Genomic DNA, 60,948 nt, shown 5'->3' with positions numbered 1-60,948 from the left:
CTCTCCAGAGCCTGCCCCACTAGGGAAAGACAGAATCAGGCTTAGAATGTGGATTGACATTCCAACACCCACATCCTGTGGAGAAGCAATTACAGAAGCCAGACTTCCCACTTTCTGCACCCCACAAAGATCTTTGGTATTCACTCCCAGAGGGATAAAGCACAGGGAAACTTCCAGTGGAGGGGATGGGATACAGAACTCTGGTGGTGGGAAGTGCATGGAATTGTACCCCTCTTGTCCAACAGACTTGTTGATCATAATTAAATAATAAAAACAGAACAAGGTTAGTCACTGTAAATTTATAAAAATATTCCCAAGCAAATGACAGCGCATACAGGATAGGTCCGGTGCTTCTGGATGTTTCTTTGGTCACTATGTCAAGCAACACAGATGTGTCTCTCTCTTCATATGATGAAAATCAGAGGTCTAAATTTGTACGAAAAGCTAAAGAGGCACCATTTGTCCCCATTGGAATGGCAGGTTTCGCAGCAATTGTCGCATATGGATTATACAAATTGAAGAACAGAGGAAATACTAAGATGTCCCTTCACCTGATCCACATGCGTGTAGCAGCCCAAGGCTTTGCCGTGGGAGCAATGACCATTGGTATGGGATATTCCATGTATAAGGAGTACTGGGCAAATTCTAAGCCTTAGAAGAGATGCTGTTTTGGCCTTGGTACTTGTTTAAGTTAGATATCTCATATTGAGGCTATATGTCTATACTGACAATAAATTATTTGAGTGAGTCTAAAAAAAATATTCCCAAGCAAACACTAGAGAAATTATCTCAATATAACCCTTTTTCTTCTTCTTCTAGCATTTGCCCTTCTTCCGTAGCCAGTCAACAGCGTCAGGTTGAGCCTGATGTAAAGTTTCGAGACCTCCTTTGAATCTGGAGAGGTGGCAGTCGTTGACTATGTGGGTCATTGTCTGTAGCCGCAGGGGCAGTTCGGGTCATCTCTGGCTCCCCAGCGATGGAACATAGCAGCGCACCGGCCATGGCCTGTTCGATAGCGATTGAGGAGGGCCCAATCATAACATGCTAGGTCAAAGCCGGGTTGACGCTTGCAGGGGTCTGTGATGAGGTGCTTGTTCTTTACCTCAGCTGACTGCCAACTCTGTTTCCAAGAGACTGGAACAGAGAAGTTCAGTGTAGGCATAGGGGACCAGATTGGGTGACAAGACGTCAAGCGTTGGACAGGGTGGGCGAAGATATCTGCGTATATTGGCAGGTCCGGTCGAGCGTAGACATGGGAAATGAACTTAGATGATGCCGCATCCCGACAAATATCTGGCGGGGCGATGTTGCTAAGAACTGGCAGCCATGGAACCGGGGTGGAACGGATGGTTCCAAAAATTATCCTCATGGAGGAATATAATTTGGAATCGACCAAGTGGACATGGGGGCTACGGAACCATACTGGGGCACAGTATTCTGCAGTGGAATATATAACCCTATAACAACAAATCTAAGTATCAAGTGTTTTGTGGTGATTAACTTGAATTTATTTGTGAAGGACAAATTAAAGATGTTGTTCATGAGAACCCTATGGCTTCTCTTCTTCCAGAAATTAAATCTTGGAACTAGATTCAAAGAAGTGTTAGAGAGAAGAAAACATAGTTCTTCAAGAGACATACTCTGGAGTGAAATTGGCAGAATCTGATTTGAATGGCTACCAGCTTCGGGAGTCATTTTGAAAAAGTCATTGATCCTCTTTGGATCTCACTTCTCAAAGCTATGAAATGACCATGGTGACAGTAGTTGGGACCCACGTTGTTGAAACATTTAGGTAATATAGGTGAGTCCAACAGCTTGTGCTCTGAGAGCACATACCACATACCTGCGTGGTATGACTGTTCTAATTGGATCATGAGGGACTCATGAAGGTACTGAGCATGGGACTAGTGGAGGAAACCTCCCAGTAGTTTCATCATCCAACACTCTAGAGATTAGTCAATGGAAAATATTAGCTTATGCAAATTACTGCTTCTCCCTCTTCAATGGACCATAAAGAAAGATCTTTTAAAATACCTAGTTGAGGCACCTCTCCGGAAAGAACTCCAGGTTTTCCAGAGGACCAAGTTCAAGGCTGCAGCTCAGGACCAGGGAAAGGCAACTGTGTGGAAAGCACTCTAGACACAGAATCCTTTTTTTTTTTTTTTTAATTTTTTATTTAAGAAAGGATTAATGAACAAAAACATAAGGTAGGAGGGGTACAACTCTACACAATTCCCACCACCCAATCTCCATAACCCACCCCCTCCCATGATAGCTTTCCCATTCTCTAGCCTTCTGGGAGCATGGACCCAAGGTCGTTGAGGGTTGCAGAAGGTAGAAGGTCTGGCTTCTGTAATTGCTTCCCCGCTGAACATGGGCGTTGACTGGTCAGTCCATACTCCCAGTCTGCCTCTCTCTTTCCCTAGTAGGGTGGGTCTATGGGGAAGCTGAGCTCCAGGACACATTGGTGGGGTCTTCAATCCAGGGAAGCCTGGCCAGCATCCTGGTGGCATCTGGAACCTGGTGACTGAAAAGAGAGTTAACATACGAAGCCAAACAATTTGTTGAGCAATCATGGATCCTAAGCTTGGAATAGTGGAGAGGAAGTGTTAGGGAGGTACTCACTGCAAACTCTAGTGTACTTCTGCTTTCAGGTATATATTTTGCAGTAGTTTATGGATCCGTGTGCAAATAAGCTCTCTCTCTCACAGAAACTGGTGTATATCTAGGTTATGGGACTTTGTTAGAAAGTGAACTACCTGAGATGAAATTAGAGTGTACTATAAAAGGAAAGGTCTCACACGAGTAATGAAGCTGAAGGGTTGTCATTCCACACGTGAAGTCTCTGAACATAGTCTGAGGTGAAGCATGTTGAGGTGGCAATCGTTGCGTTGGTTAGGTTGTGATCGGCGGATGCAATATTATTTGGTTTGGATTGGGAGATGCATATGGGAAAGTGGGCCCTATCCAAGGGTTCCAGGACTGGGGGAAGTAGGGGCTCTATAGTGGAGATGTGAGGTTCCTGCTGTCTTAGGGTTCCAAAAGACAATCGATAGTTAATGTTATCATCACATTATTTGTTAATTGGATTAACTTTGAAAAGTCCTTTTGTTAGGGTTTGCTGTACAGTATCCAGTATCTTGTATATAGCTGTGCTATTGGATGCTTCTAGACACAGAATCTTAAGAGAAATTCTGGGTAGTGGTATTGGCAAGAACATCGTAGAGCTCTTTGCTTCCAGTGAATTCACCATCATCACACGTCTTGTCCTCTTAGCAGTTTTCAATTTTCAAATCATGCGTCATTTCCAAATTTAGCAATACGCTCCACAGATTAGTGTTTTGTTTTCTTCTCCAACCATCATTTACCTTCAGAGAAACCTGTTATTTTTTCCTTCATTTTTGCACATTACACCCACTAATCCCCATGCAGACTATTTGTATGTTAGCACAAACCATAATCTTTGCCCAAAATGTAGAATGCTTCACAATGGGCTTTAGCATTGCCAATGTTTGGAGAGGGTAGGAAGAGTAAAGATTCTCAAGTGCTATGTCATCTGTGGTCATTGATTTCCAATTTCGTAGTACTCAAATTGCTTCACCACTGAACATTGGCGTTGACAGATCTATCCATATTCCATGCCTGTCTCTCTCTTTCCCTAATGGAGCAGGTGTCTGGGGAGGTAGGGCTTTAGGACACATTGGTGGGTTCGTCTGCCCTGGGGAGTACGGTTGGCATCATGGTAGCACCTGGAATCTGGTGGTTAAAAAGAGTTAAGAAAGGAAAGCAAATTGTTAACTAATCATGAACCTAAAGGCAAGAATATTGCAGATGAAGATTTGGGGTCTTCATTTTGGAGAAAACTAGTAGGTCTATTTTAGATATATTCCAAAGGGCCCATGATCCAACTAGTTTTTGCCTATGCCTAACATCCGATATGCAGGTGACCTAAGCTATTGTCTGGGGGTATGGTGTCACAGTTGGAAAAAGGACCAGAAAGCTGGATCAGGGAAGAAAGTAGCTCCCAAATGTGGGAAAAGTATATAAATATTGTTAACTGTAAACCCCATCGTTCAGATCTGGGGCCCATAGTCAGCACAGGAGCTAAGTTGCCTTTGACAAATGTCTACAACATAGAGCTGGCTTCACTGAGGTCTCCTTTTCACTTCATTATTTGCCTTTATCAGTAGCATTTACCACACAAGCTACATACGCTTGGGCAAATTTTCAAAGCACCTTATGCGACATTGTCAGTTTGGGTAATGAGTCCTTATGCGACATTGTCAGTTTGGGTAATGAGTCCTTCATGTGTGACGTCAACATTGTGTTGCTTTCCCTTTTTAGTTAGCGATTCTCGTGCAGGTGTCATTTGTTCTACTAGCTCCAATTCATTCCTTGTCAGAGAAATAGCTATTGTGGACACATGTTAAGAGTGTGTGTTGGCTGTTACTGCTACTGTTGTCAAGGCACTGGTATCTCATGCATATGTTATTTCACTGCTCACAGAGTTTATTCATTTTGTTTTTTCATTCCTAAGAGAAAGAGTTTTAAAAGAGACACTTAGCACCAGAGAATCTTTTGGCTTAGCCCTATTAAAATCTAGACTTCACACATGGTCTATAGTGTGTCTTTCCATGCTCTTCTTGTTCTCTGTGTCTTCACCTTAATTCCAGCCTTCTAAAAAATGTCTTACCTAAACTGCTATGATTCTCTGCTGAGATAGGGTTTTTTTTTTTTTATCTCATTCTAAAATTTATTGAGGATGTGATCTTGAACTACTATCTTTTGTTTTTTTCACTTATACGATAAGGGTAGTTAGATCATGTAAAAAAAAATCTAATGATAATATGCCTTTGAAGCCTCACAATGCAGAACTTAATAAAGAAGGAATGAATCGAAAAGTAATAGTGTTACATTTCAAGGGAGTTGCCAATGGCCAGACATGTTTATTTTCTAGATTTATAAATCTCAGGGAACTTCTCAATTTTTCCTGTGAGGATTCTATTTGACAGAATAATTATATATATATTTGTATTCTATTTAAATTTATATCTTTGGTTCAAAGCTCTGAGATACAAAAGATAGTGCAATCATTCAATTTCTTTTGGTACCTAAAAAAAAACAAAACCTACATCTGTCCAATTCCATTGGCCTTTTGTGGTTCTCTATTGTCATCACTGGTATTCCTTGGTGTCTGAAACGACTCTGAAACACTGGTGATAGATTAATCTACGTATTTTAACCTATTCTTGTTACATTGATTTAAAATTTAGGAATACCCCAGCTTTATTTTTTAAATTTTTTATTTATAAAAAGGAAATATTGAATAAACTATAGGATAAGAGGGGTACAACTCCACACACCACCAGATCTCCATACCCCATCCCCTCCCCTGATAGCTTTCCTATTCTTTATCCCTTTGGGAGTATGGACCCAAGGTCATTGTGGGATGCAGAAGGTAGAAGGTCTGGTTTCTATAATTGCTTCCCTGCTGAACATGGGCTTTGACTGGTTGATCCATATTCCCAGCCTCTCTCTTTCCCTAGTAGGGTGGGGCTCTGGGGAAGCAGAGCTCCAGGACACATTGGTGGGCTTGTCTGTCCAGGGAAGTATGGTTGTCATCCTGTCATCTGGAACCTGGAGGTTGAACAGAGAGTTAACATACAAAGCCAAACAAATTGTTGAATGATCATGGACCTAAAGGCTGGAGTAGTGCAGATGAAGAGTTGAGGGAGTCTCCATTTTGTAGATAGCTAGTAGGCATATTTTAGTGATAGTCTAAAGGGCCTGTGGCTATACTAGTGGTTTTTTTTTTTTTTTCCTGAGCCTGAAATCTGATATGCAGGTGGATCCTAATTATTGTCTGGGGAGATGATGTCATGGCTGGCAGAAAGACCAGAAAAATAGATCAAGGAAGAGAGTACTAGCTCCCAAGTATGGAAAAGGTGTATAAATAGTGTTGATTGTAAACCTCATCGATTTGATGTGATCCGGGGCTCATATTCGGCTTAGGAGCCTATGTGACCTCTGCATCCCTGTAGATCTGAGCTCACAGTCTGTGGTCATCAGTAGGAATGTTCCAAGCTGCCCCAATACCAGGACCCATCTTCCTCAGGTGTAGCACAAAGTATATTGTCCAGCCTCCCTTCGGAGGATGGAACATTCTCTACCATTGTTGATCTAAGTTGAAGGCAAGGTCCTATGGACACCCAAGCTTTCTATTGTTTTCTCTCCTCATCCTCCTCCTTCTCTTTCTCCTCCTCCTCCTTCCCACCTCCTCCTTTTTCTCCTGCTTGCCATTATCTTTGTCCTTCTCCTTCTTTACCATCCTCTCTTTCACCATCTGTCCCTCTCTCTCTTTCTCATCCTTTTCTCTTCCTCCACCAACTCTTTCTCCAACTTCTCCTCATTGTTCACTTCCTCCTCCTTCTCCTTCTGCTTCATGATAGACACAGAAATTGAGAGGGAACAGGAGGAGATAAAGAAAGGTAGATTAGGAGAACATCTGCTTTATGACTCATGAAGGTTTCCTTCTGCAAGTGCTGATCAGAAGCTTGAACCAGGTCCTTGTGCTTGGTGACTTGTGCTGTCTAACAGGTGTATAATTACCTGGTCCCATCATTCCAAAATTTCCTAAAGGTATTTTAAACTCTGCATAAACTGCAAATGATTATGTCCTTTTCTGGTTGTATCTGGAAAAGGTTTTGATTACCTATATACCCCAGAGTAAAATATCAAACAATAAATCTGTCAATCTCTTTTCCAAACTGTCTTGGGAAATACTAAGTACATACAAAGATAGATTCAAAATGAGAGAATATATTCAGAATTTTTCCTTTTCATAATGCTTACCACATTTTAATAATATACATTGAATAATATGTATATATTTAATAATATACATAGTTTTCTAGCATCAATAAGTAAAATAATGAATAACCCCCTTCTAGTTCCTAGCAATTATGGGCTACATCTTACAATTTTAGCATGACTGCCTAAGAAATATAATGAGTGAGAGACTGGTTTCTTATTTCATAACTGTGGATTCTCTTGTGTGGTTTCTTGAGATGAAGATACTGAGATAGACAGCAGGAGTGAGGGAAAGAGACTATAGCACCTATCAATTTCTCCCAGTGTATTATGAGTTGTGCTAAAAGCAGCATCACACTCAGGCAAAGCAAGAACCTCGTAGATGAGCTATCTTACTGTTCCATGACTACAAGGTTTTTTAGCAGGGCTGGGTGGTGGTGCACCTGGTTGAGTGCACATCTTACAATGTACAAGGGCCCAGGTTCAATGCTTCCGTCTCCACCTGCAGGAGGGAAGCTTCATGTGTGGTGAAGCAGGGATGCAGGTATCTTGCTGTTTCTCTCCCTCTCTATCTCCCTCTCCCCTCAATTTCTGGCTGTCTCTATATAATAAAGATAAAAAAAATTAAAAAGATTTTCAGTGCACACTATTGCTTTTATAGATCTAAATTGTTTAGATATATTTTAATTTTATGAAATTTGAAGAAAGCATTAAAGCTCAAAAGAGGTGCTTCATTAAAATTTAAAATGAAAAGTTGAAAGGTTTTATTCTAAATAAAAGTGAAATATTTATTTCTCCCTTTTAAATGTTCAAATGAGGATAAAATAATCTACATACAATAGTCATGCTATTATTTTTTATTTGATTACATTCTCTTTTCTGATCTTAGGAGTACTAAATCAATGGTTGGAGAAAGAAATATTACAGATATCACCTACTTCATCCTCTTAGGTTTCTCAGATTTCCCCCTACTCTCGGCACCACTCTTCATCTTGTTCCTATTAATGTATATTGCTACTCTGACTTGGAACCTGGTCCTCATTATCTTAATAGGAATGGATCCCCACCTACACACACCCATGTACTTCTTCCTCAAAAATCTATCATTCCTCGATATCTTCTTTGTGACATCCACGGCTCCCAAGATGCTCTCTACTTTCTTCCAAGAGGAAAAAACTATCACCTTTGAGGGTTGTGTTCTTCAATACTTCATCTTTTCAACCCTGGGACTGAGTGAGTGTTGTCTCATAACTGTCATGGCGTATGATCGATATGCTGCCATTTGTAATCCACTCCTCTACTCTTCCATCATGTCACCCACCCTCTGTATCAGGTTGGTTGTAATGTCCTATGTGGCTGGACTCACGGGTGCTATCCCCCAGCTGTGTGCCATACTTCAGCTCCATTTCTGTGGGCCTAATACCATCAACCACTTCTTTTGTGACATGCCTCAGCTCCTAGCCCTGTCCTGCGATGACATTTTCTATATAAGACTCATGATGGCAGTATTAACGATGATCTATGGGATATCAAATGCCCTAATCGTCATGATATCCTATGGCATTATTGTCATTTCCATCATGAAGATCACTTCAGCTCAAGGAAGGTCCAAAGTGTTCAACACCTGTGCATCTCACCTGACAACAGTCAGCCTCTTCTATAGCTCCACTGGCTTTGTCTACTTGAGTTCCAGCATTGGAAGTACCCCCTCCTTTGACAGATTTGCATCTGTCTTCTACACTGTGGTCATACCTATGCTGAATCCTTTGATTTATAGCCTAAGGAACAAGGAAATAAAAGATGCTTTGAAGAGGTTGCCAATGAAGAGAGCTTATTGCTGAGATCACAGATTCTTAGATTTCCAGTCCTATCAGAACCCCTGAGTCATGACAATATGTACATGAGAGATCTGTACAAAGATCTGTACAAAGATTCATATGTTTTTTTTAATCTGCTCTGTTCAACATAGCCAATACATGCCCAAGTGGACCAAGATCTGAAACAATGCCACATAAACACAACATATTTATGACTGGGATTCATTAACTTAAATCTATATAATGTATATCTTCATCATTTAATACTATCTCTATGAGTATTTGTGAAGTATTATGGTTAAGAAATATGTTGTTTCTTTTCTGTAGGATATTTAGCCCTGTTATACTTAGACCTGTGAGTTTAAAATAGTGATAGCTAACAGATGGTATAAGGACATAGAATCATTTCCTCTCAAATACTCTGGCACATGTAATTCTGATTTACTGATAACTAATATCTACTATATATTTCTAACCCAAACAAGAAGGAACTGTTAGGGATTATAAGACTTTGGCTGCAAATAAATTGTTTAATTTGGTAACATGTCCACTAACCTGGTCTGCCACCATCTGGTCTCAATTCACTTTGTATAGTTGTACATCCTTGGAAGATATTAACCAGATAGACTTATATTTGTCTACTATCTCTTTCAGTGCTGGTAATATAATGCTGTTTTTTTAAACACTAAATATCTATCGTAGATAGTAAGGAAAGAGAAAGTATTTGAACAATGCAAAGTAATTAAATAGTTCCTTTAGTGCATATTTTTTCTTTTCTTTCCTTTTTTCCCCTTCGTCACCATTGTTATCACTGGGGTAGTGCCTGAGTAATGACTCTACCGCTACTGGTGGTCATTTTTTTTTCATTCTATTATGATAAAGATAGTCAGAAGAGGGGGGCAAAGTGTATGTTTGAGAGAGAAGGACACCTACAGCCTAATTTACAACTCTGAAGCTTCCACCCTGTCAGTGGGGAGCAGGTCTACATGTTTGGTTATCACTATGCTACCCATCAGTCCAAGGGCCCAAGGGAACATGCAGTACAAGGGAACAACTGGAAACTTCAGACCTGCAAGTCCCACTCTCTACTGTTTTCACTATTATCCTCACTGTGAGACTACCTGTATCTGATATAACTAATTCAACTACTGTCAGTGCAAACACAGTTAAGTAATTTCACGGTCTTGAGTAACAGCAGCTACAAAGTAAAACTATTGCCAAAAATATCAGAAGAAATTTTTTTGGTAGAATAATTAATGTTATATGTAAAAACATTTTACATTTTATGAAGTTTAGTTCCACTCAATGTAAGGTTGTAAAGTTAACAAACAAAATTGAACTTAAGAATATGCTATTTAAAAGCATTACCAATAGATCTAAAAGATATATCAACATATGTCTTCTTTTTTAGATTTGACAAACTATTAAAAGCATCAGGACAGAACAGGGTCTCCATAAATTTTTGACCACTGAAATCATGTTGGTGAATTTATATCATCTCCAGGCCATTCAATTAAAAAAGTAGAGAAAGAAAATTATACCCATCTTATGTAATATTGAGCCATTACCCCTTGTTTTCAAGTCTCTCTTTACTCACTCCCCATCTACAATATTGCAGTTGTGTGCATTTACTTTGGGCTTACCATGTCACTTGTTTTGGTTCAAAGGCATGAAAGAATACCAATTTTCATCAAAGATATCTAAAGCCTTGTGTATCTTCACTGGTCCACTTACAGTTCTTCCATTGCCACAAAAAAAAAAAAAAAAAAAAAAAAGAGCATGGTATGGGTCACCACCATACAGGAAACACATGGATGAGAGCTATCTCAGTCAATCCAAGTCTAAAATGGCCATCCTAGAGCCATAACCAGAAAGTTTCAGAGAAGTCATCCATCAAGACAAATCTATATTGGCTAGGTCACACTTAATCTCAACCTAAGAGGTTAAATTCCAGTTGACCTCCAGCCAACCTAAAGATTCATGAATGAAAATGGTAATAGGCCCTGAGCTTTAGTGTGGCTTTGTGTGTAACAATAATTAAGAAATATGCTCTCAAATTAATTATTTTCTCTCAAACCAAAATTTATGTTTAAAACCACATCCCGAAAGTCAGGCGGTAGTGCAGAGGGTTAAGCACAGGTGGCACAAAGAGCAAGAACTGGACCCCAATTCGTGCCCTGGCTCCCTACCTGCAGAGGGGTTGCTTCGCAGGTGGTGAAGCAGGTCTGCAGGTGTCTATCTTTCTCTCTATCTTCTCCTCCTCTCTCCATTTCTCTCTGTCCTAACAATGACATCAATAATAATAATAATAATGATAATAATAATAACTACAACAATAAAGCAACAAGGGCAACAAAAGGGAAAATAAATAAATCATTTAATTAAAAAAACACACATCCCCTACCCTTCAGTGGTAGAATAATCCTTCAAAAGTTACAAAAATTTTTCTATCCCTTAATTTTTTTGTCTGTAAGATAATGATATTATATCTTTCTCATGAGATTGCTAAAGATGATGGGCACACAATAAATTTTATTTCTGTTTCTTCTGCTGTTATTTATTGAGCTCCCACTATGTTCGAGGAATTTAAGCTGATTGAATTGAACCAAATCCTGTAGTTATACTTGCTTCACAGATAAGGAAACTAAAGTCAGAAGAATATAGAAACACAATTATTGGGCAGTGTTTTTATGTTTCTCTCTGAATCTTTCTTTCTGTATCTCTAGCTACCGCTAACTCTCCTCAATAAAATAAAATAGTTATTTTAAAGAAAGAAACACAATTAGTGAGATGTAAAGAGCTACATGTTAGCTTATACCTGAATTACATGGATAAATTCTCTATTCTTAAATACACCCAAACACAAGGTATTAAATTATCTCACTGACATATAAGAAAGTAGGAAAAAAATAATACTTTAAAATATAAAGTAGAAATTAAATAGGACAGTTCATAGGATGCACAACCAATGTGAAGCCAAAGTAATTCTATACTTAAAAAAATAAAGGCACCCAATTCTTTGTGGGAGAAATTATTATAAGAAGAATTTAATAAAATTTTAGGAGACTAGGAGGAAAATGAGTAAAAATTGGGAAAGAGTATGCCAAAATATCTAATTAAATTAGAAATACATTAACTCATTATATAGACAGTTCTATGAGATCATCTGAAATAAATCAAACATCATAAAGTTTAGATATAGAACTCAAAATGAAATCAATTAATATTTTTCACAAAATGTGTCCACAGTAGATGTGAACTGAATTTTTCTCAAAATGCATACATTCAAACAATAAAGCCACCAAATATGAAACAGTTTGGAGATGCCTAAGCTTAGATGAGACCATGAAAAGGATCCTCATGCTACGATTAGAAGTTTAGGTGAAAATGAAATGAGCGAATGAGTGAGGGAGAGAGAGAGAGAGAGAGAGAGAGAGAGTTCTCCATGAGTGAAGAAGTTCATGTGTGATACAGTGAGATGTTAGTATGCAAGTCAGAAAGGGAGCTCTCACTCAAATCTAGGCTAAAAGACTATATGACCTATAACATGCTCAAGGGCTGGGGTAATTAAGATAGTGTGATTGTACATTTATAAAGGCATTCCCAAAACAAAAACTACAGAAAGGGGTCATCATAGCATCATTATCTCAATAATGATCACAGAGCAACAAGCTTATTGATTAAATTAAATGGAGATTAACTTCACTTAGTTAAGGACATATTAAAGATGTTCTTCATGAGAATCCTAAGGTTTCTCTTGTTCCTGAAATTAGAGCTTGGACCTAGGTTCAGAGAGATGCTAGAAGTTGGAGAACAGTGCTTCAGGATACAGACTCTGAGATGAAATTTCCAGACTTTGATCTGAATGGCTACCAGCTTCTATGGTCACTTTGAAAAAGTCCTTGATCCTCTTTGTATCTCACTTCTCAATATGACCATGATAACAGTAATTGGAACCCATATTGTTGAAGCAATTAGGGTAATACATGTGAGTCCATGTGAGTCCAACATCTTGTGCTCTGAGAGTTCAAATGGTATGTGTACATATCTGTGTGGTATGACTGTTCTAATTGGATCATGAGGGACTCATGAAGGTACTGAGCATGGGACTAGTGGAGGAAACCTCCCAGTAGTTTCATCATCCAACGCTCTTGAGATTAGTCAATGGAAAATATTGGCTTGTGCAAATTACTGTTTCTCCCTCTTCAATGGACCATAAAGAAAGATCTTTTAAAATACCTAGTTGAGGCACCTCTTCTGAAAGAACTCCAGGTTTTCCAGAGGACCAAGTTCAAGATTTCAGCTCAGGACCTGGGAAAGGCAACTGTGTGGAAAGCACTCTAGACACAGAATCTTAAGAGAATTTCTGGGTAAGTGACATTGGCACAAACATCCTAGAGCTATTTATTTTCAGTGATTATGCCATCACATATCTTGTCCTCTTAGCAGTTTTCAATCTTCAAATGATGTATCATATCCAAACTTAGCCATAGGATCCATGGCTTAATATTCGTTTTATTCCCCTCCCATCATTTACCTCTCTGCCTTTCACACATACCTATTGTTTTAAATTCATTTTTGTATATTATATCTGGTCATCCCCAAACAGAATGCATGAACCCAGAACCATCCACAAAATTTAGAATGTTATGGAAGGAGCATTAGTTTTAGTCAAAGGGTAGGAAAAGTAGAGATTCTCTAATGCTTTTACTTTTGGGGTCATTGATTCCTAATTTTACATTACTAAATGTCCTACTGATTTGCTAACTTTGTACATGACTTAGTAGATAATAAATAATAATAAATAATAACAATAAATAATAATAATAAATAATAATAAATCTTAATAAACTAAACTCTTTTAATCATAGTAGCCACTGGCAAAAGCCACTATTTGGCAAGCACTGGCTGTTGCATACTTTAATCTAACAGTCCCAACAACCCTACAAGATGTACATTATCACCAAGTTATACAGGATGAAAAGAGAAAGCCACATTATGTTGCCCCTACATATAAAGGACTAGTTAGTTAAACTGAAAACTAAAAACATTCCATGAGGATTTTTGGAAGTTTGCTCAAGTGTATAGATTAGTTGGTGAACCCTTCTCTTCAGACAAATATTAAAATGAAACAGAGACCTCAGGGGGGTAGCAGCAAAGTGTACATGGTTTTGTGCCAATGTCAGCTATTAAACTAAGGCAACTTGAGCCAGGAGTATTCTGCATTCATGTTATTTGAGAACATGGAATACGACTTCAAACTGGTCTTTTTAAAATAAATTTTATTAGTGCTTTAATAATGATTAACAAGACTGAGGAAGGGGTAGGTAGCATAATGGTCTTGCAAAGAGACTCTTATGCCTGAGGCTCCAAAGACCCAGGTTCAATCTCCTGCACCACCATAAATACCAGAGTTGAACAGGGGTACAATTCCAAGCAGTTCCTACCAACAGAGTTCTGTGTCCAATTCCCTCCATTGGAAACCTCCCTAGTCTTTATTCCTGAATGCTCAGCCTTATCTAAAAAATCCCTTATCTGAACTGTTATGACACTCTAGGTAGAGATGGGTTGTTTTCTCATTCTGTAATTTATTGAGGATGTTTATTGACCTGTTGCTTTCTGTTCTTTCACCTATGCAATAAAGAGAAAGAGGTTGGGTCCGTGCAGTAGTGAGAGGGTTAATTAAGCACAGCTGGCGCAAAGCACAAGGACCGGTGTAAGGATCCAAGTTTGAGCCCCGGGCTCCCCACCTGTGGGGGGGTTGCTTCACAGGGGGTGAAGTAGGTCTGCAGATGTCTATCTTTTTCTCCCCCTCTCGGTCTTCCCCTCCTCTCTCCATTTCTCTCAGTCCTATCCAACAACAATGACAACAATAATAACTACAACAACAATAAAACAATAAGGGCAAAAAAAGGGAATACATAAATAAAAAAAATTTTTAAATAGAGAGAAAGAAGTCATGCAAAATTGAACCGTACTATGTCTACAAAACCTGACAGTGCAGAAGTTAATTAATAAGGAATGAATTAAAATACATTTGAATCAAAATATTTCTTAATTTCAAGGGAGTTAACTATTATTATCATAAAAGATTTGCTTCTCAAGTTTATCCATCTTAATGACCCTTTTAATTAATTTCCTCCAGAATTTTATTCGACACAATGATTATGAATTTATATTCTATTTAAATGTGTATCTTTGGTTCAAAACTTCTGAGAAGCAAAATACAGGGCAATCATTTCATTTTTTGTGTCCTTAAAATAAGTAACTACATGTGTCTAATTCTTTGGCCTTTTGGAACCATTCAAGTACTTCTCCGTTATCATCATTGTGTGTGTGTGTGTGGGGGGGGGGGTGTGTGTCTGGAGTCAGAGAGGTGGGAGACAGGTATCAGAGATACTCCACTGGAGGCACAGATTATTTGGACTAGCCTATCCATTTTAACCTTTTCGTGTTCCATTCATTTTTCATTCAGCAACTTCCTCAGCTTTCTATTGTTTTTCTTCTTCTTTCTCATTCCTTTATCTTCCTCTTCTTCACCTCTCCTTTCTTCTTCTCCTCCTCCTCCATCTCCTCCTCTTATTTCTCTCCTCTTTCTTCTTGTTACTATTCACTTCCACCTCCATTGCATCCTCCTTTTCCCACTCCATTTCCTCCATGTTTATAGAAACAGAGAAAAATGGAGAGTAAATGGGAGGAGATAAAGAGGCAGAGAGAAAGACAATATCTGTGGAACTGCTTCCTGATTCATGAAGGTCCCCCTCTGATGTGGGGACCAAGCTTGAATCCAGGTCTTTGGGCAACATAGGTTGTGCGATCTACCATGTAAATAGATGCTTGGCTCTGACATTCCAAGCTTTCTTAAAGTTACTTTAGACTCTGCAAAAACTCACAAATGACTATGTCCTTTTTTTTTTTATCATCCCTGGAAAAGGTTTTGATTAGCTAGATGCCCCAGAATAACATCTCAAAACAATAATTTCATGAGTCTTCTTTCTTTGTAGAAATGTTTTCTGAGATGTTAAATACATGCCAAGATAGACACAAAAAGAATGGATTTTTTAAATATATTTTTCCTTTTCACCTTGCCTACCACATTTTACTAACATACATTCAAGATAGTTTTCTTTCATCAATAAGTAAAATAAGGCATAATTTCCCTCTATGTCCTAGGAATTAAGGACTACACATAATATGCTTATCATGATTGCCTTTGCTACTGAAATGTAATAAGTGAAAGAATGGTTTCTTATTTCATTACTAGGAATTTTCTGTTCTGGCTGACATTTTCAAGTGATGATACAGAAACAGAGGGTATGAGGTTAAGAGGCTATGGAACCTAGATTTCCCCCAGTGCCATGTGAGTTGGGCTAAAACCAGCATCCTACTAAAGACAAAGCAAGCACCTTTCTAGATGAGCTATTTTACTGCCTGGGATTAAAACATTTTTAGTGCCATTGAGAAAAGTTTGATTTATTTTCAATGATTTGATCAACTATGTGGGTGTTTCCAGGAATGCAAAAAGTTTTCTTGAATCTAATTCATCGTTACTAAAATGACCCCCAAATTGTGTTGGCAACTCTCCATTTTAAGAATAAACAAAATTTCAAAGTTCTTAAGGCCCATTTGAAATGGCATAAAGATATTTTTAGCTTCAAATCCAAAAGTGAATGGAAGTTTACCAATGTATTGAACACATTTACTGAGTCATTGATTTTAGTAAATTGGCTTCTCATCATCAAATAGAGACATGATTTTATAGTTCATCTGAGTAGGAGGCAATAAATCATACAAGTAGAAGCAGATACAGTTCTGCAACCAATGTCCTCTTTTTTTCTTCTTTCATCTCAATGATTCGCCTACGTGAGCTAACTTTTGCTTTTCCCAGATAGACATGGAGAGAAGTAAATTAAGCACTGAATCTTCCTCTAGTGCTATGGGATTGAGGATTAAACCTGGCTGCATGTATTATAAAACACTGCACTATCCAAGTGAGGTGTTTTGCCAGCCTTAACTATATTAATATTTAAAATTTAAACAGTTCTATATATCTGTTATTACATATTGTTGTGGACCATCGACCACCCTCAATCTGCAAACACTTTTATCTTTCTAAACTAAAATTCTGCACCCATATTACAAAACAACTTCCTTTCCCTCCACATTCTCCACATTCTCACCAGCATGTGTGTTATCCTGTATTTTTTGAAAGTCATCCATTAAAAAAAACTATTGAATTAGTTTTCCATTGAATTATAGATATTTAATAAACGATCACTTTGTAATTTAAAACTAAAAGACTATGTTGCTTTTAAAGATGTGTGTGAACTGTTTAAATATATTTTAATTTTAATAAATTTGATGAAAGAATTAAAGGACTAGGCAGGTCCTAAATTAATAGTTTGAAATAAAAATGAGAAGCTTTCTGTTCTTAAAGAAAAATGAAGCATTTCCCCTTTACTAATATTCAGTGGAGGGATAAATGATATGTGTAAGATATTCATGCTATCCTTCCATTTGAGTTTGTAATTACATTCTCTCTTTTGGTTCTAGGAGCATTAAGTTAATGACTGGAGTAAGAAATTTTACACATATCACCCCCTTCATCCTCATGGGCTTCTCAGATTTTCCCAGGCTCTTGGTACCACTCTTCATCTTGTTCCTATTAATGTATATTGCTACTCTGACTTGGAACCTGGTCCTCATTATCTTAATAGGAATGGATCCCCACCTACACACACCCATGTACTTCTTCCTCAAAAATCTATCATTCCTCGATATCTTCTTTGTGACATCCACGGCTCCCAAGATGCTCTCTACTTTCTTCCAAGAGGAGAAAACTATCACCTTTGAGGGTTGTGTTCTTCAATACTTCATCTTTTCAACCCTGGGACTGAGTGAGTGTTGTCTCATAACTGCCATGGCGTATGATCGATATGCTGCCATTTGTAATCCACTCCTCTACTCTTCCATCATGTCACCCACCCTCTGTATCAGGCTGGTTGTAATGTCCTATGTGGCTGGACTCACGGGTGCTATCCCCCAGCTGTGTGCCATACTTCAGCTCCATTTCTGTGGGCCTAATACCATCAACCACTTCTTCTGTGACATGCCTCAACTCCTAGCCCTGTCCTGCAATGACATTTTCTATATAAGACTCATGATGGCAGTATTAACGATGATCTATGGGATATCAAATGCCCTAATTGTCATGATATCCTATGCCATTATTGTCAATTCCATCATGAAGATCACTTCAGCTCAAGGAAGGTCCAAAGTGTTCAACACCTGTGCATCTCACCTGACAACAGTCAGCCTCTTCTATAGCTCCACTGGCTTTGTCTACTTGAGTTCCAGCATTGGAAGTTCCCCCTCCTTTGACAGATTTGCATCTGTCTTCTACACTGTGGTCATACCTATGCTGAATCCTTTGATTTACAGCCTAAGGAACAAGGAAATAAAAGATGCTTTGAAGAGGTTGCCAATGAAGAGAGCCTATTGCTGAGATCACAGATTCTTAGATTTTCAATAGCGTTGTCCTCTCTGAACACCTACGTGCATGACAAATATGCACATGAGTAGGCAATAACAAAATTCATATGATTTTTTAAAAAAATGTCTTTGCTCTTGTTAACACAGCCAGTACATGTCAAGATGAATCAACATCTGAAACGTTGCCACATAGACACAACACATTTAAAACAGATATATTGCTTTAAACATTTATGAGGAATGTCGATATCATTTACCAGTCTCTCTACAAGTATTTTTGAATTATCAAAGTTAAGAACTGTGTTGTTTCTTTTCTGTAGGATATTTATCCCTGTTATACTTAGACCCGTGAGTCTAAAATAGAGGTAACTAACAGATGGTCAAAGGAGGCTGACTCATTTCCCCTCTAATATTCTGGTATATGTAATCCTGATGTAGTTCTTCTTCTTCTAGCGTTTGCCCTTCTTCCGTAGCCAGTCAACAGCGTCAGGTTGAGCCTGATGTAAAGTTTCGAGACCTCCTTTGAATCTGCAGAGGTGGCAGTCGTTGACTATGTGGGTCATAGTCTGTCTGATTCACCTGATGTAGTAATAACTAATATCTATTCTATATCTATAACCACAATAGGAATTATTTGTTAGGGAGTATAAGTCTTTGGATACAGAAAAACATTTGTTCAATTTCTATGGCTGTACTTCCCCAGAAGTCACTTTGAGATCATCTTAATTTGTCTATACCTCCTTCAATGTTGATCATCCTTTCTTTTTTTTTTTTTTCTTTAAAAAAATGCAGTCTCCATTACTGGTAGTAAGGAAAAGAAAAGTGATTTGAATAACACAGAGTAATAAGATAGTTCCTTCAGTGCATACTTTTCCTTTTTATCTTATTACTTTTACTTATTTTTTATTGACACCAAGGTTATCACAGTGTCAGTGACTGGATGATGTCTCTGTCACTCCCGGTGGCCATTTCTTTCTTCCTATTACAGTTGAGATAAAAGGAAGTGGGAGGAGAGAGAATGAGCAGTAAATATGGGTTTTGGTGGTGGTGCACCTGTTCCGGCATATATTTTACAATGTGTGAGGACCTAGGTTCAGGCCCTCAGGCACTACCCGGTGGGGGAAAGCTTCACAAGTGCTGAACCCGTGCTGCAGGTGTCTGTCTGTCTATCTCTATGTCCTCCTTCCTCTCAATTTCTGGCTGTTTCTATTAAATAAATAAAGATAATTAAAAAATAGAATTAGAGGTAGAGAAAATATGGAGCAAGAGAGAAAGAGAACCACTCCTGAAGCTTCCACCCTGTATTGGAGACCAAGGTCTTTCTGCATGTAACCTCTGTGACTCCAATTGACTACCACTCCACTGCTATTATTTTTTAACCTGAGAATCAATTTCTTGCATCTTATGTTCAATGACAGTATCTGATCTGATGAAATACTAAGAATTCATGTCATGGAAGAGACCAATTTTATTTTTTTTTAACCAGGCTTATCATTTGGGCTTGTTTCCCACATGAATCAACTGTTCCTGCCCATTCTATGTTTTAATGTTTGATGGAGAGTGAAAGACAGAGAACAATAGAGAGGAAAAGACAAAGGAATAGAGAGTCAGAGAGAATAAGCTACACTGCTCCTTTGTTCATATAGCTTCTCACCTGCATGTGAGGACCAGGGACTTGAAACCCAGGTTTCAGGTGTACTGATGTGTGCTGTCTACCAGGTGAACCACAGCCTAAACCCTCCTTGAGACTTATTTTATTAATTTACTGTGAGATATGCTGTGAGTTTCATGAAAGTGATAAAGAGAAACCAAAGCATGCTGTTATACATGCAGTGCAAGGGAACAAACAGGAAACTGCAGACATGCAACTCCTACTCTCTACTACTTCTTCTATAAGCCTTAGAGTGACACCAGCAATATCTGATAACCGAGGGGACTAATTCAACTACTGAGAACACACACAATCAATCAAGTAATTTCATGGACTTGAGTATCAGCAGCATCAAGGTGAAATTAGTGCCAAAAATACCAGGAGAGGTTTATTATAGAAACATTAATGTTATACTTAAAAATATTTTATGCTTTGTAAAATTTAGATCCACTCAATTTCATATCATGAAGTTTTCAAAAAAAATCGAATTGAAGCATATGCTGTTTAAAAGCATTAGAGATAGAGCTAAATTAGGATATTATGAATATATGCCTTTTGGGTTCAGGTTTAGTAAGAAGCTATCTAAGCATGAGTATAGAACCATGTTAAGGAACAGTGTCTTCGTGATTTTTTGACAACTGAAATCATGTTGGTGAATTCATATCATTTCCAAGCCATTCAATTAAACTAAACAATAAAAACAAGTAAACTATATCCATACATTAACTTCATGTTAATGCATGGATATAATAAAGCTTTGTCTGCTATTATTTACTGAGTTCCCACTGTGTTCAGGAATTTAAGTTGATTATATTGAACAAAATCTTGTTATCACAGTTTCACAGATAAAGAAATGGAAGTCAGAAGAATTTAGAAACACATTTAGTGGGCTAGGGAGATAGCAGAATGGTTATGCAAAGATTTTCATGCCTAAGTCTCAAAGGTCTCATGTTCAATTCCCAGCACCACCATCAGCCATAGCTAAGCAGCACTATGGTCTTTTTGTCTGTGTATTATAACTCTGTATCTGTATCTCTAGGCTTGTCTATTTCTATCTTTATCTGCATATACTTGCTTCAATAAAATAAACTAAAGGTTTTTTTAAAATAAAACACCATTAGTAAGTGAGAGGTACAGAGTTTAATTAGAATCAAAATATCAGATTCTCTACCTTGAAACACACAGTATGAAATGACCTCCCTCATATACAGAAAAATGTGGGAGGAAAAAAGAAAGCTTAAGATATAAAGTAGGAATTAAATGATGCCAGGATAGCCTGGGGGTACTTCTTCCCGAGCTAGTGCTCTCTGGGTTGGAGAGAACTCAACTGGAGCTGATCTAGGCTGCTGCGTGGGAGAGGGATCAGGAACTCGTGCCGCACCAACTTTGCAGGAGATACACTCTGGAACTCTCGGAGCCGGAAAGCAATTTCCAAGTGTCTTTAATCAGAAGAGCAGCTGTTTTTATACTCTCCAAGTAGGGTGGAAACAGGATGTGATATAGAGAGGGTGGAGAGAAAAGTGACTGGTGAAGATCAGAGTGTGACAAGGAGGGGGCGGAGCAGGTGAGAATCCTATCACTGAACCACCAATGCCCTGGAGGGAGTGCTTTATGTAAATGTAAAAGTGATTTATGTAAATAGACCGAAGCTTTAAATGGGATCAGTAAATCCCTATATAGGCATATGGTTAAGCAGAAGCCAGGGGGAGCTGGCATACTACCCAACAAAATATGACAGTGCATAGGAGATACAAGCAAAATGAAGCCAAGGTAATTTCATATTGAATTGCAATAAAGGAACAAAATTCTCTGTGGGAGAAATTATTATAAGAATTTAAGGAACTTATTTGAATGGGAGGAACATAAGTAAAAATTGGGAGAAAGAATGCCAAAATTGAGGGGTCAGGTAGTGGCACACCTGACTAAGTGCACACAGTGCACTACAGTGTGCACTATAGTGTGCAAGGACCCAGGTTCAAGTCCGTGGTCCTCACCTGCAGGGGGAAAGCTTCATAAGTGGTGGAGCAGGGCTGCAGGTGTCTCTCTGTCTCTTACTTTCTATCACTCCCTTCCCTCTTGATTTCTGGCTGTCTCTATCCAAGAAAAAAACAAAGATAATAAAACTGTTTAAAAAAGAGAATGTCAAAATTTATAATAAATTTGAAAGATGTGAACTCAGGAATATAGTTCTATGGAATCAAATCAAATGTCATAAAGTTTAGATCTAGAACTAATATGAAATAAATTAAAAATTCTCTGAGACTATATCCACAGTAGAAATATGAACTGAATATTCCTCAAAATGCATACAGTTGAGCTGTAACCACCAGAGAGGAATTTGTTTGGAGATTATTATGATTAGATGAGTCTATGAATCAAGGATTAAAAGCTTAGGTAAAAAGGAAATGAGAGAAAGAACAAGAGAGAGAGGGAGAGACTAACAGCAAAAGGAATAGAGGGCTATCCATGGATAACAAAGTTCACGTGAGGTCAGTGAGATGTTAATTTGCAAGTCAGGAAGGGAGCACTCACTAAAATCAATAAAAGTAAAGTTTATAAATTCAAACATTCTCAGAAAACAGGGTGGTTATGATAGTGTGACTGTGCATTTATAAAATATTCCCAAGACAAAAAATAGAGAAAGGGATCATCATAGCAGCCACATCTAAATGATGACCATGTAACACCAAGCCTAAGTATAAAACGATTTTTGTTTATTAACTTGACTTTTAGTTTTATTATAGTTTTTTTTCTTGATTGGGAGATTAATCTTACAGTTGGCAGTAAATACAATAGTTTGTACATGCATAACATTTCCCAGTTTTCCACATAACTATACAACCCCCACTAGGTCCTCTGCCATCATGTTCCAGGACCTGATCCCTCCCTCCCACCCTAGAGTTTTTTACTTTAGTGCAATACACCAACTCCAGTGCAAGTTCTGCTTCGTGTTTTCCCTTCTGATCTTTTTCAACTTCTGAGATTGTCCCATATCCATCACATATTTGTCTGTAGTTTTCGTTTTTACTATTATATCCCTGTCTGCTTTAGGTATCAGAGTAATGTTGGCTTCATACAAGCTAGAAGGGAGTATTCCTGTGTCTTCAATCTTTTGGAAGAGTTTTGAAAGTAAAGGGATTAACTCTTTCTTGAAGATTTTGTAGACTTGATTTGTAAAACCATCTGCTCCATGATTTTTATTCTTGGGAAGGTTTTTGATAGCTGTTTCAATTTCGTTAGCTGTGATAGGCCTGTTCATATTACCTAATTCCCCTTTATTTAATTTCGGAAATTTGTAGGTATCTAGGATATCGTCCATTTATTCCAGGCTCTCTATATTGGTGGCATATAGTTGTTGATAGAAACCTTGCATGATATATTGAATTTCTGTGGTGTCGTGATATCTCCTCTTTCATCTACAGTCCGATTTATTTGGGTCTTCTTCCTTTTTTTGTTTTGTGAGTCTGGTTAAAGGTTTGTCAATTTTGTTTACTCTTCTGAAGAATAAACATTTACTTTCATTGATCTTTTGTAGTGTTTTCTTATTTTCAATGTTATTTATGCCCTAACTTTAGTTATTTCTGTCCTTCTGGTTACCTTAGGGTTCCTTTGTCATTTTTCTTCTAGGTCCTTAAGATGTGCAATCAGTGTGTTTATTTGTGCTTTTTCATGCATCCTAATGTGTGCTTGTATGGCTATGAACATCCCTCTCAGTACTGCCTTAACTGTGTCCCAACTATTTTGATAGCTTGTGTCTTCATTTTCATTGAACTCTCAAAACATTTTGATTTCTTCCTTTATTTCCTCTTTGACCCAGTAGTTGTTAAGTGGTGTATTGTTGAGTTTCCACATTTTGGGACTTTTCTAATCTTGTGTTTATTTAGTGTCAGTTTAATTCCACTATGGTCTGAGAAGATGCTTGGGATGATTTTAATGCTCTTGAATTTGCTGATGCTATCTTTGTGGGCTAACATATGGTCTGTCCTTGAGAATGACCCATATGGACTTGAATAGAATGTGTATTCCGTTTTCTTGGGATGAATGACTCTGAAAATGTCCAATAGTTCTAGTTTATCTATCCATTTAGCTTCCTCATTTATTTTGTATTTATTTTGTATTTTTTATTTAAGAAAGGATAAATTAACAAATCCATAGGGTAGGAGGGGTACAACTCCACACAATTCCCACCACCCAATCTCCATATCCCGTCCCCTCCCCTGATAGCTTTCCCATTCTCTATCCCTCTGGGAGCATGGACCCAGGGTCATTGTGGGTTGCAGAAGGTGGAAGGTCTGGCTTCTATAATTGCTTCCCCGCTGAACATGGGTGTTGACTGGTCGGTCCATATTCCCAGTCCGCCTCTCTCTTTCCCTAGTAGGGTGGGTCTCTGGGGAAGCCGCTTCCTCATTTCTTTGTTGATTTTCTGCCTGGATGATCTGTCAAGTTGAGAGAGTGGGGTGATGAAGTCCCTTACTATGACTGTGTTGCTGTTAATATATGATTGACTGATCCTCTGAGTATTAAGTAATGTCCATCCCCATATTTTAAAATTTTATTTATTTATTTATAATATTTATTTTATTTATTCCCTTTGTTGCCCTTGTTGTTTTATTGTTGTAGTTATTATTGTTGTTGTCATTGTTGGATAGGACAGAGAGAAATGGAGAGAGGAGGGGAAGACAAAGAGGAGGAGAGAAAGATAGACACACCTGCAGACCTTCTTCACCGCCTGTGAAGCAACTCCTCTGCAGGTGGGGAGCCGGGACTAGAACCGGAATCCTTATGCTGGTCTTTGTGCTTTGCGCCACCTGCGCTTAACCCACTGCACTACAGCCCGACTCCCAAAATTTTATTTATTTTAAAGTCTATAATTTCAGATATGAGAATAGCTGTTCCTGCCCTTTTTGTGGGCCATTGGCTTGTATGATAGTTTTCCAACCTTTCACTTTGAGTCTGTGTTTGTCTTGTTGAGTTAGGTGGGATTCTTGCAGACAGCATATGGTTGGATTGTGTTTTCTGATCCATCTTCCTATTCTGTGCCTTTTAATAGGTGAATTCAGGCCATTGACATTTATTTATATCAAATATTAAAGATATTTTAATGCCATTCTTGTAGATGCTTAGATCTAATAATAGTGTTCTGATATATGGTTTGTTTATGGTGATTGACTGTTTATAGGAGACCATTCAGAACTTCTTTCAAGGCAGGCTTGGTGATAGTTGATTCTTTCAATTGTTGCTTGTCTGAGAAGGTTTTCATGCCTCTATCTAGTCTGAGTGACAGTCTAGCAGGATACAGTAGTCTTTGTTGAAAGCCTTTCTCATTGAGCACTCAATATATATCTTGCCATTATCTTCTGGACTTTAGTGTTTGTGTGGAGATATCTACTGCTAATCTTATGAGTTTTCTTCTGTAGGTGACTCTCTGCTTTTCTCTTTCATCCTTCAGGATAATTTCTTTATCTTCATTCCTTTTTATTCTAAATATGATCTGTCTAGGTGTCTTTAAGTTTGGGTTAATTCTGTTGGACCCTCTGGGCTTCTTGAACTTTTATGTCTTTTATGTTTTCTAGACTGGACAAGTTCTCATCTATTACATCATGTAGAATGCTTTCTTCCTCTCCCTCTCTTCTTCTGGTAAGCCAATAATGCATATATTATTTCTTTTGAAGTCATCTCTCATGTCTGTGTTTTTGTTTTCAGTTTCTCTTAATCTCTTTTTGAGAACTTTCTTTTTTCTTATTTTTCTCTAAATCATCCTCCATCTTGCTAATTCTGTTTTATGCCTCATTTATTCTATTCTCTCTCCCCTCTGTTGTTTTCTGTAGGTCAGCTATTTTGTTACCCTCTTCTGATATTATATTAGCTTGTTCAGCAGTTGTGCGCTTAGCTCAGCTATTTTAGCTTTCAGGTTTCTAATTACTTTGAGATAGTGTTTTCTTTCAGATTCTCATTTGTTGTTTCCCCATTTCTGATGACTTTACTTGCAAACTCTTTCCTCACTCCTGTGACTAATTCTTCAATTAGCATTTGGAGGTTGACCTCATTTTTCTGAGCTTCTACCTTTGGGGGGGTTTTAGCTGGGCTTTTGTCCTGGCTTATTTCTCCAATGATTCTTCTTGGTTTAGCCATTGTATATAGTGTGTTATGAGGTCCCTCTCTAAGTACTTTTCAAACTACTGATCACTCTTGCTTGGACTGACTTGTGTCTAAGTAAGGTTCTTAAAGAGTTCAATGTTATCTCAATCCCTGAGTTGAAGTACAGTGGCTGTTAAAGCCTTTTTTGTTTATTTTTTTTCCATGTAGGCTATGGGAACCTGAGGGCTTTTTAACTATAAGTAGGCTTTTTAGCTTAATCACTAACTCCTGACCAAGAGATAAATCAGGGTGGGGAAGAGATAGCACCATGCCCTAAGGATCTGAATCCCTAAGCCAATTTAGCTGCTCTGCCAACAACCAGAACTAAGGTAGGCAGTACTATCTGGCCCTGAGTTTCCAAACAAATCCCATTTATACTCTGTGTGTTCTGCAGCAGTTATTCACCATGCTTCCCAATTTATCAGGAGAAAAATGTGTTAAGGCTCTCACTATACAGCCCTATCTCTGGTTCATAGGGGTGTAGATCTTCTCCTGAGTTTTTGGCCAGTTATCTGTCCCCCCCAATGTCAGTATGGGGCCTCTGCTGCTTCAGTCTCCAAGGAGGCAGTAGCTATGGAAACTCACAGTTGCATTTGGTGAGTCTTAGGGGAGTCCTCTCCTCCCCTCAGCAGTCTTTTTGTTGGCAAAACAGACTGGAGGTGTTGCCTCAAATGGCAAACTGCCTGACTGTTACCATTTGCTCAGGAGTAGATATGGGCTTTAGCCCCAGGAATTTCTGCTTAGGCTCCTCCCTGTCCAGGAGCCCCACGTGTTTGCACTCAATGGTGATTTGGTGAGTTCCTAAAGTAGTTCTAATCTTGTGTTGTTGCATTCCCAGGTGCTCTCCTTTGATAGTCCTTGATGATAAGGGAAAGGAGAGGATAGAAATGCAGCTGCTACTACTCTGTAGCCCCACCTCCAGAAGTCTTTCTTAGCTTGACTTTTTTTTGTGAAGGACAAGTCAAAGATAGTGTTTGGGAGAATCCTAAGGTTCCTCTTTGTCCAGGAATTAAAGCTTAGAACTTAGTTCAAAGAGGTGCTAGAGGTAGGAAAACCTTGTGATGCAAGAGGCAGATTCTGGAGTGGGGTTGCCAGACTTTGTGAGGTCACTTTGGGGAAGTCCTGATCCTCTTATCTCACTCCAAACAGCTATGAAATTACCAGGATGACAGTAATTGGGACCCACATTGTTGAAGCATTAAGGTAATATATGTGAGTCCATCATCCTATGCTCCCAGAGTTCAGATGGTATGTGCACATATCTGTGTGGTATGACTTTTCTAATTGGATCACGAGGGACTTATGAAGGTACTGAGACTGGGATTAGTTGAGGACCTATCCTGTAGTGTCATCATCCAATACTCTTGAGAATAACCAATGGAAAATATCGACTTCTGCCACTCCTGCTTTTCACTCTTCAGTTTACCTAAAGAAAGATGTTTAAAAATACCTAATTGAGGTGCCTCTCCTGAAGGAACTCATGTTTTGCCAGAGGACCAAGGTCAAGGCTTCAGCTCAAGACTGAGGACAGACAGCTGTGTGGACAGCACTCCAGGAACAGAATCTTAAGAGAATGTCTAGGTAAGTAACAGTGGCAACAGTAGAGCCACTTGTTTTCAGTGATTCCATCAACATGGGATTCCTTGTCCTATGAGTGGTTTTCCATCTTTATGTCATGTACTATCTCCAAACTCAGCAGTAGACTCCATGGATTAATATTTTGTTTTTGCCTCCAAGCATCATTTACCTCTTTACGCTTCACATATACCTATCATTTTTCTTCATCTTTTCATATTATATGCACTAAAGCCCATACAGACTATTTGTTGTTAGCATGATTCAAGATAGTTCCACAAAAAGAAGAATGTCATGGAATAGGCATGTGCATTAGCTAATGTTTGGAGTGGGTAGGAAGAGGAGATTCCCTAATGCTGTGACTGTTGAGGTCATTGATTTCCAGTTTAAAATTAATGTATGCCTAGCTGCTTTGCTTTTAGTAACTGTAGCTTTGTGCCTAAAATATGCCTTTTATTGATGATAATAATAACTCCTAATAAAATAAATTCTTTCAATCATAATAGCTATTTGTCAAGAGCCAGCTATTTAAGCTATTTAACAAGCACTGTTTGTTGTATATGTAATCTAACTGTCTCAACACCCCTACAAGATGTACATTATTGTTGTTTTATTGCATCAAAGACTCCGAGATGGGTGCAGGGAGGATTCAGGCCCTGGAATATGATGGCAGAAGACCTAGTGGGGGTTGTATTGTTATGTGGTAAACTGGGAAATGTTATGCATGTACAAACTACTGTATTTACTGTCAAAGGTAAAACATTAATCCCCCAGCAAAGAATTTTTTTTTAAAAAGTTGTACATTATCACCAGTTTATACAGGATGAAAAGGAAACTCAGAAGAATTAACAAATTTGACCAAAGTTACATCAAAGATAATGCTGAAGGTTTTCATCACTTGTTAGAAACAATTAAATCATCATATTGTTCCCATTTGGAACCAGGACTTGAACCTAGGATCTTGGGCTTTGTAATGCATGTGCTCTGACAGGTGAAATATCTTATAACATTAAAATTTTAGGGAAGATGTAGTAACTGAGCGTTAAGTCAAAGATGAGTTTGAGGTCTTATTCCACAGACTCAAATACCATGAATATAAAATACTCCTGGTGTAAGTTGCCTTGGTTTGATAACTGTCTTCAACACAAAACCATGCTGACTTTGCTGCTACCCACTGAGGTCTCCTTTTCACTTTGTTTTGGATATCAGGGTGTAATGAGTAATCTATATACTTGAGCAAATTTCCAAAAGATGTTTGAAACATTTTTAGTTGTCAATATGAGTAATTAAGTCCTACATATGTAGCTTCAACATAATGTTGTTTTCTCTTTTTAATCAACTATTCTGGTATAGTCTTCCTTTGTTCTGCAGTCTCCAACTCATTCATTGTTAGAGGAATAGGTAATGCAAATACATTTTATTGTTGTTTTTTGTTGCTGCTGCTGCTGCTGCTACCACTACTGCTGTTAAGGTACTGGTGCCTCTTGACTTAGTGTTTGCATAGAAAAATACCACCAACTTTGATATATTAATTTTGTAGTGTGACACCTTACTATATCACCTGATAATTTCCAGTAGCTTCCTGCTGGATTCTTTAGTTTTTCTATGCATAATATCATGTAATATGATAATGGTTTGACTTCTCTTCCAATCTATATCCCTTGATTCTTTACTCTCAACTGATTGCTATGGCAAGAACTTCCAATACTATGCTGAATAATAATTGTAATCATGGGCCTCCTTGTCTAGTACCTGAATGAAGTGGGAATGCTTTCAGTTTCTCACTATCAAGCATGATGTTGGCTGTAGGCTTCTGTATATGGACTCTACTAGGTTAAGGAATTTTCTATCTATTCCTTTTTTATTTTTATTTTTTGTAGTGTTGATTTCACTGCTCACATATTTTTTAATTTTATTTTTACTTCTAAGATACAGTTAAAAAGAGAAGACACCCATCACCAGTGTGCCCACAGGTGCAGCAGTCCTCAAACCTGGTCCTCATATGTGCTCTACTGTGTAAGATAGCTCTCTTTTAAAAAATATTTTAATGGTCTTTATTTATTTATTTGATAGAGACTGTCAGAAATCAAGATTGAAGGGGAAATAGAGAGAGAGAGAGAGAGAGAGAGAGAGAGAAAGAAAGAGAGATGCCTACAGCCATGCTTAACCACTCACAAAGCTTTCTCCCTGAAGGTGGAGAGAGGGGGCTTGAACTGAGCCATTGTGCATTATAAAATGTGTGCTCAACCAGGTGCACCACCACCTGGTCCCAATGTGTAAGGTATCTCTATAGTTCTCTATGTTCACCTGAATTCTCTGTCTTCCAAGCAAAATAATCAAATCTTAACTGTTAAGGTTATCTTAACTATTAAGGTTCTCTATTGACTTACTGCTCTCTGGTGAGTTGTTTTTTTTTTTTTAATCTCATTCTACAATTTGTTGAGAATGTGATCTTGAACTATTACCTTCTGTTTTTTCATCTGTAAAATAAGATAGTCAGATAATGTAAAATCTAATGAGACTATTTATAAAGCCAGGTGATGCAAAAGTTTATAACTAAGTAATAAATTAAAAACAATGTTTTTTAAATCAAAGGAATTAACTATGACCAGAACATACTTGTTTCTCAAATTTGTTCATCTCAAGGACCTCCTTCTCAATTAATTTTTGCTATGATAATCTCATTTGACAGAATAATTGGGGCCAGGAGATGGTGCACCTGGTTAAGAACATATACTACAGAATAATTATAAATTTGTATAACCCAAATTTATATCTTGTTTTTCAAAACTGAAATGCAAAAGATAGGATCATCAAAATTTTTTTTTCTGAATAAAATTTACTGCATTTTTCCAATCCCATTGGCCTTTCAGCAAAGTTCAAGTTGTTCTCCATTATCATCATAGGAGTTCATTCATTGGGTCTGGAGTCAGAGATGTAGGTGACTGCTATCAGAAATGCCCCACTGAAAGCACAGGTGATTTGGGTCAATCTATCCATTTTAACCTTTTAATGTTATATTGATTTTTCATTTAGAAAAATCCCCAAATTTCTGTCTTTTCTCTCTTTTGCTCTTTCTTATTCCTCTTTGTTTCTTCTGTCTTATTCTACTTCCTCTTCCTCTTAGTCATCCTCCTCTTCCTACTCCTATTTTTTCTTCTTATTCCTCTTCTTGTACCTCATCCTCTTCCTTTTCTTTTCCCCCTTCACTATGTACTCCTCCTCCTCCCTCTCCTTCTACTTAATTTTTTTGATAGAGAATTTGAGAATGAAAGGAAGGAGAGAAAGAGAGAGAGAGAGAGAGAGAGAGAGAGAGAGAGAACATCTGCAGACCTGCTGAGAGAGAGAGAGAGAACACCTACAGACCTCCTTCATGACTTATGAAGGTTCCCCTCCTGCAGGTGGGCACCAGGAACTTAAACTCAGGTCCTTCTGCATGGTCCTTCTACTCTATACCAGGTTTATCACTGCCATGGCTTCTCATTCCCCACTTTCTAAAGTTATTTTAAACTCTGAACAAACTTACAAGTGATACATGTTAGATATTCATAGTATTAATTCTTTTTGAGTCCATGATTACATGCTGTTTTCTGACTCTAGGAGCACTAAGTCAATGATTGGAAGAAGAAATATCACAGATATCACTCATTTCATCCTCTTGGGGTTCTCAGATTTTCCCCGACTCTTGGCACCATTCTTCATCTTGTTCCTATTCATGTATATTGCTACTTTGACTTGGAACTTGGGCCTCATTTTCTTAATACGAATGGATTCCCACCTGCACACACCCATGTACTTCTTCCTCAAAAATCTATCATTCCTAGATATCTGCTATGTGACATCCACAGCTCCCAAGATGCTCTCTACTTTCTTCCAAGAGGAGAAAACTATCACCTTTGTGGGTTGTGTTGTTCAGTACTTCATCTTTGCAACCCTGGGACTGAGTGAGTCTTGTCTTATAACTGCCATGGCTTATGATCGATATGCTGCCATTTGCAATCCACTGCTCTACTCTTCCATCATGTCTCCCACCCTCTGTATCAGGTTGGTTGTAATGTCCTATGTGGCTGGACTCACGGGTGCTATCCCCCAACTGTATGCCATACTTCAGCTCCATTTCTGTGGGCCTAATATCATCAACCACTTCTTCTGTGACATGCCCCAACTCCTAGTTCTGTCCTGCAATGCCATTTTCTTTATAAGGCCCATGATGGCTGTATTAACAACTGTCTATGGGATATCAAATGCTGTAATTATCATGATATCCTATGGCTTTATTGTCAATTCCATCATGAAGATCACTTCAGCTCAAGGAAGGTCCAAAGTGTTCAACACCTGTGCATCTCACCTGACAACTGTTAGCCTCTTCTATAGCTCCACTGGCTTTGTCTACTTGAGTTCCAGCATTGGAAGTTCCTCAGCCTTTGACAGATTTGCATCTGTTTTCTACACTGTGGTTATACCCATGTTGAATCCTCTAATTTACAGTCTAAGGAACAAGGAAATAAAAGATGCCTTGAAGAGGTTGCCCATGAAGAGGGCATATTGCTGAGATTACAGATTCTTAAATTTTCAATAAATTTGTTTTATCAAAATCCTTGAGCACATGGCAATGTTCACATGAGTTGGCTATAACAAAATTCATATGGCTTAGGAAAACTAGACTCTAACACAGATACCATGACAAAATAGGCCAATATCTGAGCCAAAATGGCACACAAACACAGTATCATTTTAAAAATTATCTTTATTTATTTATTGGATAGAGACAGCCATAAATCGAAAGGGAAATGGTGATAGAGAAGGAGAGAGACAGAGAAACATCTGCAACCCTGCTTCATCATTCACAAAGCTTTCCCTGCATGTGGGGATAGGGGCTTGAACCTGGGTCCTTGTGCACTGTAACGTGTGTTCAGCCAGGTGTGCCACTGCCTACCCAAATGCAATATCTTTAGTTCATTTTTTTTAAAATTTTCTTTCTTTTTTTCTTTTTCTTTTTTTAAAATATTTATTTTATTTATTTATTCCCTTTTGTTTCCCTTGTTGTTTTATGGTTGTAGTTATTATTGTTGTTGTCATTGTTGGATAGGACAGAGAGAAATGGACAGAGGAGGGGAAGACAGAGAGGAGGAGAGAAAGACAGACACCTGCAGACCTGCTTCACCACCTGTGAAGCAACTCCCCTGCAGGTGGGGAGCCGGGGTTCGAACTGGGATCCTTATGCTGGTCCTTGTGCTTTGCGGCACCTGCGCTTAACCCACTGTGCTACAACCCAACTCCCAGTTCATTTTTTAAAATATACATTACAAATAGACTTATTTATTTAGCACTCATAAGTTTTTGTGAAATATGAAGGTTTTCTTTCTCTTCTTATACTGAGCCCTGTTAAATTTTAAATCTATGACCCTAAAATAGATATATTGAACTGATGGATAAGGAGGTAGGAACATTATTTTTCAGTTATTTCTGATGCAACACAATCCAAATATGATGGTAACTAATACTTTATATTTATTTCTTCTTCTTCTTATTTATTTAAGAAAGGAGACATTCACAAAACCATAGGATAAGAGGGGTACAGCTCCACACAATTCCCACAACCCGATCTCCATATCCCATCCCCTCCCCGGATAGCTTTTCCATTCTCTATCTCTCTGGGAGTATGGATCCAGGGTCATTGCGGGTTGTAGAAGGTGGGAGGTCTGGCTTCTGTAATTGCTTCCCTGCTGAACATGGGCGTTGACTGGTTGATCCATACTCCCAGTCTGCCTCTCTCTTCCCCTAGTAGGGTGGGCCTCTGGGAAGCAGGACGCATTGATGCTCCAGGATGCATTGATGGGGTCGTCAGTCCAGGGAAGTCTAGCTGGCATCATGCTGGCATCCAGAACCTGGTGATTGAAAAGAGAATACTTTATATTTCTAACCAAAACAGGAATGAAGTGTTAAAGAGTATAAGTCCTGGGACATAAGAACTCATATATATCTGCATCCTAGGAAGACCAGTCTCAGATTACTTGTGTTTGTCTAAGACTTCCTTAAGTGCTAATCATATAATAAGTTTCTGGAGAATATAAATCTTTATCAGCTTTGGTAAGAAAAGAGGAGACATAATAAAGAGGCATTGTAAGTAGTCTCTTCAGTGTCATTATTTTTAATTTGGAAAATTAATTCTTCAATCTTGCTTCCAATACTGATAGCTGATGAGAGATAATATTCCTTTGAACAAATGCCATGAATTACTGTGTAAGGCCAACTGAAACCCACTGCAAATATCCTGGCTTTGCTGAGCTTCCCTCTACACCCCCCACCCTGAGGTGCTTATAATTCACCCTTAGAGAAAAAAGCCCACCTATGTGTTGTGAGTTCATGACCAGACCTTATATGGTAGCTTTCCAGTTGTGATCAAATACTTGACAGGTCAAGATTTAACTCTATATTGTGTATGGATTGATGATTACCTCAACCTTTTTTTTAAATAAACCTTGAGTATATCTACTTGCTTGTATCCCCCAATAAATTAGTCATCTCTCTGAAGCTTCTCCCAGAGGAAGAAGTCATATGATTGATTCCTCTCCACATACTTTCCCTCATCACCAGGGTCCCCCAAGACCCCCCAGGGGTTGCTCCAGTTTCTGCCATCACTGGTCAGGGAGATGGAAGGCCCAGGACAACCCACACAGAATTATGCCAAAGCTTTCTTGTTTGCAAAACAAGAATGTCATGTCTATCTTATGAGATTGTATAGGATGATCAAGTAAGTAGATATTCTTCTATAACTCAGATATTTGACACACTACAAATATCATGTATGTATCATGTACAATACTTGTGCGTAACTTCAAACATGTGCATGATATAATACTCTCCTAGGAAAGAGAGAAGTTAAGATAGTGTGACTTCCACTATGAGGCCACCCCATCACCTAGGGCGCTAGTCAGGGAGTCCTGGGATTCCCACACAGACATGATGGGCCTAGACCTATAATAGAGAGAGTCCTCTTGCCACTGTCACTGGTCATTTCTGTCAGGAACAACAAAATGGACTCCTTTGTGGGCCCTTACAGGACCCCATAGGACCTTTCTCTCAATGTGGATCAACAATGGTAGGGATGTTCCATTCTCTGAAGGGAGGTTGGACAACATACTCTACCTATTACTCAAGGAAGATGGGTCCTGAAATTAGTGAATCCTGGAATGTTCCTAGCCATGACCACAGAATGCGAGCTCAGACTTACAGGAATACAGAGCTTACATAGGCTCCTGTGCTGAATATGGGCCCCAGAACAAATCAGTGGGGTTTACAGTTAATAGTATTTAGATACTTTTCCTATATTTGGGAGCTACTCTTTTCCCTGATCCAGCTTTCTAGTCCCTTTTCCATCTCGGACACCATCTCCCCAGACAATAACTTGGGTCCACCTGCATATCAGATGTCAGGTGCAGGCAAAAGTTAGTAAAGTCATGGTTACCTTAGGATATACCTAAAATAGACCTACTAGCTTTTTTTTTAAAATGGAGACCCAAAATCTTCATCTGCAATATTCTTGCCTTTAGGTTCATGATTAGTCAACAATTTGTTCTACATTATATCTTAACTCTTTTTCAGCCACCAGGTTCCAGATGATACCTTGATGCCAACTGGACTTTCCTGGGCAGACAACCCTACCAATGTGTCTTGGAACCTCACCTCCCTAGAGCCTTGCCCCACTATGGAAAGAGAGAGACAGGCTGGAAGTATGGATCAACCTGTCAATGTCCATGTTCAGTGGGGAAGCAATTACAGAAGCCAGACCTCCCACTTTCTGTACCTCATAATAATCCTGGGCCCATACATCCAAATATTCTTCCCTTTTTCCTCCTTTCTCTGCAGATCCTGATGGATCTGGAGTTCATAGCGCTCTTATCTTTTTCTTCCTATCACTTCTCCCCCACTGGAACAGAGTGTGATTTCTTGATTTAATCTCATACATTGTTGCTTACTAGCAAGGTAGCTTTAGGTAAGTCCCTGATCCTTTCTATGTCTCAATCTATGAAATGAACATGATAACAATATCTGTGACCCATATTATTGAGGCATTAAATTAATGAGCAGGGATACAAAATTGTGTATTCTGTGAGTTCAGAATAGTGTATGAAGATTATGCTATGATATGATAATTCTAATTGGATCATGAGGGACCCATGAAAGTATTGAGAAGTGGGACTAGCTGAGAAATTTCCCTGTAGCTTCATCATTCAACACTCCTGAGAATAATCAATGGAAAATACTGACTTCTCTCAATTGTTACTTTGCCCACTTCAATGGACCCTAAAGAAACATTTTTTTTTAAATCGCTCATTGGAATTACCTCTCCTGAAAGGACTCTGTGTTTTCCAGAGGACCAAAGGCAAGACTGCTGCTCAGGACTAAGGAAAAGGTCACTATGTGGGCAGCATCTCAGACATAGAATATCTGGGTAAGTGATCTTGGTAGGGACATTCTAGAATCTCTTATTTTCAGTGATTCTGATTCACCATTATGAGTTGTGTCATCCTATGTGGCAATTTTCCTTCTTCCTTTTATTGCCCCAATCGCCTAACAATATGTCCCTTTGGATATTTTTTTCTTTTCCCTACCATCATTCTCTAGCTCTTTACCCTTCTCACATATTTACTATTTCCCTTAATTTTTTAATATCATCTCCATTTGTTCCCTTATACAAGATTGCTTATATCTTAGTGTAAACTATAATGTTTCCACTAAAATTAAAATATGGCTGAAATGTTTACATCAGCTCATTTTTTGGGGTGAAGATGAAGATTATTAATTCTCTGAAGCCCTGGCATTTGAGGTCATTGCTTCTAGATTCATATTACCAACCCCCCTTTTACTTATATTAACCCAGCTTTGAAAGATGTGCTTACAAAACTGCCTTTAAATGCTAACAAGAATAGTTATACTAAAATAAACTCAGCATTATAACAACTATTGGTCAAGAGTCTGCTAGGTAGAAAGCACTGGTTATTGCATACTTTAGTCAAGATCTTCTCACTTTGAAAAGATCTCACTTTAGTCAAGATCTCACTTTTCAAACTTTGAAGTTGTATATTATCACAAGTTTTTACAGATGAAGATGAAGCTTTTGGAGTATTGATAATGGCTTTCTATGGTCATTTACATAGACCCTGGAAATTGATAACCATTATAATTCATGTATGGGGGTAGCTCATCTGTAAGTGATATTTGGATCTTTCTGTTTTGGTCTTTGAATTATTTCTTAAATAAGAAAAATCAACATATAAGATAATATTTTATTGCAGACCTATCTATTTATATTTTTTTTTCAGAAAAAAAAAGAACATGATACTCCACTGAGTCAATTTGAAGGCAGATAGCTGGACAAGGTGATATCTGAAAAGCTTCTCTTAGTGCCAGGGCTGTGATATTGCTTTCCTGAGAAAACTGAGCATTGTTCCACTTGTTTAGAAGAGTTTAACTCTTAGTCTCTGGTGGAGGTTGTTTGGCCCTATAGGAGACTCATGCCCTCTCCTCCAGTGTGTGGATGACTGGTGGTGAGCAGAGAACTTAACAAGAGTGACTGTGGCTCCATTTTAGAATGAGTTAGGGCACCTTGATGATTCTATTGGAATTTACTGTTTCAAAAATGGCCTTTATACAATGGGGGAAACTGAGTTACTTGCTTAAATCACATATTGTAAACTTTATACTTTTCTTGTAAGAATTACACATGATATACAGGATAGCATAGATGTACATTGTAAAGTCATAGGAATAATGCTTGAGTAATCACAGCTGAAACTGGGAAAGATACTCTCATTATCATCGTCTAAGAATCCTCAGTAGTTTTGTGGATCACAAAAGCATCTGTCCCCACCAATGTAATTATTTCATTGACTTGCCTTATCATTTTATTTTTTTAGATTCTATTATCTATTATTTATTTATTAATTTATTGGATAGTGATAGAAACTGAAATGGAAGGAGGAGAAAGGGAAGGAGAAAGAGAGACACCTGCAAACCTGCTTTACCACTTGTGAAGCTTTCTCCCTGCAGGTGGGGATCAGGGGCCTTGAACCATGATTCTTGAACACTATAACATGTGTACTCAACTGAGTATGCCACCACCCAGCCCCTTTGCCTTATCATTTTCCTACATAACTACCTTGACTTATTTATACTTCCACTTCTAGGTTCCCAGGCCCAGTAGTCTAACTATGTATGATAAACCACCATGGAGTTGTTGACTTAATGTATTTATGATGGTATCCTGGGGATATTTATCCTTGTGTGATGCCATCTTAGACTTACCTTTAATTATCCCTTCAACACTTCATCTCGTCACTCTAAAATCCAAGCTCTAAAGTCTAGAGAATGTGGTCCATTAAAGCATCAGTGGATTCCATGATTATGTGCCTGCTGCTTATTAGGTGGGTTCCTTGGGCAAGAGTGCTGTAATTTAGTTGCCTTTGTGGTGAGAAGTGGAAAGGTATGAGATGTAAGAATTTCAAAGATGGAATCATAGTATATTTTAAAGGGATGTTTGATATATGACTCCTGTATTGTCTAGCTTCATCAAGGATGATCATATATGATTGCCCTATGAAATTGCCTCAAGATAATAATTTTAAGACTATTATTATGTTAGCCTGAACAGACTATATAGAAATTAATATCTTAAAATGAGAAGATGCCATTTTTAAGCATTTCAAATGAATGATGTTGACTATTCATTATGCAACGGACAAATCCAAGACCAAAGGCTGTAGAACCTTGCTAGGCTCTGATATACATGATCAAATTAATACATGTGATCACTTGTAAGTCAGATAATGTGGTCACTGAACCCATGTAGCTAAGTGAATGTTAAACATTCATGTGGTGCTGGAGCTTGAGCCTAGACCTTGAATATAGCAAAGAATATATACCCTTCTGGTTAGCTATCCCCTGACCTCCACAGACACTGTTTTTTATTAGTGATTGTGCACTTTAAAAAATTTTTATTTATAAAATGGAAATATTGACAAGACCATAGGATAAAAGGGGTACATTTCCACTTAATGCCCACCCCCAGAGCTACATATCCAATCCCCTCCCGTGATAACTTCCCTATTCTTTATCCCTCTGGGAGTATGGACCCAGGATCATTGTGGAGTGCAGAAAGTGGGAGGTCTGGCTTCTGTAAATGCTTCCCCACTGAACATGGGCATTGAAAGGTTCATTCATATTTCCAGCCTGTCTTTCTCTTTCCCTAGTTGGGCAGTGATCTGGGGAGGAGGGGCTCCAGGACGCATTGTTGGGATCATCTACCCAGGGTCGTCAGATTGGCATCATGGTATCATCTGGAACCTGGTGGCTGAAAAAGAGTTAAGATATAAAGAAGATCAAATTGTTGACTAATCATGAACCTAAAGGCAAGAATATTGCAGATGAAGGTTTGGGGTCTCCATTTTGGAAAAAGCTAGTAGATCTATTTTAGGCATATTCAAAACTGTATTTTTTTTTTTTACAGAATCTTCAGAATTCAGGAGAATTTTCATACCCACACATAAAATATGGAAGCTACCATATCCCCCACCAAATTTCTGTGCCCTCCCCACAACGAGCCTCCTCTCCTCATAATCATCTTATCTTTTATATTGTATGAGAAATAGTTTGGCTGCCCCTTTGTTCAGATTTGTTTGCTTTCATCATCTATATTCTACACATGAGCAAAAACATCCAGTAGTTGTGTTTTACCTCTTTACTTATTTTACTCAGCATAATCACCTTTAATTACATCTATTTTATTCCAAATGATAAAAAATACTTTTTGAGTGTGTACATACACACACACACACACATATATATATATTCCAAACTATTTTCCATAAGGACTGATACATTTTGCCACCCCATCAACCATGTAGCAATGTTCCTTTCTCTAAGACAAATATCAGATGATTTCACTTACTTGAGGGATTTAAGAAACAAGGAAAGAAAGGAAAAACCCAAGGTGAAGCTCGGACTAGGTGTGTTGTATTGCACCAAAGCAAAGATCTCAGAGCAGGGTGAGATCTGAAGGAAGAAATGGAAAGGAATAAAGAATTGGGGACAGGGGAGACAGTATAGTGGTTATGCAAAAAACTCTCATGCCTGAGGCTCCAAGGTCCTAAATTCAATCCCATGCACCACCATATGCCAGAGCTGAGCACTGCTCTGGTCTTTCCCTTTGTATCTCTTTCCCCATTAAAAAATAAATAAGTAAATAAGTGGCCCAGGAAGTGGTGCAATGGATAAAGCGTTGGACTTTTAAGCAGGAGGCCCCAAGTTTGATCCCTGGCAGCATATGTACTAGAATGATATCTGGTTCTTTCTCTCTCTCCTCCTATCTTTCTCATTAATAAATAAAGTTTTAAAAGATAAATAAACAAACAAATAGAGGGCATTGGGATCTTAGTACATAATGAAAAGAAAGAACCTAAGTTGAAGGTGAGACTATTTGAAGGCACCTTTCATGGGAGATGAGAAATTGTACCTTTGTGTAAACAACTGTTTTGTAAACTATCACACACACATCCCATAATAAAATAAAACAAACAAACAAAACTAGTATAGTTATGGGCCTTGCTTCCCCAGAGCCCCGCCCATCTAGGGAAAGAGAAAGCCAGGCTGGGAGTATGGACAGACCTGCCAATGTCCATGTTCAATGGGGAAGCAATTACAGAAACCAGAACTTTCACCTTTTGCACCCCATAATGACCCTGGGTCCATACTCACGGAGGGTTAAAGAATAGGAAAGCTATCAAGGGAGGGGATGGGAGACAGAGTTCTGGTGGTGGGAATTGTGTGGAGTTGTAGCCCACTTATCCTATGGTTTTTGTCAGTGTTTCCTTTTTATCAAAATAAATAAATAAATAAATAAATACAAAAAATAAAAGGAATTTTATGAAGCAGTTATACTAGAATGTTATAAAAACATTAAAGTTACTTTCTCCCTGTATCCTCACCAACAATTGCCATTTCTTGTTTTGCTGCTGTGGGCCTCACAGGTTTGAGGTGGTATCTCATCTTGATTTTGATTTGCACTTCTCTAGTGATATGTGACATGGAACAATTTTTTGTATGTCTGTGGGCCACCTCAATGTCTTCTTTAAAGAATTGTCTGTTCATATTTTTTTCTAATCATTTTATTTATTCATTCATGAGAAAGATAATAGGAGAGAGAGAAAGAACCTGATATCACTCTGATGCATGTGCTGCGGGGGGATCAGACATAGAGCCTCAAGCTGGAAAGTCTAAATGTTTTATCCACTGCACCACCTCCCAGACCTCTCTGTTCAGATTTTTCTGCCCATTATTTTCATTCAGTTGTGTGTTGTTGTGTTAGTGAGCTGTTTGATTTCTTTGTAAATTTTCTATATCAGCTCCTTGTCAGATGTGTAGCATGCAAATCTTTTTCCCAAGTACATGTTTTATTTATTTATTTTATCTTTGAGGCAATTTGTTTCTGTATGTAAGAATTTTCTTTTTTTTAATTTATTTATTGGGGGATTAATGTTTTACATTCGACAGTAAATACAATAGTTTGTACATGCATAACGTTTCTCAGTTTTCCATATAACAATACAACCCCCACTAGGCCCTCTGTCATCCTTCTTGGACCTGTATTCTCCCTACCCGCCCAACCAAGAGTCTTTTACTTTGGTGCAATACGCCAACTCCAGTTCAGGTTCTACTTGTGTTTTCTCTTCTAATCTTGTTTTTCAATTTCTGCCTGAGAGTGAGATCATCCCATATTCATCCTTCTGTTTCTGACTTATTTCACTTAACATGAATTTTTCAAGGTCCATCCAGGATTGGCTAAAAACGGTTAAGTCACCATTTTTTACAGCTGAGTAGTATTCCATTGTGTATATATACCACAACTTGCTCAGCTACTCATCTGTTGTTGGACACCTGGGTTGATTCCAGGTTTTGGCTATTTAAAATTGTGCTGCTAATAACATCTGTGTAAACAGATCTTTTTTGATGAGTGTGTTGAGTTCCTTAGGATATATCCCCAGGAGAGGAATTGCAGGATCATAGAGTAGGTCCATTTCTAGCCTTCTGAAAGTTCTCCAGACTGTTCTTCATAGAGATTGGACCAACTGACATTCCCACCAGCAGTGCAGGAGGGTTCCTTTGACCCCACAACCTCTCTAGCATTTGCTGTTGGTACCTTTTCTGATGTATGCCATTCTCACAAGAGTGAAGTGATATCTCATTGTTGTCTTGATTTGTATTTTTCTGACAATCAAAATGTATGTAGGAATTTTCAATCTGATTTAGTTCCACTTGATTGTTTTTTCCTTAGTTTCCCAGGGCTATGGGATTGAGTCTCCAAATGCATCTATGATGTTACGGTCCTGAAGTCACCCACCTATACTTGCTTTTATCTAATACTTTCATGTCTAGATGATTTCTTTTTAATTGAGATGAGACTCTCTGGTTATATGGATGTCCTTTTCTCTGTGTAGGTTATACTCTGATTAAGATGATTCTCAAGTAAATAAAGAAATAACAATGTATATGGGAAGTTTCTTTTTTCCTACTTTTGTTGTTTACTGGCAAGTTATTTATATTAGACTACTAAATAGCAGCATAATATATTTTTATTTTTATCTTAATAGCCTCAGAACACTGGAATAATGAAAAATTATTTATTTTCCTTCAGATATTAGAAGCACCATAACAATGAATAAAGGAAGAAACAATACTCAAGTTGCCACTTTTATCCTGTTGGGATTCTCTGACTTTCCAAGGATTATAGTCATCCTATTTTCAATATTTCTAATCATCTATGTCTTCACAGTGTTCTGGAACATGGGCCTCTTCACCCTAATCAAGATGGACTCTTACTTGCATACACCCATGTACTTCTTCATCAATAAACTCGCCTTCTTAGATTTTTGTTATGTTTCCTCCACAGCTCCTAAGATGCTCTCAGATTTCTTCAAGAAACAGAAATCCATCTCCTTTATGGGATGTGCCATGCAATACTTCTTCTTCTCTGGCCTGGCTCTGACTGAATGCTGTCTCCTGGCTGCCATGGCTTATGATCGCTATGCTGCCATTTGCAATCCTCTGCTTTACACAGCCATCATGTCGCCCACTCTCTGTGTGAAGATGACAGTAGGATCATGTATAACTGGATTCTGTGGTGCATTTATTCAACTGTGTGGTTTACTTCAGCTTGATTTCTGTGGACCCAATATCATCAACCATTTCTTCTGTGACTTGCCGCAACTAATAATCTTATCATGTTCAGACTCTTTTTTCTTACAAGTGATAACGTCAGTACTCACAGTGATATTTGGACTCATGTCTGTCCTGGTTATCATGATATCTTATGGCTATATCGTTGGTACTATTCTTAAGATCACTTCTGCAGAAGGCAGGTCCAAAGCCTTTAATACCTGTGCTTCTCACCTGACAGCAGTGATCCTTTTCTTTGGTTCAGGCACTTTTGTCTATTTGTGCCCTAATTCTGATGATTCTCTGAGTCAAAATAAGTTGGCTTCTATTGTATACACTGTGGTGATTCCCATGTTAAATCCACTGATCTATAGCCTAAGGAACAAGGAAATCAAAGATGCTCTAATCAGATGGAAGAGGAGAATATTTTCCTGCAGTGATTGATCATGGTGGTGTCTTTTATAGTTCAGGACATAAAACAAGCAGAATGATATATGAAAAATCGCAATAATAACAACACTAAAGCTTGTGATATATTGTATTTGCTTCCTCTCTTCTTCCTGAAAGAGGTAAAACTCAAGACCTCATACCTGAAAGTCCTACACTCTTACCACTAAAGTACCTCTTTGGCATCAGGAATGTAACTCACTGAGACCTAAACGAACTCTTGAACCATCAATCTTTAATGGTCAGGAAACAGACTGAGACAGCTTATCAAACCATCAAGGAGGAAACATCTTTAAATCATTCTTCAAGAGTGAGAAAGAAAAAGTCAAAGAGAAAATCAGGAATATGGGAAACAGGTTCTCTTTGTGGAATATTCCACACTCCTATTGTGAAGACTCCTTGTATGGTCTGCCTACTAAGGATTTGGGGGATGTAGAAGACTGATGAATGACATATATAAAGAAGTCTACTTTCACTTTCTAAAGAGAAGCATTTGGGGCATTAATCTTCCCATGTTATAGTACTGAGGACTGGCTATGTGGAAAGCTGACAAGTTATCTTTAAGCTCTTACTTTTTTAATGTAAGAGAGCCATACTATGGAATGGGATGCTACTCAGCTATTAAAGACATGAAATGTGCCTTTTCCTGCAGCCTGGATGAAATTTGAAATGATTCTAAAAATTGAAATAAGTCAGGAAGTTGGAAACTATTACTGGATGGTTTCACTCATGAATGGGATACAAATAACCAATGCAAGTAAACTGGCAAAACACAACAAAAAGAACTCAGACTCTGAAAAATACGGTATTTACCACAGAGGCAAGGGGAAGAGGATAAGGAAAAATGGGTAGAGGGATATCATGTTGATAGAGTAATGAAGAAGTGTGAACTTCACATCTAGAAGTGTGAAGCTGTAGTCCCAAAATTTACTGTAGTCTATGCCAACAATAAATAAATAAAAGTTTTTTTAATACAAGATAAAAATCAAACAGATATTTTAATGGACTTCTAGGAATTTCACAAAGGTCCAGTTCCAAATGGAGAATTATGACATAAGTATTACTGAAAATATTGGTATCAAGAACACATAATAGACTTCTGTGAATAAAAAGGGCATCATGAATTTAAAATAAGCTAATAAATAAATGGAAATTTCAGGAGAATGTACAAATGATCATGAATCCTACTGAAGGATTTTAAGCTTCATGAATAATAGAGAAATATAAATTAGCACTCTTAACTTTTAAGTAAAAATTAAGAAATAGAATAAGATTGTCCATTGACTAGAGCATAAAGCCTTTTTACTTCACTGGGAAGAGTGTACATTGTACAACTGCTTCAGAAAGCACTGTGTCAATATCTAACTAAGTGATCTTAAAGAAAAGAAATGAAGGAAAAATCCTACTAGTTTTCAAAGTTCTATGAAGCACATTTGGTTGTCTGTACTGATGGAAAAGCCACCAGATTAATAATACACATGAATTATTTTATTAACTGCAATGTTAGTGGCACATTAAAAGTTACTGATACATAGGTACAATTTCTCATCTCATCATGATAGGTGTCTGCAAAACACTCTCATCCCCAACTTGGGTCCTTTTCCTTGTCTTGTTTCAGAACTTGAAAGCCCTCTCCCATGACTCCTCTCCCTTTCCTCCTTCCCCAGAGACCTTTGTTGTGGTGTAATACATCAAATCAATTCAAATTTTACTTTGTGTTTCCTCTTTCTGTTCTTATTTCTTAAGTTCTGCCCATGAGTGAGATCATCCAATATTCATAATTTACTTTCTGACTTATCTCCCTTAACATAATTTCTTCAAGCTCCATCCAAGATGCAATGAAGAAGGTGAAGTCATCATTTTTATTAGCTGAGTAGTATTCCACAACCTTTTTTATTCACTCATTTGTTATAGGACACCTAAGTTGCTTCCAAAGTTTGGCTATTTCAAATTGTGCTGCTATAATCATAGGTATATGTAAATTTCTTTGGATGGGAGTGTTTGTTTCCTTACGATATACTGGAGAATTACTAGATCATAAGGTAGACCCATTTCTAGCCTTCTGAGAGTTTTCCAGGCTACTCTTCACAGGGCTTAGAGCAAGTTACATTCCCACCAGCAGTGTAAAAGTGTTTCTTTACCACCACAACTGCTACCACATTTGTTATCACTATTTTTTCTGATGTATGACATGCTCACAGGAATAAAGTGGTATCTCTCTGTTGTCTTAATTTGTGTTTTCCTGATAATTTGTGATTTTGAGTACTTTCTCATATGTCTGTTAGCCCATTGGGTCTCTTCTTTGGTGAATAGTCCATGATTTTTATTCTTGGGAAGGTTTTTGATAGCTGTTTCAATTTTGTTAGCTGTGATGGGCCTGTTCATATTATCTAGTTCCTTTTTATTTAATTTTGGAAATTTATATAGGTATCTAGGAAATAGTCCATTTCTTCCAGGTTCTCTAGCTTGGTTGCATATAGTTGACCATAGAAGCCTCGCATGATATGTTGAATTTCTGTGGTGTCTGTTGTGATATTTCCTTTTTCATTTACAATCCGATTTATTTGGGTCTTCTCCCTTTTTTTGTTTTGTAAGTCTGGCTAAACGTTTGCTGATTTTGTTCACTCTTTTGAAGAACCAACATTTACTTTTGTTGATCTTTTGTATTTTTTTATTTTCGGTGTTATTTATTTATGCCCTAACTTTAATTATTTCTGTCCTTCTGGTTGCTTTAGGGTTCCTTTGTTCTTATTCTTCCAGGTCTTTAAGATGTACAATCAGGCTGTTTATTTGTGCTTTTTCTTGTTTCCTAATGTGTGCTTGTATGGCTATGAACTTCCCTCTCAGTACTCCCTTAGCTGTGTCCCAAACATTTTGATAGCTTGTGTCTTCATTTTCATTGAAGTCTTGAAACATTTTGATTTCTTCCTCTATTTCCTTTTTGACCCAGTAGTTGTTAAGTGGTGTACTGTTGAGCTTCCACATTTTGGGACTATTACTAATCTTTAGTTTGTTGTTAAGAGTTAGTTTAATTCCACTGTGGTTTGAGAAGATGCTTGGGATGATTTCAGTGCTCTTGAATTTGCTAATGCTGTTTTTGTGGCCTAACATATGGTCTATCCTTGAGAATGACCCATGTGGACTTGAATAGAATGTGTATTCCAGTTTCTTGGGGTGAATGACTCCAAAAATTTCCAGAAGATTCAAGGTCAGAAGACTGAAATCAAGATCATACAGAAAAAAATGTACATGGATGGACTACAGAAGTGGACAAAGGCACACATTCTGTTTCATTAAATTTTAATGCCTCCCAAAATGTAGCCATCCAATTAAAATTTTTCAGTGCTTAGAAAGAAGACAAATACTGTGACAACCACCCAGTCTCTCTCTTTGCATATCTCCATGAACAGAGAGAAACCATGGTAGAAGAACTGAGGAAAATCCTTGAGTTCCTTTTCCTCCAGGTCAAACTACTAAGTTTAGTGAACATCTAATATGCCCACAGAGAAAGCAAACCAGAGCACTCAATAGAGTACAGTGATGGAAGTAAGTAAGAATTCATTCTATTGTCACCTCTGTTTCCCTGTTTCTATAACTCAGGCAAAGTAAGAGTAAGTAAAACTTCACAGAGCTCATAAGTAAGTATGTCAGAAGTCATCCCAAACAGATCTATCCAGATCCTAAATATGTAGTTGCCAAAATCACAATGAGGGACAGTTAAAGTTTGCCAGTGGTGGCTAACCATGCAACCTGGTTTGCCTGAGACAATCCTGGTTCATTCTTGGACCCTGATAAAACTATTAACAACTCTCCTTTTCAAAGCCCAATGTTATCCAGTTTAGATCATATGTGATATGACCACCCTCCCAAGTTCCACGCTGAGAAAACTGAAACTTCACTCCATTAGGTTATCAGGGCTACATAATAGTGGTGAGAGAAATAGAATCAGCTGGGAGGTTTCTCCATTTGTTTTCACCCTCCATCTCTCCAGGGAATAATTAATCTGGAACAGTTTTCCTTTCTATTAATTGTTCCTTCTCTTCCCATGCTGGACCCTAAGGAAACATTTAAGAGAACCTTTAGTTGAGAGTATCTTTCTTGCAACTGTGGCTAATAGTAGCCATGGACAAAGTTCCATAGCCTAAGGGAAGAAGGTATCTCCAGCCTGAAAAGCTCCTATTTCAGCATCCAATTCCTGTAAACTATATGTACATTTGGGCATGTAAAGTGTGATTGAGATTCAGATTCTAAAGAAGGCTACTTCTAAAGAAGCAGCAGTACTTCCAAGATTTCACCAAGACTCACTTGTCATAATAGCTACAAGAGCCTCTTGGTGGGTAATGTCAGAATTATTTGACTTTCTTTTTTAGATTATTTGACTTTCGTTTTTTCTTAAAATTTTGTTCTTTGCATTCAACTCAGCAGCTTCAAGCATCCACGTGTAATGACTTTCTACTCCTTTTTCTTCTTTCAATAACCATCTTTACTCTTTCTCATCTCAGTGATACTATTTTAGTTTTAATATAAACCAAAGTATTTGAATTGAAAGGAAAATGTCTGAATGGAATGTCTAACATTAATAAAGATATTTAAAAAATGACTAATAAGGGGCAGGGAAGATTTCTGATAACCTGTCATCTAGGTGAAGGAGTTAGATGCTCCCCACTGTTGGTTTCTGTGTACTACTTTTGTTCTTCAGTCACTTGGATCTTTGAAAGTTTTTAATATAAACTTTTCCTTCTTCTTCCTTCATTCCTCCCTTCTTTGCCTCATTTCTTCCCTCCTTAATTACAAAGAATAACAAGAGGAAATGATTATAAATTATTATAAAATATGGCAAGAAGGGGCCAGGTAGTGGTAGACCCAGTTGAGCGCACACATTACAGTGTAGATGGACCCATGTTCAAGCCCCCAGATCTCACCTGCAGCGAGTGGGAAGCTTCACAAGTGGCAAAGCAGTGCTGCATGTTTCTCTCTCTTTTGTCCTGTATCTATCTATCTATCTATCTATCTATCTATCTATCTATCTATCTATCTATCATCTATCATCTATCTATCGCCTTCCTCTTTCCTCTCAGTTTCTCTCTGCCAAAATTAAAATTAAATTAAAATTAAAAAATTAAATTTTAAATTAAAAAAAAACCTTTAAAAAAAAGATAGTTAAGGGCAGGGGTAGATATCATAGTGGTTATGCCAAGAGACTCTCATGCTTGAGGCTCCATGCATCACCATTAGCCAGAAATGAGCTCTGTGTTTTTTGTTTTGTTTTATTTTTTTAAAAAAGACAGTTAGAAAAAGAGAAAATGGCAGGAGCTGAGCAGTGGTTCACTTGCTAGCAAAAACAGGTTCCAGTGTGCAAGGACCTGGGTTCAAACCTCTGATCCCCTCCTGCAGGGGAGAAGCTTCAGAAGCAGTGAAGTAATGTTTCAGGTGTTTCTCTTTCTCTCTCCTTCTCAGTCTTCCTCTCCCTTCTCAATTTCTCTGTCTCTATCCAATAAATAAATAAATAAATATTTTTAAAGAATATGGCATAGGGCTGGGGAGACACCATAATGGTCATGCAAAATGACCTTAGTGTCTGGGGCTCTGATACCACAGTTTCAATCCTCAAAACCACCATAAACCAGAGCTGATGGTGCTCTGGTTAAAAAAAAATTGGTGCATTGCATCATAGTAAAAGGCACTAGATTGGGGGTGGGGGAGAGAAGGGTTGAGATTCTGGAACATGATGGCAGAGGAGGACCTAGTGGGAGTTGAATTGTTATGTGGAAAACTGAGAAATGTTATGCACGTAAAAACTACTGTGTTTTGCTATCAACTGTAAACCATTAATCCCTGTATAAAAATTAAATGCATATACATATATATACATATATGTGGCATAGTTTTCATTTTCATTTTGCTGATAATAAGTGATGGGGAGCTTTTCTTTTTATTTTTTTTTAATTATCTTTATTTATTTACGGGATACAAACAGCCAGAGCCTAGAGGAAAGGGAGGTAGAGATGGAGAGAGACAGAGAGACACCTGCAGCACTGATTCACCACTCACAAAGCTTTCTCCTCTGTAGGTGGGGATGGGAGCTCAAACCCAGGTCCTTGCACATTGTGATATGTGCACTCAACCAGGTGTACCACTACCCAGGCCCCTTCCTTTTTTTTTTTTTCTCAAACACTAAATATCTCTGGTTTTTGATGGTGTGGGAGGTTGAACCTGGGACCATGGAACCTCAAGCAAGCATATCTTTTTGCATCACCATTATACTAGCTCCCTTCCTGAGAAGGTGAGCACTTTTCCATGTGCCTATTGTCCATCTGTCTTCTTTTGACAAATATCTATTTATACCCTTTGCTTATAAAAATATGGCTTGTTTGATTTGTTGAATTGTGTTAATGATTTCTGTGTTTCAGATAATAGCTTCTTTCTGAATGTATGATTTACAGATATCTTCTCCCACTTAGTAGATTGCCTTTTCAGTTTAATAATGATTTCTCTTATTGTACAGAAACATTTCAGCTAGACATAATCCCATTTGTAATATTTGTTGCTGCCTTTATACCCTTTGGTCACTGAGTCTAAACCACAAAGACACTAACTAGCTAGTAAGGCTGACATTAGTATTTTTTTTGTCCCTGGATGCTAACTTTTAATCCATTTTGACTTTTTTATGTCCAGCTTCATTCTTTTTGCTGTAGATTTCCTCTTTTTTCCAACATCAGTTATTTATTTATTTTCATTTGTAATTTTTTTCTTTATTGGAGGATTAATGGCTTATAGTCGACAGTAAAATACAAAAGTTTGTACACATGTAACATTTCTCAGTTTTCCACGTAACAATTTAACCCCCACCTAGGTTCTCCTCTGTCGTGATGTCCCAGGACCTGAAAATGCCCCACTCCCAACCTAGAGTCTTTATTTTGTTGTAATACACTAACTCTAGTCCCAGTTCTGCTTTGCCAACATCATTTATTGACAAGACTTTCCTTTTTTCATTGTATGGTCTTCGCTATTTTGTTATAAAGGGTGTGTGTGTGTGTGTGTGTGTGTGTGTGTGTGGTTTAATTTATTTCTGGAGTTACAGTTCTATTTCACTGTGTGCTTCTTGCATTTCAATACCATTGCTGTTTTGATTACCACCAGTTTGTTGTTTTAAAATTTTTTAATATTATATTTTATTATCTTTATTTATTGGGTAGAGACAGACAGAAATTGAGAGGGAAGGGGGAACAGATAGGGAGAGAGATGGAGAGACACCTGCAGCCCTGCTTCACCACTCGTGAAGTTTTTCTCCTACAGGTGGGGACCGGGGCCCTGAACCCAGGTCCTTGCACACTGTAACATGTGCACTTAACCAAGTATGTCACCACCTGGGCCCATTACCACCAATTTGTAGTATAATTTGCAGTCAAGGATCTTAATATCCTATTTTTTTCTCCAGGGTTATTTTGACTTTTTAGGGTCTTGGGATTCCTTAAAAAAAAAAAAAGCATTAGGATTTTTTTACTCTATTTCTATAAAAATTTTCATTAATTTTTTTACCTGGGATATAGTATTATATATTGTCTTCCTTTGTTGATTTTTAAAAACCTGGTGTCAGTAAAAATCCAAAAATAAAAATAGCATTTGCTTTCCCTGTATCATTTTTAATTTCTTATGCTTAATTTCAGAATTTCTATAAAAATTTACAATCAAATCATTTGTTTTCAATCTTCCATTTGATATTAACTTAAGATAACTCTATGTCTCTAAGTACTTAGTTAAATCCACAAGATTTGCTAAATGTTCTCATCAAATATAAATAGTAATTATTAATTATGTGGCATGATGGAGAGATGTTAGCTATGTTTCTAATCATGTTATTATATAAATGCATCAAATCAATACATTCTACACTTCAAAATTACACCATGTAATATGCCAGCTGTATTTCAATTTGAATATCTAAGATTTAAGCCATTAAGTTATAGAGGGACACTACAGCTCCAGAGCCTCACCTAATGCCAGGACACACCCATGTTGTGGTAGAGCTCTAATCTTGGTCACACATATGCAAGGCATGCACTCTACCTGGTTAGCTTTCTTACCCTAAACAGTAAAGTTTTAGAGTTTCCATGAACCAAGGAAGTGTTTTGAAATCTTACTGATTGCATATTCATTTTTAGAGATGTGGGAAAAAGGAGAGAGAGAGAACCAGAGTATCCTTCTAGAGCATGCAATGTCAAGGATTGAACTTGGGATCTCATTTTTGAGAGTTCAACATTTTATCCACTGTGCCATGTCTTGGGTATTAATTAACGTCTTTAATATGACATAATAAATTGACACAACTAACCAATATAACTAGCCACCATAGCTACACCAATGAAGTTTCATTTCTTCTAGAATGTCTTTCTATTCCTCATGAATCTATATTCAACTCGGGTAGAAGGTTGTTTATTTCAACAGAAAGTAGAATAATAGCTGACTTAAGAGATTTATTCATTTATTCTTTTTCTCTCTACAGATCATAGGATACCCAATGCAATGTCTGAGTGGAAAAATCATACAACAATTACAAAGTTCATTCTCTTGGGATTCTCTGAATTTCCAAAGTTCACCATTGTCCTTTTTTCAATATTCCTAGGGATCTACCTTATGACAGTATCCTGGAACGTGGGTCTCATCACCCTCATCAGGATGGATTCCCACCTACACACACCTATGTATTTTTTCCTCTGTAATCTGTCATTTCTAGACATCTGTTATGTTTCCATAATATCTCCCAGGATGCTCTCAGACTTCTTTAAGAACCAAAAATCCATCTCCTTTATGGAATGCACCATGCAATACTTCTTCTTCTCTAGCCTGGGTTTGTCTGAGTGTTGTCTCCTGGCCGCCATGGCTTATGATCGCTATGCCGCCATTTGCAATCCCTTGCTCTACACAGCCATCATGTCCCCCACCCTCTGTGTGCAGATGGTAGCAGGATCTTGTCTAAGTGGTTTCTTTGGCTCATTTATCCAACTATGTGCCTTACTTCAGCTCCATTTCTGTGGACCAAATGTTATCAACCATTTCTTCTGTGATCTTCCCCAACTTCTGATGTTATCCTGTTCTGACACATTTTTATTGAAAGTTATGACTTCTGTGCTTACAGTGATCTTTGGGTTTGCATCTGTCTTGGCTATCATTATATCCTATGGTTATATTGTTTCCACCATTCTGAGTATCACTTCTTCTGAAGGCAGGTCCAAAACTTTCAACACCTGTGCTTCTCACCTGACAGCAGTGACCCTCTTTTTTGGCTCAGGTATCTTTGTTTATATGTATCCTAACTCTGGTGATTCCCTCAGTCAGAACAAACTGGTATCAGTCTTATATACTACTATAATACCCATGCTAAATCCATTGATCTATAGTCTGAGAAACAAGGAAATCAAAGATGCCCTACACAGATGGAAGAAGAGATTCTTTTCCTGCTGTTATTAATTATGGAATTTCTTTCAGCTGTGTATGGGGAGAAAGAATGAAACTTTTGATCCACAACTCTTCAGTTAGTTGAATTACAACTGTTAAACATTTCTAATATAAACTCACAACCTGCACAAGGACAGAAAAACACATTCGAAGTACTGGAAAGACAGCATTTCTAGCCTTCATCGATTCTGACATAATATGTCAATAGGCCATGCAATTTATAAGCATTTGGATAGCTAGTTTCAGGGAGACTGACTTCACCTTCAGTGTTTCATCCTTTCCTATCATTCACTAACTCAAGATGCCGAGATTGATCAAGGCTCCTAGAAGACCAACAGGTCTCCATAACATTTCACTGTAGGTAGGGCAAGGATCACTATTAGTTTAGAGAGACTTGTTTTAAAATTTTTTTCTTTTGGCCACTTTTTCCCATTTTGTTACCCTTGTTCTTGTCATCATCATTGTTATTGTTGCCATTGATGTTGTTGTTGGATAGGACAAAGAGAAATCGAGAGAGGAGGGGAGGCAAGGGGGCAAAGAGAAAGATAGACACCTGCAGACCTGCTTCACTGTTTATGAAGCGACCACCCCTACAGGTGGGGAGCCAGGGGCTTGAACCGGATCCTTATGCCCATCCTTGCGCTTCATGCCTCATGCACTTAACCCACTGCACTACCTACCACCCAGCCCCCATGAGAATTTTTCATGTAATTCCATTAGCTCTCATTGTGAACATGGTCTTTATTTCTGAAAATTATGGATCAATTTGTCTACTTACAGATTTGTCTAAAGCAAAATAATAATAATAATTTCTACCAGATCAAATGTTTGTACACACACACACTACAAAAATGTGCTGTACTAGAAGCCAGACCTTTCACCTTTGCACCCCATAATGACCCTGGGTCCATACTCCCAGAGGGATAAAGAATAGGAAAGCTATCAGGGGAAGGGATGGGATATGGAGTTCTGGTGGTGGAAATTGTGTGGAGTTGTACCCCTCTTATCCTATGGTTTTTGTCAGTGTTTCATTTTTATAAATAATTTTTTTAAATGTGCTGTGCTATGAATGGAATTGTAGCCATTAAAGTTTGGTTGACAAGTTGGCTCCTTAGGGACCCTTTCTCAACTGTTTGTCTGTTGTAACTTTAAATTTATCTTTATTCTTCTGCCTTGACTATGTAACCAGACACTAGCATCAGCTAACAGTTTCATTCATAACTCCTTTTCCTTCAGTTATTCACCAAGGATATTAACAGAAAATTAAATTATAATTGGGGAAAAATAAGTAATTTTCTAAGTGTTACACATTTTGTTGATTATAGATGTGGTATTTTCATCAGTTAAGATGGAAAACATTGCTTGAATTCCATGTTACAGCCAGAAGATAAAATACATTATGTGAAATTGGAAATTTCTTCAATTTAAATAATGTAGTTTTTAAAAAAGTATAAAGTGGCCCTACAATTAGAAGAATTTTTTTTTCTACAAAAGACCAGCATCCTTTTATCCAGAAATTCAAATCATCTGTGAAACAAGGGCATATAGGACAGGAGTTTCTCATGAACAACCAAGTTTCATTGATTAAACAGTCATGACAGAGGCTCAATAATTAGAGAATTCCTAGGTAATACTACATGTTGCTCTTTTTGTAACTGCATGTAGTTAACATTTTTGCCTTTATTTGATATATATTTAAATATTTATTTATTTCCTTTTTGTTGTCCTTGTTGTTTTATTGTTGTAGTTATTGCTGTTGTTGTTATTGATGTCATCGTTGTTGGATAGGACAGAGAGAAATGGAGAGGAGGGGAAGGCAGAGAGGAGGAGAGAAAGAGAGACACCTGCAGACCTGCTTCACCACCTGTGAAGCGACTCCCCTGCAGGTGGGGAGCTGGGGGCTTGAACCGGGATCCTAACTGGTCCTTTAAAGAAACAACTGTAGCTTGTGTGATGCTGTACAGGGAAATATGGTTTATGACTTTTATATCTCTTAATTCTATCAGACAGTAGTGCTGAGTTTGTAAGGTTGATGCAAAAACTAAGCACCATGACTAAGAATAGAAGAACTCTGAGATGTGGATTAGTAAATTCCATTTTTCAAATAGTTGTTTTCTCTTGCTGCATTTGCAGAGGTTAATGGGGCTTCTAGGACAGGGAGCAAAAACTAAATGTTGTTAACCCATCACTGATTACCTAACCGGTTGTTCTGTTCATCTATATACATCACGGTTGTGATGTATTCTAGATTTTTTTAGAAATATTTTTTTAATATTTATTTATTTATTTATTATATGTAGTTATTATTGTTGTTATTGATGTTGTTGTTGTTGTTGGATAGGACAGAGAGAAATGGAGAGAGAAGGGAAGAAAGGGAGGGGGAGAGAAAGACAGACACACCTGCAGACCTGCTTCACTGCTTGTGAAGGGACTCCTCTGCAGGTGGGGAGCCAGGTACTCAAACCGGTATCCTTAGACCAGCCCTTGCGCTTCGTGCCACCTGAGCTTAACCCACTGTGCTACCGCCTGACTCTCAATGTATTCTAAATTTTGAGATCAAATGTAATACAACAGGTTTTTAAAAGGCAACAATTAAACAGGTGAAAACAGCAGAATTGTTGAATTTTAAGAAAAGGCAATTTCTATGGATCTAAAGAAGACTTTCCTCCATGAACCAATCAATTTGTTAAAACTGATTCCAATCCAAATCTGAAAAATATTTCATGGTTCAAAACATGGTAGGGTAACACAAAAAAAGGTTGTAAAATTATATGATGTTCAATTTGAAAAATAAAGGTGGCAACAATGACAAATTTTTTAAAAAAATATTAAATAGAAAGGTAAGTCACACAATAATTTGAACTATGTGGAAGTGCTGCATTAGAACACATTTTTAACTAGATGATAATTACAGTAATAAAAGAAACATCTAGGAAGTATTGAGAGTGTTTGGTTTATATTCTAAGATTAGTTTAGGGACTTCCAGAGGCAGGGATATGGAGCAGCAGCAGATATGTTTCTCTCCTCTCCTCTCCTCTCCTCTCCTGGGTCAACTAGGAATACCAAAGGAGATCATTTGGGACTACAACAAGGCAGGACTAGAATGACTTCAGAAACCCACCAAATCACCAGTGAGTGCAAATACCTGTGGCTCGTGGACAGAGAGGAGCCTAGAGAGAGATTAAGTGTCTGGTAACAGTCTGGCAGTTTACTGGGGAGGCACCACCTCCAGTCTGTTTAACCAAGAAAAAGACTGCTGAAGGAAGGAGTGGACTACCCTAAGACTCACCAAACGCAACTGTGAGTCTCCACTGCTACTGCCCTCAGAGGCTGGAGCAAAGGGGGGGAAGGCCCTGTGCTGATACCGGAGGACAGAGAACTAACCAGGAAACTCAGGAGAAGATATACACCTTGGTGATCTAGTGGTGGGGCTGTGTGGTAAGAGCCTCTCCATGTTGTTCTCATGATGAGAACATAGTGAATAGTTGCCTCAGAACCTACAGACTACAAACGGAACTTGTTTAGAAACTCACAGGGCCCAGCAGTGCTGCCCAGCTTGGCAGAAAAGCTGAATTGAGCCTGGAGTTTTGGGTCCTTGAGGTGTGAGAGTCTCTTTGCATAACCACTGGATTATCTCTCTTCCACCCTGCTTTATCTCTTGGTCAGGAGTAAATGATTAAACGAAGAAGCCTACTTGCAGTTTAAAAACCCTCAGGCTTCCATAGCCTACAGGGAAGAAAAAGAACAAAAGAGGATTTTAAGCCACTGTGCTCCCAATCAGGGATTAAAATAATATTGAAACAACTGTCAATTTCCACAACTGTGAACCATTTAAGTACCTTACTTAGACACAAGTCAATCCAGGCAAGAGTGATCAATAATTTGAAAAGTACTGAGAGAGGGACCTCAAAACATACTATATACAATGGATAAACCAACAAGAAGAAATATTGGAGAAATGAACCAGGACAACAGTCCAGCTAAAAGCCCCCCAAAGGTTGAAGGACAAAATAATGAGGTCAAAATCCAAACACTAGTTAAGGAAATAATCACAAGAGTGAGTAAAGAGTTTGAAAGAATTGTCATCAGAAATGCAGAAATAATAAATGAGATTCTGGAAGAAAACACTAATTATCTGAAGGTTATTAGAGAGCTGGCAGCTGAAATAGCTGAGGTAAGAACACATCTAGCTGAACAAGCTGAAACAGTATCAGAACAGGGTAACAAAGTAGATGAACTCCAGAAAACAGTACAGGGGAGAGAGAATAGAATAAATGAGGCTGAAGACAGAATTAGCAAGATCGAGGATGAATTAGAGACAACTAAAAAAGAAGTAAGAGATCTCAAAAAGAGATAAGAGATCCTGAAAACAACAACAGAGACCTATGGGATGACTTCAAAAGAAATAATATAAGTATTATTGGCTTAGTAGAGGAAGAAAAAGAGGGAGGGGAAGAAATCATTCTTCAGGACATAATAGCTGAGAACTTCTCTAGTCTAGACAACATCAAAAACATACAGGTTCAAGAAGCCCAGATGGTCCCAAACAGAATTAACCCAGACTTAAAGACACCAAGACACATCATATTTAGAATGGAAAGGAATGAGGAGAGGGAAAGGATCCCAAAGGCTGCAAGAGAAAAACAGAGTCACCTACAGAGGAAAACCCATAAGATTAGCAGCAGACTTCTCCACACAAATATTACAGGCCAGAAGAGAATGGCAGGATATCTGTCAAGTGCTCAATGAGTAAGGCTTTCAACAAAAACTACTGTATTCTGCGAGACTGTCATTCAGACTAGATGGAGGCATCAAAACCTTCTCAGACAAGCAACTACTGAAAGAATCAACTATCACCAAGCTTGCCCTGACAGAAGTTCTAAAAGGTCTCCTATAAACAGTCATACCATCATAAATATGACATATATCAGAACACTATAAAAATCTACAAGAATGGCATTAAGGTATATTCAATATTTGATATCAATAAATGTCAATGGCCTGAATTCACCTATTAAAAGGCACAGAGTAGGAAGGTTTATCAGAAAATACAACTCTACAATATGATGACTACGGGAAACCCACCTAACTCAACGAGACAAACACAGACTCAAAGTGAAAGGATGGAAAACTATCATACAAGCCAATGGCCAACAAAAAGGGGCAGGAACAGCTATTCTCATATCTGACATGATAGAACTTAAAATAAATAAAATTTTAAAAGATAGGGATGGACACTACTTAATGCTCAGAGGATCAGTCATTCAAGAGGAGTTGACAATTATTAACAGCTATGCACCCAATGATAAGCCATCTAAATACATCAAACATCTACTGAAAGAGATACAGCAATATATTAACATCAGCACAGTCATAGTTAGGGGACTTCAACACCCCACTCTCTCAACTTGATAGATCATCCAGGCAGAAAATCAACATATAAATGAGGGATCTAAATGAGGAGATAGAAAAACTAGAACTGGGAGTCAGGCTGTAGCGCAGCGGGTTAAGCGCAGGAGGCACAAAGCACAAGGACCGGCATAAGGATCCTGGTTCGAACCCCGGCTCTCCACCTGCAGGGGAGTCGCTTCACAGGTGGTGAAGCAGGTCTGCAGGTGTCTATCTTTCTCTCCTCCTCTCTGTCTTCCCCTCCTCTCTCCATTTCTCTCTGTCCTATCCAACGACAACAACAATAACAATGACAACAACAATAATAACTCTCTGTCCTATCCAACAATGACAACAACAATAATAACTACAACAATAAAACAACAAGGGCAACAAAAGGGAATAAATAAATAAAATAAATATTTAAAAAATTCTATCTTAAAAAAAAAGAAGAAGAAAAACTAGAACTACTGGACATTTTTGGAATCATTCACTCCAATAAAATGGAATACACATTCTACTAAGTCCACATAGGTCATTCTCAAGGATAGACCATATGTTAGGCCACAAAGATAGCATCAGCAAATTCAAGAGCATTGAAATCATCCCAAGCATCTTCACAGACTACAGTGGAATTAAACTAACACTTAAGAATAAACTAAAAATTAGTAATAGTCCCAAAATGTGGAAGCTCAACAGTACACCACTTAACAACTACTGGGTCAAAAAGGAAATAAAGGAAGAAATCAAAATGTTTTGAGAGTTCAATGAAAATGAAGACAAAGCTATCAGTATAGTTTGGACATAGCTAAGGCAATACTGAGAGGGAAGTTCATAGACATACAAGCACACATTAGGAAACAAGAAAAAGCACAAATAAACAACCTGATTGCACACCTTAAAGACCTAGAAGAAGAAGGGGAAAGGAACCCTAAAGCAACCAGAAGGACAGAAATCACTAAAGGTAGAGTAGAAATAAATAACATTGAGAATAAGGAAACCCTACAAAAGATCAATGAAAGTAAATGTTGGCTTTTTAAGAGTGAACAAAATTGACAAACCTTTAGCCAGATTCACAAAACAAAAAATGGGGAAGACCCAAATAAATTGGATCATATTGTGTCAAAGATAAGAATGGCTGTTCCTGCCTTTTTTTGTGGTCCATTAGCCTGTAGGATGTGGAATGACAACCCTTCAGCTTCATCACTCGGGTGAGTCCTTTCCTTTCATAGTATTCTCTAATTCCATTCCAGATGGTCCACTCCCCAATAAAGTCCCCAAACCTAGATATAGTCCAGGTCCCCTGAGATAGAACATAGGTTCACCTGTGCCCATAAACTAGGGGGAAAAATATATACCTGAAAGCAGAAGTACACAAGAGCATGCAGGGAATACCCCCAACACTTCATCTGCACTATTCCAGTCTTTAGGGCCATGATTGTTCAACAATTTGTTTGGCTTTGTATGTTAACTCTCTTTTCAGCCACCAGGTCCCGGATGCTGACCAGACTTCCCTGGACAGACGACCCCATCAATGTATACTGGAGCGCCACTTCCTCAGCCCCACCCTACTAGGGAAAGAGAGAGCCAGACTGGGAGTATGGATCGACCAGTCAACGCCCATGTTCAGCGGGGAAACAATTACAGAAGCCAGATCTTCCACCCTCTGCAACCCACAATGACCCTGGATCCATACTCCCAGAGAGATAGAGAATGGGAAGGCTATCAGGGGAGGGTGTGGGATGTGGAGATCAGGTTATGGGAATTGTGCGGAAGTGTACTCCTCTCATTCTATGGTTTTGTTAATGTCTCCTTTCTTAAATAAATTTTTTAAAAGTGTAAAAAATAAATAAATAAATAAATAAATAAATAAATAAATCGGATCATAACAAAAGAGGAGATATCACAACAGACACCACAGAAATTTAACGTATCATGCAAGGCTTCTATGAACAACTATATGCCACCAAGCTAGAGAACCTGGAATAAACAGATGATATCCTAGATATCTACAAACTTCCAAAATTAAATAAAGAGAAACTATATAATATAAACAGGCCTATCACAGCTAATGAAATTGAAGGAGTTATCAAAAACCTTTTCAAGAATAAAAGTCCTGGACAAGATGGTTTTACAAATGAGTTCTACAAAACCTTCAAAGAAGAACTAATACCTCTACTTTTAAAAGTCTTCCAGAAGATTGAGGACACTGGAATACTCCCTGCCAGCTTCTATGAATCCAACATCACTCTGATACCACAAGCAGACAGGGGCATAACCCAAAAAAGAAAACTACAGACAAATATCTCTGATGAACATAGATGTCAGTCAGATCCACCACATCAATAAAGCAAGACCAAAAACCACATGGTCATATCAATAGATGCAGAGAAAGCCTTTATGGCATTGGTTTGATCCCATTGGTTTGATTGGTTTGTCAGCTTTGGTCTATTTACATAAATCACTAACTAAGCACTACCCTCCCTCCAGGGTATTGGTGGTTCTGTGGTAGAATTCTCACCTGCTCCGCCCCCTCTCCTTGTCACACCCTGATTTTCCACCACTCTCTTTTCACTCTACCCTCTCTATGTCACATCCTGTTTCCACCCTACTTGGCGAGTATAAATACAGCTGCTCTTTTGATTAAACACACTTGGAAATTGCTTTCTGGCTCCGAGAGTTCCAGAGTGTCTCTCCTGTGAAGTTAGTGACGCACGAGTTCCTGATCCCTCTCCCACGCAGCAGCCTAGATCAGCTCCAGTTGAGTTCTCTCCAACCCAGAGAGCACTTGCTCGTGAAGAAGCACCCTCAGGCTATCCCGGCAATAGCCAAGTATTTTTATTATTTACTTATTTATTTATTTATGAGAAAGATAGGAGAGAGAGAAAGAACCAGACATCACTCTAGTGCATGTGCTGCTGGGGATTGAACTCAGGACCTCATGCTTGAGAGTTCAGTGCC

General features: G+C 38.1%; 6 protein-coding genes across 6 annotated transcripts; all 6 read left to right on the top strand.

The window, feature by feature from the left end:
- Window positions 1–325: 325 nt before the first annotated feature.
- Window positions 326–759, top strand: LOC132534029 (HIG1 domain family member 1A, mitochondrial-like). Its single transcript, XM_060177447.1, has one exon. It carries the CDS (start codon window positions 375–377, stop codon window positions 654–656), a length of 282 nt encoding a protein of 93 aa, XP_060033430.1. The 5' UTR covers window positions 326–374; the 3' UTR covers window positions 657–759.
- Window positions 760–7,712: 6,953 nt separating this feature from the next.
- On the top strand, window positions 7,713–8,651 carry LOC103110433 (olfactory receptor 5AN1-like). The gene has a single exon (XM_007519603.2). It carries the CDS (start codon window positions 7,713–7,715, stop codon window positions 8,649–8,651), a length of 939 nt encoding a protein of 312 aa, XP_007519665.2.
- Window positions 8,652–17,193: 8,542 nt separating this feature from the next.
- LOC103110432 (olfactory receptor 5AN1-like) lies at window positions 17,194–18,132 on the top strand. Its single transcript, XM_007519602.2, has one exon. It carries the CDS (start codon window positions 17,194–17,196, stop codon window positions 18,130–18,132), a length of 939 nt encoding a protein of 312 aa, XP_007519664.2.
- A 12,964-nt stretch (window positions 18,133–31,096) lies between these two features.
- LOC103110431 (olfactory receptor 5AN1-like) lies at window positions 31,097–32,035 on the top strand. The gene has a single exon (XM_007519600.2). The coding sequence runs from the start codon at window positions 31,097–31,099 to the stop codon at window positions 32,033–32,035; it is 939 nt and encodes a 312-aa protein (XP_007519662.2).
- A 10,160-nt stretch (window positions 32,036–42,195) lies between these two features.
- LOC103110430 (olfactory receptor 5AN6-like) lies at window positions 42,196–43,140 on the top strand. Its single transcript, XM_007519599.2, has one exon. The coding sequence runs from the start codon at window positions 42,196–42,198 to the stop codon at window positions 43,138–43,140; it is 945 nt and encodes a 314-aa protein (XP_007519661.2).
- An 8,526-nt stretch (window positions 43,141–51,666) lies between these two features.
- LOC103110319 (olfactory receptor 5AN6-like) lies at window positions 51,667–52,611 on the top strand. Its single transcript, XM_007519493.2, has one exon. The coding sequence runs from the start codon at window positions 51,667–51,669 to the stop codon at window positions 52,609–52,611; it is 945 nt and encodes a 314-aa protein (XP_007519555.2).
- Window positions 52,612–60,948: the final 8,337 nt, after the last annotated feature.

Source organism: Erinaceus europaeus, chromosome 17 (genome assembly GCF_950295315.1).
Source record: "Erinaceus europaeus chromosome 17, mEriEur2.1, whole genome shotgun sequence".
NCBI classification, from domain to species: Eukaryota; Metazoa; Chordata; class Mammalia; order Eulipotyphla; family Erinaceidae; genus Erinaceus; species Erinaceus europaeus.
Note: the sequence above shows the minus strand (reverse complement) of the source record. Positions and strands in the feature narration are given on the sequence as shown.

What these genes read in the sequence shown, in the direction of transcription:
- LOC132534029 (XM_060177447.1), top strand. Translation starts at nt 375, where the DNA reads ATGTCAAGCAACACAGATGTGTCTCTCTCTTCATATGATGAAAATCAG.
- LOC103110433 (XM_007519603.2), top strand. Translation starts at nt 7,713, where the DNA reads ATGGTTGGAGAAAGAAATATTACAGATATCACCTACTTCATCCTCTTA.
- LOC103110432 (XM_007519602.2), top strand. Translation starts at nt 17,194, where the DNA reads ATGACTGGAGTAAGAAATTTTACACATATCACCCCCTTCATCCTCATG.
- LOC103110431 (XM_007519600.2), top strand. Translation starts at nt 31,097, where the DNA reads ATGATTGGAAGAAGAAATATCACAGATATCACTCATTTCATCCTCTTG.
- LOC103110430 (XM_007519599.2), top strand. Translation starts at nt 42,196, where the DNA reads ATGAATAAAGGAAGAAACAATACTCAAGTTGCCACTTTTATCCTGTTG.
- LOC103110319 (XM_007519493.2), top strand. Translation starts at nt 51,667, where the DNA reads ATGTCTGAGTGGAAAAATCATACAACAATTACAAAGTTCATTCTCTTG.